The sequence below is a fragment of the Mus caroli genome, unplaced genomic scaffold, assembly GCF_978045245.1.
Source record: "Mus caroli unplaced genomic scaffold, Mus_caroli_1 scaffold_5, whole genome shotgun sequence".
Lineage (NCBI taxonomy): Eukaryota > Metazoa > Chordata > Mammalia > Rodentia > Muridae > Mus > Mus caroli.
In genome coordinates this window covers 35,304,556-35,376,644 of record NW_028227260.1, presented here as the reverse complement: position 1 = coordinate 35,376,644, position 72,089 = coordinate 35,304,556, and the positions used below count along the sequence as shown (strand labels likewise).

The following is a 72,089-nucleotide window of genomic DNA, read 5'->3' as shown; positions in this document are numbered from 1 at the left end:
TGGTGCTGTGAGGAGACACTGACCAAAACCAGCCTGGGGAGGAAAATGTCCATTTCATCCTAAAGGCCCAGGCCACAATTCCTCATGGAGGGAAGTCAAGGCAGGTCTCAGCGCAGGAGGTAGGAAGTGAAGCAGACAGTATGGATAATACTGCTCACCAGCTTGCAGATTGCTTCTCCAGCTGCTGTGTTTGATGCAGCGCAGAACCACCTGCTGGTGATGGAACCTTTCATAGTGGACAGGCTCTGCCACACCAATCAGTAATCAAGATCATTTCTCACAGACATGGCTACAGGGCAATCTGATCTGGGCACTTCCACAGTGAGACACTCTCAAATGACTAGACTAAGTTAAATCTACAGCAGTAACTAAGTGGAATACCTGGTAAAGAGTTCTCCAACTCCTGCTTGAGAAAGAGTCTCATTCTCCACATATATGTATATGTGAAATTTGTGTACATGTTTATAAATATTTGTGTGTTGTATTTACATATCCTTTTGACTGTGATGAGAAATTATTGGAAATTGTCATCATGGAAAAGATTTTAGGCACAATCACATGATTATAAATGGCCGAGGTATCCTCCCCCTATCAGAATTCAGGCCATGTGCCCCCTATAGCATAGAGCATAGTGCTGCTCCTCTCTCTTTCTCTTTCTCTCTCTCTCTCTCTCTCTCTCTCTCTCTCTCTCTCTCTCTCTCTCTCTCTCTCTCTCTCTCTCTCCCTCCCTCAGAGAGTTAATAATGAAACATGCTGTGTTCTGAAACCCCTTCCTTATATTTGTTTCTGCAAAATACACACACACACACACACACACACCCCTAACATATGCATGCACACACACACCTATGTATGCATACACACACACCTAACATATGAATGCATACACACACACCTAACATATGCACACACAACATACACACTCACTCCTAACATATGCATGCATACACACACACCCCTAACATATGCATGCATTTACACATACACCCCAACATATGCATGCGTATACACCTAACATATACATGCATACATACATATACCTAACATATGAATGCATACACACAAATGCACACACCCCTAACATATGTATGCATACACACACACCTAACATATGCATGTGTACACACCTAACATATACATGCATACATACACACACCTAACATATGAATGCATATACACACCTAACATATGCATGCATACACACACACCTAACATATGCATGCATACACAACTAACATATACATGTATACATACACAAACCTAACACATGCATGCACACACACACACCTAACATATGCATACACACACACACACACACACACCTAACATACGCATGCTTTCCTGGTAGTTTTTCTCTTCTCTACTCCAGGACTGCAGTGGTGAACACAGTGCTCTATGACTTGTTCACCAGGCTTCTTGATTCCACCCCCAAGAATCTCTAATTTTCCTCCTTTCCTCCTCTGATGCAAATGGAGCGATTTAGAATACTCTTTACCTATTAAGTCCAGTAGCTCTTTCCTTTTCCTTGGTGGAGGCGGATATACAACTCTTGGCTTCTTGCGTGGAGAGAAACCACATCATCACAAGCCACCCACCAGCCTCTGTGATTCTTGGATTTGGAGTCTGATCAGCAGCTCATAAAGAGACCTTGAGAATTCAGTGAAATTCTCATTTTGTTCCTTTTAGGATAATGTGTGTGTCTGCTGACAGTCTCCATCCAGTCATGCACTGTGGTCATCTAACACTTGGTTTTCTATCGAATCTATTGGTAGCTGTTTCTTCTCTGTGGTTTTCTTGGTTCCCACATCTCTAGTGTGTATCTGTTGACAGACAGATCCCTTCCTTAGTATGGCTCACGGTATGCTGAATCTCTACATACAAACTTTTTCTCACTATAAGCAATGGCTGCTACTCTGTCTCACACAGTTTGTTGAAGTGAGCCCAGGCTGCTGAATGAGCTTGGCTCTCCACAAGTCCAGTTCAAGCCTGGTTGGCATGTATATGTGGTGTCCCTTGCTCTGGAGGCTAGAGGTCTCCTCTTCCTGCCTCACCTTCTGGTTGAGTGCCCACAACTCCCAGAATGTATTTATACACTTTGCTGCCTGAGTGGGAGGCAATTCTCAGCACTGAGGAACATCAGGGGTGTTCTCTGGAGACCCCAAGATGGCTTCCATTACACAGAGAGAGCTTGGAGGTCTCAAGGCATTGTGTATTTCTGTATCTCTATTCTGTGCAGGCTCTCTCCTCTGATTCTCTGCCCCCAAGGTATCCAGCTACCCCAGTCTCCGCAAGAAACCCAAGGGAGAGACCTCTTGGCTCCATCTGGTGGAATTGAAACTCTTGCATGCAGAAACAGTGGAGAATGTGTGGCTCTTTGGAATAACCCCATGCTTCCTGTCAGCTGCTACCTGCCCTGTGCTTCTTGGGTTTGTCCCTTGCTAACAGCTAGTTCTGGTGGGGATGGCCATTGCTTGTGACTGGCAGAAGTCACAATGTAAGTGTGTATTTTCTATTGCACAAAAGGTTGTGTTCTGTAGGTCTGGCCCTGCTGCTTGTACTTAGGTCTTTAAATTCGTTCAATTAAAGGAGAGTTGCACCATCCCCCACTCCTCTCTCCAACCCCTGTCCTGTCATCTCTATTCCCTCTTACCTGCTGTGTGTTTTTAGTGTTGCCATGGGTGTAGCTTCCCTGACATGGATAGAAGGCCCAATCTTGCACCAGACCTTCCTGGTATCTTACACTTTCTGCCTCCTCTGCCACTATGGTCTCTGTGCCTAGCATATTAGGGCTGTGTTGTATGTGGATGTATCAGTTTGGCCTGAGCAACCACAAAAAGATTTTCTCTGAGGTAGGAGTACTACAGATTTCAGCAATGGTCTCTGTGTGAAAGAAAAACAAGTTTCATTTTAAAATTAGTTTAGGTTTTGTTTTATTTTATCTTTTTGTGTGCATAGGTGTTAGGCCTGGACCAAGGTCTCTGTACTCTGTGCATGGGCATGCAGTTCCCTAAAAGTCCAGTAGAGGGAGACAGACCCCCCTGTTCCTGCAATCGCACAGAGATGTTTGCCAACATATTGGAGCTCAGGCATTGAATGCAGGTCTTCTGGAAGAGCTGCAGTGCACTGACCTGCTGGGCCATGTCTTTGGCTGCCATCACCTGAAGAGAGGATATATTTAATGAGTAGCCATATCAACACTTGTCTGTGGCTATAAGTATTTGGAAAGCAGTGAGGAATTACCCTGGTTCAAGAAGGTGCCTGTAGCATGTCCTCCTGTATGGGGCCTAACTTCACTAGACACAAGTAGTTGGCTAGGTCTGTAGTCCCACATGTGATCTGTCTCCTATTGACCAAGCTGTCAGTCCAATTGCTGCTTCTCCCCATGATTTAAATGCCACCATTGCACATTTAGGACAATGCTGTTTAAATGCCACTATTGCACATTTAGGACAATGCTGGTCATTGTTAAGATTCACAGGAAACAAGGCTGGGGTGATTGCTTTCTACACGTGGCTACTTGCACGGCACCTTCTGATACTGTGTCAGCTAGACCCACAGGAGGATGCTTTTAGTCAGACCTAGCTTTAGTCCTCGAAGTCCTATGTCCAAAGTGCCAGGTGTCTTCAACAATATGGGCTTTGCTTAAATTCTGGGAGGCAAAAAAGGGGAGTGATGATCAACCATATTGTCTGTGGCCGTCTCCTGGTCTCCTCTGAGCAAACACTCAAGAGGATATTATTCATGCCTGGTACTGTGCAGTTATTTTTCAACAGTCTATGGCTCTTGGAGGAAGAATTTTATTTAAAAATGAATGTGTATGTTCATGTGTACATGCAATGTTTTGTAAATATAAAATAATAAGAGCACTGTGTATATCTCAAGTGTCCTTATTGCTATTTATGTCTGCTCCCTCTTTAAGCGCGCCCTAATTTTTTTCTAGTTTCCTTTTCATATCTCATGTTCAGCACTACGGTCCTTTCTGCTTTCATGGTTTCTATGGTAACTCCAGACATATACTCACATCCAAGGATCTAGAGTTAGGAACCACAGACGATTGGGAACCTGTGGCTTTCATGTTTCTAGGTCTGGGCTACCTCACCCAATGCCTTTCTTTTCTAGTTCAGACCATTTGGCTGCAGAGTTCATGATTTCATTTTTCTTTCCAGCTGAACAGTATTCAGTACTAGCGTGCAAGGACCAAATCATCATTGTCTGTGGATCTTCTGAAGGACATTAAAGTTGTTACCATGCCTTAGATAGTGTGAATCAAGTGGTAAGGAATATGGCTGAACAAATATCTGTGGGGTAGGATGTCGGATCTTTTGGACATGTGCCTGCCAAGGAGTGGAATAGCTGGATCAAGGTCACACAGTATATTCATAGGTAGGATGCTGAGAATTCTGACACTGCACTATCTCCTAGGCACAACACAAAGGGACATAGCAAGCTTCCTGGTGCTTTATGACTATCCAGTGACACGTTGTGTGCCTGATTCTTGGTTAAATCAGCTGTTGCCTGGATACACTGACATTTTACTATCACTAGTGACACCAGTGGGGACACTCTTGGTCTCCTGTTCTTCCCATTTCTGTAAAGTCATGATCCCCCTGCCTCGGTTTTCAAAGTGTTGGGATTACATCTCTACCTCAGGGAAACTTGAGAGGACATGGCCAAAGAACATTACACATGCCCTTTGGTTACCTCTTGGACACTCTGCCCTTTGGTTACCTTTTGAAGACTTCCCTTTGGTTATACCTTGAACACTCCCTGTAGCAGAATACTGTCTTCAAGGGGAGCTCGGCCATTATTCCATATTCTGTCTGCATGAGTGAGAGGAGAGTCCTCTGCAAAGATAGGCAGAGTGAGCAGCCTTGGGGTAGAAGGGACCACATGGCAAGGAAGAATGCCATATTTCAGCAGCTGGAACACATGCTTTTGTCTTCCTAGAGACTGGGTTTGGTCTATTGGACACATTCAGAGGCCACCTGCTTTTCCAAGTTTCTCTTGCTGAACTGGGCTGCTTGCCTGTTCCTTTGGCCTAGCACTTTCCTTTCACTGAAGGTCACACTGCCATCCAAGCTAGCCAGCAGCTCTTGATCTTCCTGCCTTTCTTGGTTTTCAAGTGTTGCTGTTATCGGCGTCCATCACCACATCTCACCATCAGATTTGCATGCCATACACAGCTCCGTTCCTTGTATGTCAGAAACATCATGATATGAACAATACACATTCTCTCTTTGCCCGGTGCTTCTCTTGGCTTTTCAATTTCCTTTCTGCTACTTTCTCAGACTTCTGTGTACGAATATAAATTCATCTGTCATTACTCCCACCAGCTTCCTTTATGGGTTCTGGTTTTGCTGACATATATAGAAACCTTTCCCCCCTGGCAGCTTACAAGGGACTCCCCAATCAGGAATTATCAAGTCAGCGTGTGGTTTCATTTGCTATGTACAATCTGTAACCTGTTGCTATTTGTTTGAGATACACCAGGAAGTTCAGATCCATTCTTCACCTTCAAATGTCTATGCCGTTTTCACAGTACCTTGGTCTTAACCTGCACTTAAGATGCCTGGGAAAACAGGAGAGGCTACACTCCCTCTTCCCTGTGTTCTGCAGGCAAATGACTACAAAGACTCTCTGAGTGTGACTTACAGCACACTGCTAACCCTTCCCACCTGACACCATAGTAGACTCAGACCCTACAAGTAAAAATACTTAGATTCCCTGAAGATGAAATGAAGCTCTCCTTCCCAATGCTTCATTAGAGGAAAACGGCTATGAGCTCAACTCTGAGCCATCTCTCCTTCCAGGTCTTAAGAAGGGGCTCACTGGATCCTGAGAGCTCCACACACAACGCCACCTGAGAATAGGCTTCCCGAGGGAAACATGTCCTTCTTCCATACTCTCCTGAGATCCCTGATGCCAGTGTCCCCACACTCTTCCTTTAAATACCTATCTATATAGGACAATGGCCTCCAGCTGGCAACCCCAGGGAGCTCAGAGTCACAGCACTGTTCTAGGCCACTGACCCCACCTTACACAAGCCCTGCCCACTGCAATGGACCTCTTCTTCTACAGTGCTCCCTCCACACTTCAGCATCTCTTCCCACTTCCTTACTTGCCCGTCCAATAAGCTACCACCTGTCCCTACTACAAGGATCCCTCCTTGCTCCCTTTAAATAATCCTCTCAAATGAATTCCCTCCTGTTAGTCCAGATAGCTTTAGTTGAGTGTAGTGCCATTTATTAAAGTTCTCTCCCCAGGAACCAAAGTGCCCTCGACAGATTGTATACAATTACCACACCCAAGGATTTGTTCTCCAGATTTCTGAGTTCCAGGCCAGCCTGGTCTACAGAGTGAATTCTAGGACATACAGGGCTATATAGAGAAACCCTGTCTCAAAACAAAGCAAAACAAAAAACAAAACAACAACAACAACAACAAAAACAACCAAACAAAAAAGAGTCTATTGAAAAGTTATAATCAAAGGTGTATGTTGATTTGTACTGTTAGTTGAGGGTGAACTTAGAAGGTAGAATGGAGTTTAATTATTCAGAGTTGTGTGGGCATCTCCTCTAATAGTTTTCCTCTGTTAAAGAGTTTCCTAGAAGGCCAGCATTTGGGGGTGAAGCCCTATAGAAGGCCACAGGATATCCCTAGCTGCATCCTGCCTGGGGTGGTCTGCTGTGATCTCCTTACCCCCTCAAGAGGAAGCCCCATATTAGACTGTCTCTGGAAGCAACAGCTGCACCTCTCATCAGAATGCAGGTAAGGGGTAGCTGCCCCCTCGTCACCAACTGCTCCCCAGGAACTTGAGATGATTCTCCAAGGAAAAGGAGCCAGTGCTTGCTCAGTCTCTGTCCGGGAAAGGGGGTGGTGAGAGTCTTCAATCAGTGCTGTGAGTCGCCCATGCCTTTGAAATGTGGGTTTCCTTGATAAGCATTGAGCAGTTTCCTTGATTTGTTCACCAGCCTGAGGCAAGCATGCGGATGGACTCTGAGGAGGAACTGTTTGCTGAGTGCGGGCCTGCAGATCCTCAGAGACAGTCATTGTTGGGCTATCTGAAGGGCTTTGGGGGTTCTGGGTCATGGAGACTAAAAGGCTTTGCTGCCAATGTTCTCCAGAATTGCAGTGAGTGTGGTAAGTGAAGCCACTTTCCCTGGTTGTGGGCAGTCTCTAGGGAGGTGGCTGTGCTGTGTGTGGAGTGAGTAGCCTGACCCAGTGCAGTTCTTGCTCAGCCCCTTTGCAGACCCCGCCTCCTGTGGCATTCTTGCTCTGCCCCTTTGCAGACCATGCCTCCTGCGTCATTCTTCCCGAGCCTCTTTGCAGACCATGCTTCCTGTGGCAGTCTTGCTCTGCCCCTTTGCAGACTAAGCCTCCTGTGGCAGTCTTGCCCAGCCCCTTTGCAGACCCCACCTCCTGTGGCAGTCTTGCCCTGCCCCTTTGCAGACCACGCCTCCTGTGGCAGTCTTGCCCTGCCCCTTTGCAGACTTAGCCTCCTGTGGCAGTGTAGCTCAGCCCCTTTGCAGACCACGCCTCCTGTGGCAGTGTATCTCAGCCCCTTTGCAGACCAACCACTCCTCATGTGGCAGTCTAGCCCAGCACCTTGACAGACCACGCCTCCTGTGGCAGTCTTGCTCTGCCCCTTTGCACACCAACCACTCCTCATGTGGCAGTCTAGCTCAGCCCCTTGGCAGACCACGCCTCCTGTGGCAGGAGTGCTTTCAGGAGAAGCTGAAGCTTCTTGTCTCTCTTGCCTCCACAGCCCCTTTTATCCCCCTCCTCCTTACAGGTCACTTTCCCACATTCATGCATTCACATCTTTTTTATTTCAAGACAAAACCTCTGTTTTTGACCAGATCTCTCTGTGTGGTCAGAGGTTTGGCACTGTCCATTAATACCTGAGCGCGCATTTTCTGGTACACAACCCAAGCAATGAGTGTCCAGTCCCGGAATCTTTCAGTTGGCCAACGTTCACCCAGGAGGGGCAGAGCCCCCTGGAGCCGTTCTTCATTCTCTGCCCTGCTGCTGGCAGGCCCAGCTTTGTACCTAACCAGTGAAGGCAACCGCCAGAGCTGCTGTGAGTGAGAGCATGCTCAAAATGGCTGTGTGATAGTCTGAAGATAACATTTCACATCCCTTGCATTCTTTCCACTCCTTCTGCAAGTGCTCTGTAAGCCTTAGGCTAGGGCTGATCTGTGAACCACTTCACATAAGGAAAAACATACCTGCTACTTTAAACACAGTCTAAAACCCAGGGGGAAACTCCCATATGTAGAAGAGATTTAAAATTTCAAATATTTTTGAGAAAATAACATGGAGTATGGTGGATGGTAACCACAGGCAGCTGATGGTCTGATAAGCACTCTCCTTGCCTCCTTCTCCGAAGACTGGCTTATCTGCCCAGTCCTGAAGCTGTTCTTTGTTGGTTCTGCCTTTCCTTTTGATGCATTAGCTCAAGAAACCACAAAATCACCCTGGAAGCAAAGGAGATTTTCAGTCCTTGGAAACTACTGCTCAGTGAGGTTGAATTTGAATCCCAAGGATACCCAGCAACAGAACTGTGGTGTTGGTGTGAGTTTCTCTACTTCGTGCTTCATCTCAGGTGTCTCTGATCAAGAAAGTTGGGACTCTTCCAGGACCAGGAAGTGGGAGTCTGTGGGTTGTGGAGCAGGATGGGGGAGGGTATAGGGGGATTTGGGGATAGCATTTGAAATGTAAATGAAGAAAATATCTACTAAAAATCAAAAAAGAGAAAGGAAGACAAAAATAACTAGAGCTCAAGTACTAACACACACATACTCACACACACACACAAAGACTTGCACCTCCATGCAAGAGGTATCATGGGAAGTGACCATGAGCATTGAAGGAAGTTGCAACATGTAAATAAAGATGACATACTTGGACCTAGCCAAGAAGAGTCATCCTTGGGGCTTTGGGGGGGGGGAGCAAAGCAACTTCTTATTGAATCTGCAGCCCTTGGAAACTCTGAGATTCCTTCCCACATTGCCCCTGTCTTCCCTCATAGGAATCAGGCCAACTGTGCCTGGGCTGTATGTGAGGAGTAGCCCTTCCTTGTGGGCAGAAGACTCAGGAAGCATCTGCTAGTGCCAAGTCTCATGGTCTACCAATTACCCAGGGATACCATCCCTGCCTCACCTAGCCACCTTTAAGAATGCTCTGTGCATCCATCCCTCACTCACTAGCCACCTTTCAGATCATTCTGCACAGCTGGAATGCTCTGAGCATCCATCCCTCAATCACTAGCCTCCTTTCAGATCCTTCTGCACAGCTGGAGTGCTCTGCCCATCCATCCCTCACTCACTAGCCTCCTTTCAGATAGTTCTGCACAGCTGAAACGCTCTGTGCATCCATCCCTCACTCACTAGCCTCCTTTCAGATAGTTCTGCACAGCTGGAATGCTCTGCGCATCCATCCCTCACTCACTAGCCTCCTTTTAGATAGTTCTGCACAGCTGGAGAATTCAAATCCAAATCCCTGTGCAGGATCTGAACTCAGAAGTCCAAAATGGGGTCCTTGGTGCATTTCCTCAACTCCTTTCTGGTTAGAGGCTTGAGCCAGCAGATCATGTCTGAGGAATGTGAAAATCAGTCTGTAGGAAGTGATGCGATTAAGGAATCTGGTGGATCTATGCTCAGGAGCAAGCCATACCCTGCTCTGCACTCTCGTTTTCTATGTGTGTGTGTGTGTGGGGGGGCAGTCTGAGCATTTGTAGGTTAAAGAAGAGATAGCTCAGAGTCTAACTGTGCCGCCCCCTCCACTATCCTCTACCCCCACTTCCTTCTAGGTCTCCCATTTCCCATTGACCTTCCTGGACAGAAGTCAGGACTTCTTGGCTTCCATGGATCTTGAAGCCTCATTTAAATGAGACTCTAGGTCGGTCCACCACGATTACAGTTTGTGAATCACACAGATCTTCCAAAATGATATAAAGCCAAGAGACTCCTAGGATGGAAGTGCCTAGCATCTGTGGGATCCAACCACTACTCCATATATCACCAGATTATCATTACTACAGGGAACGAATGGTCAGGCAAGTCCCCGACATTTCTATACTCTCAGAGCGGTGGGGCTCCCTTTGACCTCCTGATACACCCATTGCCTGGGACACTCTGTTTGTTGGTCATAAGAACTTGGCCTTAGAGTATCAGCCTTCCTTTTTAGGTCATAGTCCCATTCCCTGCTTTCCTTAGCTCCAAGAGAGGCTCCAGGCTCTCTGACTATTTCCTGCCAGTCTGTATGCCTCTGGGGTACAGAGTCCAGCAGAGCCTCAGGATCTAGGTCGGCATGCAGGCCAGTTGAATCACTGTACATGAATTTGTGAGGTGACATCACCCGGCAACATCATCTTCTCCTTGGAATCAGGATATGGAGCACAGGAAATGGGTAGTTAAAGGGTCTCTAGTGTCCCTGAGACACATGTGAATGGAAGCAGTGGTCTGAAAGGTGGAGAGAGTGGTCATCCCACCCAGATGGGAGTGCCCTCTGAGCATGCCTATAAGAGATGCCTCCATTGAGTTTAGCCACCCCTGGGATTCTCTCTCACCTGTCTTTGTCTAAAGGCTCCTGCCTAAGCATATCAGTGATACTTTCCAGTATCCTCTGCAATGCTCAAGAAATGAGTCTGGCTACAGTACATTTATTGAATGAGCTGAATGAATTGTGTTAATCGGTGGGTATGAGTAAGGAAGGGGTGAGTGTCTGCATAGGTAGGTTAGTCCCACAACATCGAAGCTTGTAAGGACACGGCACATTTGGATCCTCTGCCCAGTCATTATCCTGGCTGGTCCCTGAGCTTCAGTGAATACTGTGATGTCACTCTAACCAAACTAAGCCCATGCTCTATAGGCGAAAGTCACTGTTTGTGGAGAACAAAGCCATGAATGAGGCTTTGGTTTTGACCTGCTATGGTGTCCTGGGCAGGTTACTTCACCTCTGTCCTTAAAGTGGGCATGGAGGGCGGGGATTTGATGACTGTATGTTGTTTGATGTTTGGGAGGACAATGCTTGTCATCTTTGCAAGCATACACACGAAGGAATTTTTGTGTTCCAGGAACCACTAGTAGCTTCTTGAAATATCTGAGTTCTCCAGATCAGTCCACAAGGCTGTTGCTAGAAGCCTGTCTTGTTCTGAGCATGGCTTCTGCAGCACCCTCCTCCCTCCCAGAGTAACTACACTGACTCTCTGAAGACCCTGCAGTAAAGTGCTACCTCCTCAGTGCCTGTATACTTGCTGCCCAGCTGATAATCTTCTCAGTGGGGTCTCTTTGCCTCTACTATTTACCTGACTGTCCCCTGGAAGCACTAGCAACTTGCCAAAATGGCCTTTTCTGGCTCTACTCCTCACCCTTCCTCGTCTATATATGACCTGCCTGTTGTCTCCTTCGACTGTGTGTCTTTGTCACAGGGTATTATTCCTGTGTGCAGAGGTTGCTGTCTTCTACGTTAACATTTCCTGCATATTCAAGGATAAAGGAAATAGCATAGGACTGAAAACTATTTTACCCAGGCCTGAACTGATGGGTCAAGTTGGCCAGTCTTGTCTTCCAATGGACAGGAAGTTCCCTGTGGTTGCAGAGTCTTCCTTGGAAGGGATTGGGGGTCTGGGCAGTGACAAGACACCCAGAGTAGGCCTGGGACAGAAGTTGAGTATTCTGTCCATTTTCCTGAAGATAGCAGGGAGCCATGAATGTCTTATGCAGAGCCATTTTGAGACCATGTCTCTTCAAGATGGGGTGGCTGCCTAGGACGTTAGTGTTGGATAGGGCAGATGACAGGGAGCTGGCCCAGGGCAAATGGTTATAAGGCCAGTTAACATACATAGGCAGGTCTATCATAATTCCATCCAACATCTCTACAGAGACTCTGAAAGCTATAAGGGTCTAGTAAGATATTTTGTAACCTATAAAAAACCGTAGGTGTCAACCTAGACTAATATACCCTGGAATACTCTCCACCATCATACCTTGATACAGCGAGATATAGATATTTCAAGATAACCTAGATTACTATACCCAACAAAAATCTCCATCACCATACATGGATAAAACACGATATTTCAAGACCAATCCAAATTCAAACAATATCCACCCACAAATCCAAGCAAATGGACGCAGGAAATATGCTGGAAGTTAAACATGAACAACCCAAATAACCCAATTTAAAAATGGTGCACAGTACTCAACAGAGGAATCTCAAATGGCCAAGAAGCACTTAAAGAAGTGTTCAAAGTCCTTAGTCATCAGGGCAATGCAAATGAAACATCTCTGAGATTCCTGTTATACCCATTAAAATGGCTAATATAGAAAAAACAAGAGATAGCACATGCTGGAAAGGATGTGGAGCAAGCAGAACACTCTTTCACTGCTGGTGGGAGGGCAAACTGGCACAACAACTCTGGAAATCATTTTGGTGGTTCCTCAGAAAATTGGGCATAGTACTACCTTAAGAACCAGCAATACCACTCCTGGGCATATACCCAGAAGATGTTCCAACTTGTAATGAGGACACATGTTCCACTATGTTCATAGCAGCCTTATTTATAATAGCCAGAAGCTGGAAAGAACACAGATGTCCCTCAACAGAAGAATGGATACAGAAAATGTGGTACATTTACACAATGGAGTACTACTCAGCTATTAAAAATCAATTAATTTATGAAATCCTTAGGGAAAAGGAAGTATCTGGAGGATATCATCCTGAGTGAAGTAACTCATTCACAAAAAATACACATGATATTCACTCACTGATAAGGGGATATTTGCCCAGAAATTTAGAATACCCAGGACACAATTTACAAAACACATTAAACTCAAGTAGAAGGAAGATCAAAGGTAGGATACTTCATTCCTTCTTAGAGTGGGGAACAAAATACCCATGGATCCAGTTACAGAGGCAAAGTTCAGAGCAGACCCTGAAGGAATGACCACCCATACTCTGCTCCACTTGGGGATCCACCCCATAAACAACCAACAAACCCAGACACTAGGCAGATGCCAACAAGAGTCTGCTGACAGGAGCCTGATATAGCTTCTCCTGTGAGGCTCTGCCAGTGCCTGGCAAATACAGAAGTGGATGCTCACAGTCATCCATTGGACTGAGTACAAGGTCTCCAATAAAGGAGCCAGAGAAATACCCAGGGAGCTGAAAGGGCCTGAAGCCCCATAGAAAGAACTTCAACATGATCTAACTAGTACCCTCAGAGCTCTTTGGAACTATACTACCAATCAATGAAAATACATGGTAGAACTTGTTGCTCTAGCTATATCTGTACAAGAGGATGGCCTAGTAGGTCATCAATACGAGGAGAGGTCCTTGGTCCTGTGAAGGTTCTGTGCCCCAGTATAGGGGAATGCCAGGACCAGGAATGGTTCTGGGTGGGTTGCAGAACAGGGGGAAGGGAGAGGAGATGGGTATATTCAGTGCGGAATCTAGGAAAATGGATAACATTTAAATGTAAATAAAATTATCTAATAAAAAATAATTAATTAAAAATAATTTACAAATATACATTATTTACTAACTGTGGTAGTTTGAATAACAATGGCTTCCATAGGCTCATATATTTGAATGTTTGGTCACCAGGAAATGGCAGTATTTGAGAGGAGTAGGAGGTGTGCTCTTATTAGAGAAAGTGTGTACTTTGGGCTCTCAAAAGCCCAAGCCCGTCCCAGTCTCTCTCTATCTTTTTACTGACTGAAGGTCTGGATGTAAAACTCTCAGCAACTTCTCCAAAACCATGTCTGCCAGCATGCAGCCAAAGCACCCCACAATGACAATGCCTAAACCACTGAAACTGTATGTAAGTCCCAATTAATATGTGTCCTTTTATAAGAATTGCTGTGGTTATGATGTCTTTTCACAGCAATATAACATTATCAACCAAGGTACCAATTAAAATTATTTTGTAAGAATGTCTATGAACGTAGAGATCATGAATTCATACACACACTTAACATAATAAAAGCAATATATACAATACCAACAGCCAGCATCAACTTAAAAGGAGAGAATCTAGAAGCAATCCCACTAAAATCCAGGACAAGACAAGGTTGCCCATACTCTATCTATTCAATGTAGTACTTGAAGATCGAGCTAGAGCAATTACAAAACAAAAGGAAATCAAGGAGATACAAATTGGAAAGGAAGAAGTCAAAGTATCACTATTTGCACATAATATGAGAGTATACATAATAGACCTCCAAAATTTTCCCAGACAACTCCTAGAGCTGATAAACAACTTTAGCAAAGTGCTAGGACATAAAATTAACTTAAACTAATCAATATCCTCATTTTATACAAATGAGAAGCAGGCAGAGAAAGAAATTAGAGAAACAACACCCTTAACAATAGACAAAAATAGTATAAAGTATCTTGCCAAATTTAGCAGGCAAGTAAAAGATCTATATGATAAGAACTTCCAATACCTGAAAAAAGAAATTGAAGAAGACCTCAGAAGACGGAAAGATCTCCCATGTTCATGGATAGGTAGGATTTACATAGTAAAAATAACCATCTTACCAAAAGCAATCTACAGATTCAATGCAATCCTCACCAAAATTCCAACACAATTCTTCACAAACATGGAAAAAGAAATTCTCAACTTCATAGGAAAAAAACAAAACAAAACAGGATAGCCAAAACAATTCTCAACAATAAAAGAACTTCCAGGGGGAAATTACAATAGCTGAACTCAAGCTGAACTATAAAGCAATAGTGATTAAGAAAAAAAAACATGGTTATTGGTACAGAGACAGACAGGACAAAAAATTAAATATAATCGAAGAACCAGAAGTAACCCACACACCTATGGACACTTGAACTTTGACAAAGAAGCCTAAAACCTATAGTGAACCAAAGAAAGCATCTTCAATAAATGTTGCTGGTCTAACTGGCTGTATGTAGGCTGAATATATATATATATATATATATATATATATATATATATATATTCATGAATGAATATTCATATATATATATTCATTCATAGGCTGAATATATATATTCATGAATGAATATATATATTCATTCATAGGCTGAATATATATATATATATATATATATATATATATATATACATCACCTTGCACAAAGGTAAAGTCCAAGTGGATCAGGGAACCTAAATATAAAATCAGATACACTAAAAGTAATAGAATAGAAATAGGGAAACAACCTGGAACTCATTGGCTAAGGCAAAAGACAAAGTCAATAGGACAAATGAGCAACCTACAGACTGGGAAAAAAATCTTCACTAACCCTACTTCTGTTAAAGAGCTAATATTCAAATATATAAATTACTCAAGAAGGTAATCTCCAAAAAATGTAAAATGGGGTACAGTGCTAAACAGAAAATTCACAACAGAGAAATCTCCAATGGCAGAGAAGCACAAAAAGAAATGTTAAAAATTTTTAGTCAACAGAGAAATGCAAATGCAAACGACCCTGAGATTCCATCTCCTACCAATTAGAATGCTAAGATGAAAAACTCAACTGACAGCAGATGCTGGCAAGGATGTGGATAAAGAACATTTCTTCACTGATATTGGAATTGCAAACTGGAACAACCAGCCTGGAAATCAATCTGGAAGTTCCTCAGAAAATTGGAAATTTTCTCTGAAGACTGGGCTATACCACTCTTAAGTATATATACGTAAAATACTCCCCACCATACCCAAGGACACATGCTCTACCATGTTCATAGCAGCCTTATTTATAATAGCCAGAAACTGGAAACAACCCAGATGTCCCTCGGCCAAAGAATGGATACAGAAAATGTGGTTTATTTATACAATGGAATACTACTCAGCTACTAAAAACAAGGACATCATGAATTTTGCAAGAAATGAATGGAACTAGAAAACGGCATCCTGAATGAAGTAACTCAGACTCAAATGGAAATGCATGGTATGTACTCACTGAGAAATGGATACTAGGAAATATGTAGAAAATGTTTAGGATACAACCTACAGACCATAAGAAATGTAACAAGCAGAATGGCTCAAGTGAGGATGCTTCAATCCTACTTAGAAGGGAGAAGGAAATAATCAGAGAAGGCAGAGGGAGGGAGGGACCTGGGTGTGAGAGTGGAGGGAAAGGGAAAGGAGGAACAGAAACAGGTAATGGAGAAGGGGTGTGTGGCAATAGAGAAGCCCAGAGGTTCAGGCGAATGGATGGAAATAAGGAGCCTTCGGGGTGGAAGGTAGGGGGACTTTCTAGAAACGACCAGAGGGTCAGAAAGTGAGAGACTCTCAGGACTCAGTGAGAGTAACCTTAGCCAAAATGCCCAACACTGGGGACAGGGAACTCAAAGAGTCCACCACCAGTACATAGAGATGGCATCAATAGGATGGGCTGGATTACTAACCCAGAGTCAAAATTTCTGACCCAGAATTTACTGCAGGGACAAAAATGGAGAAGAGACAGGAGGAAAGATGGAGCAATAACTGACCCATCTTGGGATCCATCTCATGGCCGGGACAGGGAGGGGCACTAAGGACCAAAACTATTACTGATGATACTATGGTGTGCTTACACACAGGAGTCTACCATGGCAGTTCTGAGTGGCCCTTCCTGTAGCTGACTGAGACAGATTTACACCCAACCCTTGGACTGAAGTCAGGACCACTATGGTTGAATTAGGAGTAGTCTTGAAGAAGCTGAAGGGAAGAGAGACCTAATAGGAAGACTGGCAGTCTCCACTAACCCAGATCCCAGGAAGTTCCCAGAGACTGAACCACCAAATAGGAGCATAAAGGGCCCGGGCCAAGTCCTCTGGCACATATGTAGCAACAGGCTGCCTGGTCTGACCTCATTGGTAGATGTGCTTAATCCCCCAGAGACTTGAGGCCCCAGTGAAGCGGGACATCTGGTGGGGTGAACATCGGGGTATGAGGAACTGTGGGAGGAGATGGGAGGGCAATGACTGAAATATAAATAAAATAATAAATATTAAATGACTATGGACTACTATGCATAGTCAACTCAATGAAAGCACTATGGCTTCTTTCAATCCTCTCTTCCACACCCCTTCCAGATAATCAGCTCTTCAGCTGATAATGTTTTATGAACATCCAAGTCATACTTGGAACAACACCACAAGGAATAAAGGCCAGAGTTCTTAAGTCTGAACAATGTTTCTGTTAACCATTATTAACCAAATGTTTTTTGTACTACTACATACCGAGGTGGTCCTTGGCTTTGCAGAACTTGGTAGTTTTCCAAAGTGCTCTTCCCTCTTGAATCTTAACCTCTTATATGTAAGTCTTCATAGAAAGTTATAATCATTGTGAAATTTATGACAGCCAGTTCTCTTCAACAGGTACTTAGGCCCCTGCCAGTGAACCACATTCTTCAATAAGCATAAAATTCCTTGGCTTTTGAAAGATACATTGTAACCTGTCTGACTGCTAACAGGAATTTTAATTTAGGTGAATGCACAGTAGAGTTAGCATGCAAATAATAAGATTCAGACATAGATATTACTGACTCTGAAGTTCAGTGAGATCTTGGTAATGGAATGAGTTGTGAATTCATAGATGACTTTTAGGATTTGTGACAATAGAAAATCTAGGAGAACGAAACAGATTGATATGTTGGGTATTAGTTATCTTAAATAATAGTTACTATCTGCATTACCTCCCATTCTATTCCTTATCAGTACAGTGTGGCAAATTCATCCTCAAAGCCTTAATTGCAGAGTCAGTGGATTCAGGTCTATCAGGTATAATAGGTAGATTCTCTAGGGTTCTGTTATAAATTAGGCCCTCATGCCCTCCCAGTAGCTCCACATGAAAATATATAATCACTTGAAATGCTACTCAAAAATTTGCACACATCTTAAACTTAGTAGAACCTAAGATTGAAACTGAACAGATAGGGAAATTTGCTCCTGATCCCTTATCTACCACTCTACCCAGTATGCCAAACACAGTTGAACCAGAACATTGGGTAGGATCTCTGGGTCAGTTCATTTGTCCCTGTCATACACCCCATCTACCATAGGGCCTCACATGTTTAACTCAATCCAGAATTCTAATTAAAGATCCCTCACCCCACATCCCTGCCCAATGCTCACCCAACCACCAGTAATGGGCCCTGACAATGCATGGATCCTGGCCCAGAACTATATAGAGAGACCCCTGAGCCAAGTTCCTTCCTACTCACCTGATCATCTGTCAGTCATCCCATTTATCTCATGAAGTTGCATTAGGATAGCTGTGAGTCAGACTTAAAATCTAAACAAAAACTTCAGGTCAGAATCCAAGGGCAAGTCAGCACCTTCCCTTCCTGAACTGTCAGCCATTTCATTCAACTAATCTGGAACAGCATGAAATAAAAACCTGGAGTCAATGTTGGACCTCCAGGAAGGAATCCCCTGATCCAGATTCCGATGATACCATGCAGTGTCTGGGCCCTGGGGATGCCTGGAGCCCAACCCAGGAGCTCAGTTGGAGACACTCAAAGCCACCCCACTCTGTTTCCTTGTTTATCTATTAGGTTTGAATGAGAATCATCCTCTCTAGTCACAAATACTTGATCCCAAGCTGGTGCTAGTCTTTGTCAGAGGCTTAGTGGGTATAATTTCAATGGAGGAGGTGTTCTGGAGATTTGGGGTACTTACTGGTAGATCACGTGTGCACCCATCCAGGAGGTATCTGGACACTCAAATGGAACACACAGACACACATAAACATACACACACACACACACACACACACACACACACACACACACACAGACACAGACACAGACACAGACACACACACACACAGACACACACACACACAAACACACACAGACACACAGACACACACACAGAGAAGCCAGTTAATTTTAAAATGCCTTGGCTACTTCAAACCTGGGCATTCCAAAACTGTCCCCTGCTACCCCAGGCACAATTGGGGACATTGCCATTGGTCACTTATCCAATTTTTTACATAGTTCATTGGCTTTATTTCCTGCAGCTCCTACATCCATCCATATCCCACCACTTCATGGAAATTTCTCCTTCTCCTCCTCTCTGCTCCCTTTTCATTCAACTCTAAGGGTCCCATCCCATCTCCTTTGCCCAGTCATTGGCCACTGGCAAATATACTGATTGATCAAAAACCAATTGAGGACAAGGACCTTTAGCATTTGGACACACAGATTCCTGATTGAATCAAAGCATCAGAACCACTCTCCAACAGGAGGTATGCCACTAGAGTTATGATGAATGAGTTTAAGAACTTGTACCATGAGAAGACCAAACCTACGGATAATAGGAGTGGATGAGAATGAAGATTTTCAACTCAAAGGACCAGCAAACATCTTCAACAAAATTATAGAAGAAAACTTCCCAAATCTAAAGAAAGAGATGCCCATGAACATACAAGAAGCCTACAGAACTCCAAATAGACTGGACCAGAAAAGAAATACCTCCCGACACATAATAATCAGAGCAACAAATGCTCTAAATAAAGATAGAATACTAAAAGCAGTAAGAGAAAAAGGCCAAGTAACATATAAAGGCAAGCCAATCAGAATTACACCAGACTTTTCACCAGAGACTATGAAAGCCAGAAGATCCTGGACGGATGTTATACAGACACTAAAAGAACACAAATTCCAGCCCAGGCTACTATACCCAGCCAAACTCTCAATTAACATAGATGGAGAAACCAAAGTATTCCACGACAAAACCAAATTCACACATTATCTCTCCACGAATCCAGCCCTTCAAAGGATAATAACAGAAAAAAACCAATACAAGGACAGGAACCACGCCCTAGAAACAACAAGAAGGTAATCCCTCAACAAACCTAAAAGAAGACAGCCACAAGAACAAAATGCCAACTTTAACAACAAAAATAACAGGAAACAACAATTACTTTTCCTTAATATCTCTTAATATCAATGGACTCAACTCCCCGATAAAAAGACATAGACTAACAAACTGGCTACACAAACAAGACACAACATTTTGCTGCTTACAGGAAACTCATCTCAGAGAAAAGGATAGACACTACCTCAGAATGAAAGGCTGGAAAACAATTTTCCAAGCAAATGGCATGAAGAAACAAGCTGGAGTAGCCATTCTAATATCTGATAAGATTGACTTCCAACCCAAAGTCATTAAAAAAGACAGGGAGGGACACTTCATACTCATCAAAGGTAAAATCCTCCAAGAGGAACTATCAATCCTGAATATCTATGCTCCAAATACAAAGGCAGCCACATTCATTAAAGAAACTTTAGTAAATCTCAAAGCACACATTGCACCTCATACAATAATAGTGGGAGACTTCAACACACCACTTTCACCAATGGACAGATCATGGAAACAGAAACTAAACAGGGACACAGTGAAACTAAGAGAAATTATGAATCAAATGGATCTGGCAGATATCTACAGAACATTCTATCCTAAAACAAAAGGATATACCTTCTTCTCAGCACCTCATGGTACCTTCTCCAAAATTGACCACATAATTGGTCACAAAACAGGCCTCAACAGATATAAAAATATTGAAATTGTCCCATGCATCCTATCAGATCACCATGGACTAAGGCTGATCTTCAATAACAAAATAAATAATAGAAAGCCAACCTTCACGTGGAAACTGAACAACACTCTTCTCAATGATACCTTGGTCAAGGAAGGAATAAAGAAAGAATTTAAGGACTTTTTAGAGTTCAATGAAAATGAAGCCACAACATACCCAAACTTATGGGACGCAATGAAAGCATTTTTAAGAGGAAAACTCATAGCTCTGAGTGCCTCCAAAAGGAAACTAGAGAGAGCACACATTAGCAGCTTGACAACACACCTAAAAGCACTAGAACAAAAGGAAGCAAATTCACCCAAGAGGAGTAGACGGCAGGAAATAATCAAACTCAGGGGTGAAATCAACCAAGTGGAAACAAGAAAAACTATTCAAAGAATCAACCAATCAAGGAGCTGGTTCTTTGAGAAAATCAACAAGATAGATAAACCCTTAGCCAGACTCACCAGAGGGCACAGGGAAAGCATCCTAATTAACAAAATCAGAAATGAAAAAGGAGACATAACAACAGATCCTGAAGACATCCAAAACACCATCAGATCCTTCTACCAAAGGCTATACTCAACAAAACTGGAGAACCTGGATGAAATGGAGAAGTTCCTAGACAGTTACCAGGTACCAAAGTTGAATCAAGATCAGGTTAATGATCTAAACAGCCCTATATCCCCCAAAGAAATAGAAGCAGTCATTAATAGTCTCCCAACTAAAAAAAGCCCAGGACCAGATGGGTTTAGTGCAGAGTTCTATCAGACCTTCAAAGAAGATCTAATCCCAGTTCTTCACAAACTATTCCACAAAATAGAAACAGAAGGTACTCTACCCAACTCATTCTATGAAGCCACAATTACTCTGATACCTAAACCACAAAAAGACCCAACAAAGATAGAAAACTTCAGACCAATATCCCTTATGAATATTGATGCAAAAATCCTCAATAAAGTTCTTGCTAACCGAATCCAAGAACACATCAAAACAATCATCCATCCTGACCAAGTAGGTTTCATCCCAGGGATGCAGGGATGGTTCAATATACGGAAATCCATCAACGTAATCCAGTATATAAACAAACTCAAAGACAAAAACCACATGGTCATCTCCTTAGATGCGGAAAAAGCATTTGACAAGATCCAACACCCATTCATGATAAAAGTCTTGGAAAGATCAGGAATTCAAGGCCCATACCTAAACATGATAAAAGCAATCTACAGCAAACCAGTAGCCAACATCAAAGTAAATGGTGAGAAGCTTGAAGCAATCCCTCTAAAATCAGGGACTAGACAAGGCTGTCCACTTTCTCCATACCTATTCAACATTGTACTTGAAGTCCTAGCCAGAGCAATTCCACAACAAAAGGAGATCAAAGGGATACAAATTGGAAAAGATGAAGTCAAAATATCACTTTTTGCAGATGATATGATAGTATATATAAGTGACCCTAAAAATTCCACCAGAGAACTCCTAAGCCTGATAAACAGCTTCGGTGAAGTAGCTGGATATAAAATTAACTCAAACAAATCAATGGCCTTTCTCTACACAAAGAATAAACAGGCTGAGAAAGAAATTAGGGAAACAACACCCTTCTCAATAGTCACAAATAATATAAAATATCTTGGCGTGACTCTAACTAAGGAAGTGAAAGATCTGTATAATAAAAACTTCAAGTCTCTGAAGAAAGAAATTATAGAAGATCTCAGAAGATGGAAAGATCTCCCATGCTCATGGATTGGCAGGATCAACATTGTAAAAATGGCTATCTTGCCAAAAGCAATCTACAGATTCAATGCAATCCCCATCAAAATTCCAAATCAATTCTTCAACGAATTAGAAAGTGCAATCTGCAAATTCATCTGGAATAACAAAAAACCTAGGATAGCAAAAACTCTTCTCAAGGATAAAAGAACCTCTGGTGGAATCACCATGCCGGACCTAAAGCTCTACTACAGAGCAATTGTGATAAAAACTGCATGGTACTGGTATAGTGACAGACAAATAGACCAATGGAATAGAATTGAAGACCCAGAAATGAACCCACACACCTATGGTCACTTGATCTTCGACAAGGGAGCTAAAAACATCCAGTGGAAGAAAGACAGCATTTTCAACAAATGGTGCTGGCACAACTGGTTGTTAACATGTAGAAGAATGCGAATCGATCCATTCCTATCTCCTTGTACTAAGGTCAAGTCTAAGTGGATCAAGGAACTTCACATAAAACCAGAGACACTGAAACTTATAGAGGAGAAAGTGGGGAAAAGCCTTGAAGATATGGGCACAGGGGAAAAATTCCTGAATAGAACAGTAATGGCTTGTGCTGTAAGATCGAGAATTGACAAGTGGGACCTCATGAAACTACAAAGCTTCTGCAAGGCTAAAGACACCATCAATAAGACAAAAAAACCACCAACAGATTGGGAAAGGATCTTCACCTATCCTAAATCAGATAAGGGACTAATATCCAATATATATAAAGAACTCAAGAAGGTGGACTCCAGAAAGTCAAATAACCCCATTAAAAAATGGGGCTCAGAACTGAACAAAGAATTCTCACCTGAGGAATACTGAATGGCAGAGAAGCACCTGAAAAAATGTTCAACATCCTTAATCATCAGGGAAATGCAAATCAAAACAACCCTGAGATTCCACCTCACACCAGTCAGAATGGCTAAGATCAAAAATTCAGGTGACAGCAGATGCTGGCGAGGATGTGGAGAAAGAGGAACACTCCTCCATTGTTGGTGGGATTGCAAGCTTGTACAACCACTCTGGAAATCAGTCTGGCGGTTCCTCAGAAAATTGGACATAGTACTACCGGAGGATCCAGCAATACCTCTCCTGGGCATATATCCAGAAGATGTCCCAACCGGTAAAAAGGACACATGCTCCACTATGTTCATAGCAGCCCTATTTATAATAGCCAGAAGCTGGAAAGAACCCAGATGTCCCTCAACAGAGGAATGGATACAGAAATTATGGTACATTTACACAATGGAGTACTACTCAGCTATTAAAAAGAATGAATTTATGAAATTCCTAGCCAAATGGATGGACCTGGAGGGCATCATCTTGAGTGAAGTAACACAATCACAAAAGAACTCACACAACATGTATTCATTGATAAGTGGATATTAGCCCAAAACTTTGGATACCCAAGATATAAGATACAATTTGATAAACGCATGAAACTCAAGAAGAATGAAGACCAAAGTGTGGACACTGTGCACCTTCTTAGAATTGGGAACAAAACACCCAGGGAAGGAGTTACAGAGACAAAGTTCGTAGCTGTGATGAAAGGATGGACCATTTAGAGACTGCGGTATCCAGGGATCCGTCCCATAATCAGCTTCTAAACGCTGACACCATTGCATACACTAGCAAGATCTTGCTGAAAGGACCCAAATATAGCTGTCTCTTGTGAGACGATGCCGGGGCCTAGCAAACACAGGAGTGGATGTTCACAGTCAGCTATTGGATGTATCACAGGGCTCCCAATGGAGAAGCTAGAGAAAGTACCCAAGGAGCTAAAGGGATCTGCAACCCTATTGTTGGAACAACATGATGTACTAACCAGAACCCCGGAGCTCTTGTCTCTAGCTGCATATGTATCGAAAGATGGCCTAGTCGGCCATCAATGGAAAGAGAGGCCCATTGGACTTGCAAACTTTATATGCCCCAATATAGGGGAATGCCAGGGCCAAAAGAATGGGAATGGGTGGGTAGGGAAGTGGGGGGCGCTATGGGGGACTCTTGGGATAGTATTGGAAATGTAATTGAGGAAAATATGTAATAAAAATATTAAAAAAAAAATGCTAAAATTAAAGACATCCACATTTTGCATATGAAAAAAAAAAAAAAAAAAAAAAAGAACTTGTACCATTCAGAATCCACTCTGTTTCATGTATGCAGTTCAAGATGTGAACTTTCACCTGCCATCCCTTCATTCTCCAATCAGGAATTCATGTACCTCTGGAATGATAAGTCCAAATAATCTATATTTACAAGTTGCAGTTTTCACAGTGTTTTATCATAGCAATATAAAAATAAGTAATACATAGATAATAACACAATACAAAGCAGAAATCACGTGTAGTCTGAAACGAGAGCCCTAGAGTAGCTCAGTGGTGAAAACCAAGGGTCACTCAGCTAGATGATAAACTGACAAGTGGGATAACAGTAAGTATCCAAACACACTCACCCCCAAAATTGAGACAAGACATATACACCAAGAAATACCATAAGCATCCTAACTCTAAATGAGTAGATCCTGTCGCAAAACAGAAACTGCATGAATAGCCAAGACAATATACATATTTCTCAAATCAACACTTAACAGACTAATATTCTAAGCAACATAGCTGGTATATAAGAATTTCAAAATGTCAATTTTCAATATTTCCAAGGAACTCAAAGATGATAGGAACCAATGTCTGAATGAAGACAATGAAAAAAAAAAAAACAGTTAAATAAGGTAATGAAAAAGTTCAATGCATGAAAAAAATTGAGATAGAAACTGAGATGTAAACTCAACCTGAAATAATAATTTGTGTGTGTATGTGTGTTTGTATGTGTGTGTGTCTATGTGTGTCTGAAAGTAACAAAAAATCTCATAGTGAAGAATATATTAGGGTAGAAAAAAATCATTACTTAATCAAACAAAATTACTTAAACACACACACACACACACACCAAAAACAAACAAAACAAACAACAACAAAAAACCCACCAGAACACCAGGAACAAAGCAACCAGTAAATCTGGAACACAATGAAAACACCTTGGCTCTGGAAAATAATTATTAAGGAGGACAGAAAACATGGTAAAAGAAATAGAAAATATGTTCCACAAAATTGTGGATGAATAGATAACTGGTCTTAAGAAACCTCAGAGACACTGATAAATGGATATTAGGAAAAAAGCTAGGAATACCCATGGTAAAATTCACAGACCACATCAAGCTCAGGAAGAAGGAAGACCAGAGTGTTAGAAGGGGGAACAAAATACCAATGGGAAGACTTACAGAGACAAAGTGTGGAGCAGAGACTGAAGGAAAGGCCATCCAGAGACTGCCCCACCTGGGAATCCATCCCATAAAGAACCAACAAAACCATACATTATTGTGAATGCCTACAAGTGTTTGCTGACAGGAGACTGATATAGCTGTGTCCTGAGAGGCTATGCCAGTGCCTGACAAATACAGAAGTGGATGCTCACAGCCATCCATTAGACAGAGCACAGGGTTCCCAATGAAGGAGTTAGAGAAAAGACCCAAGGAGCTGAAGGGGTCTGAGGCCCCATAGGAGGAACATCAATATTAACTAACCAGTACCCCCAGAAGTTCCAGGGATTAAGCCACCAACCAAAGAATACACATGGAGGGACCCATGGCTCCAGCTGCATATGTAGCAGAGGATGACCTTGTGGGACATCATGGGATAAGAGGCTAATATGACCTTCAGACCATTTTAAAAGTCTAAAGTACAAAGATTCTTCTGAGATTCAAAAAAAAAAATCTCCTCATATTATGTCCCCACAAAATAAACAGAAAACTATATACTTAATACATACAATGGTACAGAATATTCATTACTAAAATATAACTAGAAGGGCCTCTAACTCGGTTGCTCAAATGATTACTCTCTCAAACCTCTTGAGCTGAAACTCAATATTCTACAATGCTCAGAGCATTTTTTCTTTCATTTTGGACATTTGTAATAAAGTAGATAGTAGGATATGAGTAAATTGCATGATAATGTGAAAAAGAAAAAATAGAGAAGAGTAAAATCAGCATTCTAGGGTAAAAATTGGATATTATGTAATTAGGGGTTTTTATCTTTATTGATAGCAATATTTTAACATGAGTAGATATTCTCTCCTTGAGATATCAATATAAATATTATAATGGCGGGGAGCAAGGGGAAGGGGAAGTGAATAGGGGGGTTTCTGAGGAGAAACTAGGAAAGAGGATAACATTTGAAATGTAAATAAAGAAAATATCTTAAAAAATAAAAATATTATAATGGTTTCTCTGTACAGAGATCAAAACATGTATTTTTAATCCTTGTTTATTTCTACTGTCTGTTGTCATTCTTCGTGGTTTTCCTTTGGTAAATATTTTGTCTCTTTGCTGCTTAGTTTTGTTTCAAATAAGAAGAGATCATCTCTCCAGCATCCCAAATTGTGTGACTGCAGGCACCTTGGCAAGCTTTTTGTTAAGAGAAAATAGTGTGCTAAGGTAGAATCCTGTTTTTCCAATAAGTGATCCATGAGTTCAAAAGAAAACTTACTGTGGCCACTAATTCTGATGGCGCGTTATCTGAACTTGACACCTGGAATAATCCGTGGCTAGGTGGTGGTTATGCCTCACTCATAGATTTATTTAAGTTTGAGGGGAAACTGTTTTTGGTTGGTTGGTTGGTTGGTTTTAAATCTAAGACTATCTTGGCAGGTGGACGGACACATACTCTGAATGTCCTGGCAATGCGGTCCATGGTGAGGCTTAGCGGAAGGATCTAGAGACGAGTCAGCTGACGCTGAGTAGCCAATGAGAATTCTCCACTTCCTGCTTTAAATTAGAGCCATGGCAGTTACAGGAGCAGTTGCCATTAAGACAATGGTGCCCCTGCTATGGGGAAAGCCTCGCGGATAACGAGGGGCTGCCAAAGTGGAGGACATGGGAAGTCAGAGGACTTAACTGCTTGGGTAAACTACAATAGTCTCTTTAAATAAGTTAAACGTGTTTGCAGGCTGAATGGCCAGGGTAGAAGGATTAATCTGTGATCTGAATGGATCGCTCAATGGTTCTGAATCTGCTCTCATTTGTTTTGAGGAAAGGTTTCTCTGAACTTCACTCATGGGACTAATCCTTTCCTACTGCCCGTTTAAGGTTCTCCATATAGCCTTCACGAATTTATATTCCTGAGAAGGACTTGGTGACACTTCAACGACTGTGGCACGAGGTATTGAAGTTCTACCTCAACCTACATTAACGTGGTAGGATGGATTTTATGACTTGGTCCTTTAGAACAGTAAGGACTGAACTGTGTAGATATGGAATACCTTAGTACAGTATTAATTAATTAATTAATTAATTTATTTATTTATTTATTTATTTATTTATTTATTTATTGTTGCTTTGATTTGTTTTGGTTTTTCCAATCTGTCAGTTCATGCTATTTTCTGAGCTGATTAGACACCAAGGGTCCCGGTTTAGAAAGGCTTAATATGCTGATATCTTAAACTTTTCCCTCATGTAGTGTTACAGAGGTTTCAGTACATCTCATCCTGCATTAGGGTCTTTGATCTATTTTGAATACTTTTGGTGAAGATTCCGGGAGAGGTTGGAATGGATGTCCATCTAGGCTTCTTTATCCACTTTAACCAGCTCTGTTTGTTGAAACAGTTTTCTTCAATATAATTTTTTTGGCATATTTAAAAAACATAAGTGGCCGTGTCTGTATATTTTTATTTCTGAGTCATCTATTCTATTGACGGGGGTCCACATAGCTCTGTCTCTTGTAATAACATTCATTTTTGTTTCTATGGCTCTGCAGCCTGAGAGCAGGTGCTGTGGTTGCTCGAGCATTGCCTTTGCAGGGGGATGACTTGGCTCCCTACAGTCTTTTGTTGTTGTCTCCTTATTTTGAGCCGTTGTGTTCCTTTGAGCTAAATATAATTGGGATTTTGCAAGGCATTGCATTGCTTCTGTAGGTAACTTTCAGTAACATGGTCGTTTTGCTGTTCTATGTAGTGGGAAGCCTTTCACTCTGCCAATGTCTTTTTGAGTTTCTTCAGTGTTTTAAAGTTTACACTGTTCAAGTACTTAGCTCCCTTAGTTTGGATTCTTTATAAGTGTTTTAAGTTTTTGAAAACACTGCGTGGGATTGCTTTTCTGCTTAATTTCTCAGTACCAAAGTTTCTGGTGAATATGAACTGGACAGAATTTTATGTTGCTGTGCATACTGCTTTTCTTGGTGAAAGTGTTAAAGCACACCTTAGTGCTTGTGCTCAACTGTTGGTACTCTTCTTAACTGTAGTAGCTTATCATTTACCCATAGAGAGATTATTTAACCTTCTCCTTTATGTTTATAGCCCATTTACTTCCTCATCTTGCATTACTGCTGTAGGCAAAACCTTCAAGCAGAATACAGGGGTTTAGAGAGCTGATCCTAGTCTCTTATCCATTGACTTTAGATAAAATGGTTTCTGCTTTCACAGTTCAGTATAATGTGCTTTACAAGTTTGTTATGTAGAACCATTTTATGTTAAGGTGTGCTCTGAGACACTTCAGGACTGCTGTCACAAGCAGAACGCTAGCTTTTCTCAAGCCCTTTTCTGTGTATCCTTCCATTTTGGGGAATGTGACCTTTTAAAGCAAGCATACTTTTTTCCACTGTTTCATTTTTCATATAATCCTTCAATCTCTCCTCTAAATATGTCTAAGGACTGAATTACATCTATTGATTTCTGTATCCTGAAGCTCCTCTTGGCACTGATAGGAAACTAGTTTGATCATAATAATTTTGCTGAAGGCTGTGAGCATGCTGTGAGCAAGTCCTAACCTGAGCTAAGTTTTCTCAGAGTTTCACATTATTATTTATTTCTTTGTATGATAGTAATGTTTAATTGGAGAGTTTCCTTGAATCTTTATTCCAGCCCCAATATTCATTAGATTAAGTGGTGCAGTTTGCTGGTGAACTTTTTCACTGGCTACTTGTTTGATTTTTTTAGTTCTAATATTTTTATTCTTTGTTTTCAAATTCAGTTTCTTGCTGATGTTCTCATTTATGTTTCTAGTTTGCATCTCTATTTCCTTAGCTACATTCCTTCACCTGCTACTTTGTACCTTATTTGAAACAACTAAATCTTATTTTGTACAGAGTTTGAATTCTCAGTGCAGCTTTCCAGTCACTTCACTGTCTCAAGTTTCAGCAGTTACATTTTAGGGGTTATGATCATTTCCAGGTTTTCATAGTAATTGTGCTTCTGTGCTCTCATTTCTACATCACTTGCTATTGGTATTTCTTCTAGTTTTATTTGGAAATGTTACTGAAGAGCTTCCTCTTGCAGGCTAAATCTTCATTACTGTCCAGAGGACAGAAATAACCACTATAACAGCTGTAACACCAATACAGACCATGACTGCAATAGACAGGAAGTTGATTAAATCTAACTACCACAGCTCAAATGAGAATATAGCAGAAAGTAAAAAAACTAGTGCGCGGTGAGCCATAAAGTTAAAACTGAATGTGGGTCAAAGTGGAAATAGTAAATGAATGAAGTTAATTAGGTGGGTGGAGGAACCTAAGAAGAAGCAATGCTGAATAAGGGAAAGGAAAGTGTAGAAGAAAATGGAAGCATGTTAGAAAGAGGAGGGGAGGGGCTGGTGAGATGGCTCAGTGGGTAAGAGCACCCGACTGCTCTTCGGAAGGTCCAGAGTTCAATTCCCAGCAACCACATGGTGGCTAATAACCATCCGTAACAAGATCTGGCGACCTCTTCTGGAGTGTCTGAAGACAGCTACAGTGTACTTACATATAATAAATAAATAAATCTTTAAAAAAAAAAAAAGAAAGAGGAAGGGAAAGAGGAAAAGACTGCATGAATCAGAAGATATGTGTGAACAAAACTAGGTAAATGTAAAGACTGAAATAAAAACTAGAAGGTTTAAAATGCCAGACACTCTTACTGAGGCTATGGAGTGCTAACAAAAAGGGGCCTATCATGACTGCCATTAAGAAGACCCAACAAGCAGCTGAAAGAGTCAGATGCAGTTATTTGCACCCAACCAATGGACAGAAGCGGCCTAACCCTGTTGTTGAATTAGAGAAGACTGAAAGAAGCTGAGTAGAAGGGCGACCCTGCAGGAGGACACTCAGTCTCAATTAATCTGGAACCCTGAGATCTCCCAAGCACTGGACCACCAAACACACAGATAATATGAGGCCCCCAACACCCATACAGTAGAGGACTTCTGGTTTTGTGTCCACTCAGAGATGATGCACCTAACCCTCAAGAGCCTGTAGGCCCCAGGGAATGTAGAGGTCAGGTGGGGTAGGCTAGGGGCATCCATGCGGAGATGTGGTGGAGTGGGGTGGATGTATGTGATGTAGGGCAGTCAGAGGGTGGATGAGGGGCAGGGAATGTAATATGGGGTGTAGAAAACAAATTAAAAATAAATAAATTTGAAAAAAGAAAAAATGTACATTTTAGATGATATAAATGGATAGCAGAAAGAAAAGAATAAAATACAATGGGCAAAATATTTTCTAAAGGGTCTATCACATAGAGATGCTTATTTCTAGGTTGGAGTGTTCCAACTGAAGATTTACAGTGGATCATCTCATCTTTATTAACTTTTGCATTCGTGCTGATCCCTGACCACTCATAGATCAGTTGTTTAACACAGTTCCTTTTAGGGGCTTTCATTATGCTCTCTCTCTCTCTCTCTCTCTCTCTCTCTCTCTCTCTCTCTCTCTCTCTCTCTCTCTCTCTGTGTGTGTGTGTGTGTGTACTTGAGACCTGTGTGTGTATTTGTGTGTGTGTGTGTGTGTACTTGGACCCTGTGTGTGTGTATGTATTTGTGTGTGTGTGTACTTGAGACCTCTGTGTGTGTGTGTGTGTGTGTACTTAAGACCTGAGATTGACATGGACTGTCTTCATTTATGGCTATTTACCCTTAAAATCTTTCATGAATTAAGCTTTTAGCAGTACCACACATGTAAGCAATCATAGTAACCACTTTCTCCCCAGCTCCTCTCTCCTCCCTTCCTTGCCCTGATCTCATTTTCATATCCATGACTATTTCATTCTGTGAACTCTTGAAATCAGTCTGAATCATCTGAGGGTCATGGCTTTAAAGGTTTGCAGAGGAGTCTTGTGGGTTCAGCAGTGGGTAAACAACTGAAGACAATAATTCTCTTTTGCCCAAATCACCTGCACTTCAGAAATAGAGCAGAAGCTGGGCGTGGTGGCGCACGCCTTTAATCCCAGCACTCGGGAGGCAGAGGCAGGCAGATTTCTGAGTTCGAGGCCAGCCTGGTCTACAAAATGAGTTCCAGGACAGCCAGGACTATAGAGAAAAACCCTGTCTCGAAACCCCCCCCCCAAAAAAAAAATAAAACAGAAATAGAGTGGAGGCTCCATGAACTCATCCTCTGCTCTGGACTGACTGATGGCTGACTGCTGGACTGTGTGCAGTCAGCTATAGTTTCAGTGAGTTCACCACTGTAGTGGCTGTATGGAGGCTAGAGAATGACGTGTTCTAATTTTATTTTACACACACACACACACACACACACACACACACACACACAAATTCTTTTGAATTGTTTTCTCTTTCCTTGAAAATAAATTTCTTATTTCAAATAGTATATTCTGTTTTTCCCTCCTTCACCTCCTTACATATCCTTCCCTACCTTCCCTCCCATCCAGATCCCTTTCTGTCTCCCTTTACAAGCCAAACAGGCTTCTAAAGGATAATAAAATAAGATAAAAGAAATCCTAACATATTGGAATTGGATAAAGCAAGTAAACAGAAAGAAAATCGTTTGAGAAAAGGCATAAGAACCAGTGAACCACTTGGTCACACACTCAGGAATCCTTTAAAAAACACTAAACTGAAAGTCATAATATATACACAGGGGACCTGGTCCAGACTGTGCAGTATCTTTGTATATTGTCCCAGTCTCCGTAAGTTCATATGTGCATTGATATTGATATTATCGATTTTTGAAGGCTTTGATTTCATGTGTCCTCATCTCCTCTGGTTCTTCTATTCTTTCTACCTCTTTACACACACACAGAGAGAGAGAGAGAGAGAGAGAGAGAGAGAGAGAGAGAGAGAGAGAGAGAGAGAGAGAGAGAGAGAGAGAGAGAGAGAGAGAGAGATTACTTAAAATGAAGCCTAGTAGGAAATTAGGGGAAATGCCACCCAACATCATCATACTAGTAAGCATCCAATAAAAGAGAGTTTACAAATGGGAGAGGCATGAAGGTGCAGCAACTGATCCTGCTTGTAGGAAAAACATGTCCATGTGACTCCCAGCAGGAACTCTTGACAGAGAAAACTTTTCGGGTGGGGATGGTTGAGATACCTATCATCTTCCTCTCTGTAGGCTAAGTCAAGAGGATCTGGAGGTGGGAATCTTTTCACCATAAACCTAAAATTCCTCCACATATTTTCTCATAAATCTATTTTCAAGATAGTTTTTTCCACAGTCAACAGTCTCAGAAACACCAGATAGTCCTTTGTGTATATTCTGTCAGAATCTATGATACCACAGCAGACAAACTTTAAAGGTAGAATAAAGCAATGTACACGGTATAGTTTATGATGGGATTTGAAAATATATTTTGATATTCTGAAATTGAAATATAGTTTTTTTTTATCTTGCCATCTCTTCCATGTACTCTCATTGTACTCTCTTTCAAATTCTGTCGTCTATTTCTGTACTGGATAGCTTTTATGTTGGAGATGAGATGTTGATCAGGACCCTGTTCTGAAACAGGGCAGCATGACACTATTAACATAGGTTAGGAGATGTGTGGTGGCTCCCCAGGAATTCAGCAGAGAATGTTCTCACCCAAGTGGTAAATGATGGCTAATTAAGTGTCCCTTGAGGTCTTATCTGTCATTATAAACATAGATGTTTAGTGACAGGGCTAGAAGGACACATAGTACAATGAGTGCTTAATTATTTTTCTGCTCACTTTCTTGCTAGAATGAGGAAGAAGGAATGTTATGACAAAGGGAACCATAGATCCCTTAAAGCTCCATTCAAAAATCAAAATGACTGTACCCTATCAGTCTAGGTAGCCTTCCAAAGGAGGACAGAAGAGCCTTGGCTGTATCCAAGAAATGCTATGTAGGGGTAAGTGTGGGCCCCCACAGCTGAATTAAAATAAAAATGAATGCAAAGCCTTACCTACAATTGGGGTGCTTCTGTCTTTTTTCCTCCCATCATTCTAGTTCCCTCCTTTCCTCAAGTGATATATCATTTCTTCAGCGAAAATTTTGTACTGAGACCTGAGTTGGAGAGTACTACACCTTTTTCTAGCATAGTAAAGATATCATTACATAAAATTTATAATGTCATCCATTTTTAATTTACAGTTCAGTGGCACTAAAAGAATTTATATTATTATGAAAAGTGAGTAAAAATCAACCTTCACAGCTTTTTTTTTTTTTCATTTCCAAGTGTTGCTTTGCCATTGACCATCAATTTCACATTCTCCTGTCTGCTAAAATTCTAGTGACTATGATTCTATATCAATTAATTTACTATTTTAACTATATCCTATGAATGGAACAGTGCATTTGTATTTTTGTGTCATATTATTTCTCTAGCACAAAATTTCAAGTTTTATTCATTTTGTATTTACTATGCTGTCACTCCATTTTAGAACAAACAGCATTCTCCTAATAGAACATGTCATTGTTTGCTTATCCACTCATATGTACAGTGAAAATTGACTTAGTTCCATGTTTGTATTATTATGAATAATATTGACATGCCTATTGCCTTGCAAATACTTGTTCAAGTTTCTTCTTCCAATACCTTTGAGGATGTACATATGAAATTACTAGATATATAAGAAAGTAAAGTTTATTTATTATTTATTGTATTTGTGAAATTATAATTATATCATTTTCTCATTTCGTTTCCTTCTTCCAAATTGTTCCATATGCCTCTCTTTGCGGCCTTCAAAATTCAACAGTCATTTTTAAATTAGATTTTGTTATATGAGTATATGTATTTCCTAAATATATTTCTTTATTAAATGACACAAGTTGATCCAGGGTGAATATGTAATTTTAAAGTCCCACTCTTAGGAAAGGGTAATAGTCATCAATGAATGTGAAGACTTTGGGTTCTTTGTCATTTTCATTTGCATTTCCCTGATAGTTACAAATATTGAGCACATGATATGCTTTTTCATTGTCTTTGAAGAAATATCCTTTCAAGTTTGGCCCTTTTAAACTACTCATTGCCTCCTTATTTTGTTGTATGATATATTTATATATTTCCTATCAATAATGTCAAATATGTTCTCAAATGTACTTTATAAGATGTTGGTTATTTTAACAGTGGTTTTGTTATTAATAGTGGTTTCATGTGAAAACTAGACACACCTGACAATTCTTTGAAAGATACAATCAATAACCATGAAAGAATGGAAATTTTTATTAGATTTCAAGCAATTAAAGATAATAATAGTTTAAAAGCTGTTCAAAGCAATAGTGATAATTTCTGGGTTCATAGTAATAAACGTGGGTGAATTCCAACAAAATTTAAAGATGAAATAAATCTACTTTGCATAACATTTTCAAGGATATAAATATGATCCACTTTCTATTTTATTTTGACACCAAGACTGTCTGTGCCAACCCAGACAACACTGTCAGAAAAAAAAAGAAAGAAAAAGGAAGTGTTTTTGTACATAGTTGTAAAACTCCTCAATAAAACATTAGCAAATTGAATCTATCAACACATAGTATAATAAAACACCCCGTTTTGTTTGACTATATTAACAAATTTAAGATAAATAAAATGACTGTGTTTCCAGCCATGAAAAAATGGTGTAAATAAAAACCATTTGCCAAAATTTTAGAATTAAGGATAACTTTTTTGTCTGTGTTTTAAAACTTTTTAGACATATTTATTTTACATATATGAGTGTTTTGCCTGGTGTTCATGGAGGTCAGATGAAGGCACTGAGTTCCCAGGAACGAAGAAGGCACTGAGTTCCCACGAACTAGTGTTCTGAACCATCTCTCCTTCAATGGCCTGGTTTTTAAGTCAAAAACGTATTCTCATTCTCTCTGTCTCTCTATTTTTTTTATTTTTTAATTTTTGTTTTTGAGACAGGGTTTCTCTGTGTAGCCCTGGCTGTCCTGGAGCTCACGCTGTAGACCAGACTGGCCTCGAACTCAGAAATCCTCCTGCCTCTGCCTCCCCAGTGCTGGGATTAATGGCGTGAGCCACCACCAGCTAAAAACTTCTGCTCTTTTGTCCCCTAGATGTGACCTTAGTTCTCAGAGTTTGAAATCTCGCTTGGGAGAAAGTCAGGCAGTGCTTAAGTCATACTCATATATTCCACGTAACTTTTCTTGAAAAAAGATGTAGGCAGATGCGTAGGTACCTAAACGTGATTTGCCAGTCAGGACAGGGCCTCGTAGCCTGGAGAACCGCACGGAGCTGAGGTGGAGAGAGGTCAGCTGACCCAAGCTAAGCCAATAGGAATCCCCCAGTCAGAGCGCTAAGTTTGAAAAGGAACCCTTGGGGTCCTCAGAGGGGCTTTTGAGGACCCGCGCCCTTGCGCTTGCGCGTGCTTTCTCACTCTCCGCTTTTGAGGATCTCTTGACTAGAAATAAGCTGCTGCCGTGCGACAAAGGTGCCGGAAAAGTCAGAAGATTCTCCCGACCCTCTCACTGAGGTAAATGACAGACATTTCTTTTTAAATTGAACTTATTTGGGATGAAGGACATAGACACGGGGTTTTGGGACTTATCAATCTTACGGGTTTTTACGGGTTCCGCCTTGGATGCTCGAAGGTCAATTTTGTGTTACTGTGTAGAGGTATTGGTTCCTGAGGTGTGTGTCACTTCATTTTGTGACCAATCTCTTCACATTCTCTATTTAAAATATTCCACACATCGTTTCACCTCTTCTTCAAAGATTTATTTTAGTCCAGGTGTGATGGTGTACTGGAGGCTGAAGCAAGTGGATTTCGCGTTTTGTCACAGCCTGGGTAGAGAGTTAGGCCTTGTCTCAAAAACAAACAAAAAAAACAAAAAAACTATTTTTTTCATCTTTTACTTGAGTCTATTTCCACAGTGAAGCCTTAGGGGGCCTGGTGGTGGTGGAGGGGGAGAAAAAGAAAAACCGCACCCAAATAAATAAATAAAACCAAAACCTACAGAACACCAATTTTTTTTTTAAATACAGAACACCTTTTTTTTTTTTTAATTTTTTTAATGCTTTTCATCAGCCTGGGTTTATGGTAAGACCTTGTGTTCCTGCCTTGATTAACTTGTAAATTAAAATAAACTCTTTCCTCCAAGAGGAAAAACTAACCAAGAAACAAATTAAAAACTCACAAATCCACTATTTTTTTTCCATTGAGTCAGTATGGGTACATGGTGAAGCCTTATCACAAAGACAAAGTAAGAAACAAAAACAAAAAACAATTTTTTTCTTCCTTTGCCTCTTAGTCTTACTAGTTTTATATGACATGCTTTTTAAAATAGTAGAAAAGTGACCAGTGGAGATAATTTATTCATTTCCCTTTTAGTTTATTTAATTTATATTTTAAAATACTTTTGTGTCTAGTACAAATATCTGTTCATTTACCTGTTGGAGATAAGTGTGATTTCATTTCCAAGGCATTTTGAATTTTTTTCAGTGCCCTGCTGTGACTGGTCATCAACTTTGTGATCTTTTATCTCTGCATTCTGAGAGTAAGTGTTGCAGGTATTTTCTTCCATGACTGACTTTTATCTTTAAAGCTTTAAAAAATAATTTTAGGGTTCTAAAATATGTTCTCTCAGATATCTCTACTATGGACATTTTACAAATACCAAATCTAGGAGATTAGCATTGAAGTACAACTTATTATAGATTTCATTTTAATTTTTCAGTGTTTTTTATTTTATTATAAATTTTCCCTATGGAGAATTTTATATATGGATGCAATGAAATATGATCATATTCACCCCACATTTCTTCTCTCCAATTCTTCCCACATTCCCTCTCTAGCATGTCCTCTTCCAAACTTTGTCTGCATGTCTTTTTTTTTTTCTTTTGATACTCCACTGACTCCAATTAGTGCTGCATATATGTTATTCTAATCGATTCCCTTTGTATTTCAGAACGCCATTCACAAGACTTGGCTGAATTTAGTTGTCATTTCTCCATAGTCCCATTCTGCCATATAAGCCTGAAACATTTGAAGAGGATTGGTAAGAATTTTTTTCAAGTTGCTGTGGGTTCATCCTTTTAAAAAATTATACATTGTGTTGTTATAGTATTACATTTCCAGTATGTACTTTCTGCTCCTTTGCTCCTGTTCTCTATCAGTGCCCACTCCTTCATTATTCTCCTTACTTCAAACAGACTCTATGTTGCTCTTATTGCATATTTTTGTGTAAGTATGAATATATATTAAATCTAAGTTTTTCCTTAGAGAAAGTATGTAATATTTATCTCCTAAATCTGGAGGATTTTTGAGTAACCTGATGATTCTTTCTCGTTGTTGTTGTTCTTTTTTTTTTTTTTTTTTTTTTTTTTTTTTTTTTTTTTGAGACAGGGTTTCTCTGTATAGCCCTGGCTGTCCTGGAACTCACTTTGTAGACCAGGCTGGCCTCAAACTCAGAAATCTGCCTGCCTCTGCCTCCCGAGTGCTGGGATTAAAGGCGTGAGCCACCACACCAGGCTGGTTCTTACTCCTATGTATTTTCCTACAAATGCCACCATTTTGTTTCTCTTTCCCACTTGGTCTTAACTCCAGTGCATGCATACACCTTACTTCTAGAATCTGTTCACAGTTGATAGAGTTCTAGGATGAATTCACTCCTGGATTATTGTAAAAAGCAACATCAGAAAAGTGAATGTGCAAGTATTTCTATGGTGTGTTCTTTTAGATTTCTTAGGATGCTATGCCTGGAGAGTAAAATACTTCTAGATTTCCTTTTCTACAGGAGCCTCAATAAGGATTTCCATATTTTCACCAGCATTATATAAGAGTTCCTTTCTCCCACATCATCACTAGCATTTTTTGTTATTTAGCATCACAAATGTACTTTTGATTATCAGTTTTATTAGGGCTAAGGAAGTTAAGCATTTATGAGTACATTTATTAACTATTTATATTTCTTCTCTCGAGCCAAGTTTAGTTAATTTGTTATTTACCAGTGTGGCAGCTTCTATATTTGATACTGAATATTTTAGGTTCTTTAAAGTGTATATGAATTCTCTATAAAATGTTTATAGCTAGAAAATAATATTCCCGTCCTGTTTCTTGTCACATTGTTGTTTCTATTGCTCTGCAAATATTTTTAATTTCATCCAATTTAATTTGTCAGTAGCTGCTATTGTTTCCTGAGCTGTTTCCAGAATGTATCTTAGGGAAGCTTTACAATGCCTGTGCCTTAAAACTGTTTGCCTTGTACTTATTCTTTAAAAAGTTTCAAGATGTTGCATCTTACATTAGGACTTTTCATTCATTCTAAATTGATTTTTGTAATTAGAGACAGGGATATGAGTTTATCTCTCCACATTTACATAGCTAGTTTCATTAGCTCTTTTTGTTTAAAAAGGTTTTCTATTCTGTCATTGTATATTTGGGCACTTTTTCCCACAAATCAGGTGATTGTGGATGTATAGTATTATTTCTGGGATATTTATTCTCTTCTAGCAACTTGGACATCTCCTTTTTTGGCACTAACATGCTATTTTTGTTTCTATTGTTCTAGGATCTAATTTAGACAATCTAATTTTTATTCCAGTGAAGAAATTGAAGAAGACAATTAAGAGGGACAGACCTTCTACAGTCAAGAACCAGTGAGTAAATATTAGCTGCTTTCAAATTATATCATAGAACGATAGCAACAAAACAGCATGCTATCGCCATGAAAAGAGCTGTGTTCATCTGCATAAGAGAGATCACTAATAACATGACAGAAAATACTGGGTTGTCTTGAAATCTCCTCTGTCAACACTACTAGTCTAACACTCCTCAATTTAGCCTCTGGCAGGTTATTTGGACAAGAGCAAAAAGCAGCCACATTCTTTGCCAAAACATCTTAAGTGTGGTCTCTAGGCCTGTTGCTATTGTTACCCTCTCAAACCTCTCCAGCTGAGACTATTTTTCTCTTTCAAGTTTCTACTAAGATTCCCATTGATCCTCACATAAAGAGTTTAACCACTTTCCTAATTGAAAACACCAAGGTACAAGTTCTATCCATAAATAGCATGGTCAGGCGTGTCACAGCAGTATAGCATTCTCTGGTACCCACTTCTTAGTTTCTTTTCTATTGTTATGACGAGACCCTATGATCAAGACAGTATAAAAGAAAATCACTTAATTGGGGCCTTGCTTATAGTTTCAAAGGGTTAGTTTATGATCATCATAGTAAGGAGTGTGGCAGCAGTAGGCAGAAAGACAGGCATGGAGCTGGAGGATTATCTGATAGCTCACATCTGAAATTTGCAGGCAGAGAGAGGGGGAAAGAAGAGACAGAAACTGAGACTGGGTCTGGCATGGGGTTTTGAATCCTCAAAGCCAATGACACGCCAAGAAGGGCAAACCTCTTAATCTTTCCGAAATAGTTCTACTAATTGTAGACCAAGTATTAAAATTTATGATTCTATAGGAGGCCATTCTTATTAAAAACACCATTTTATTTTAGTCTACAACTTATGAATATTGGTTCCTACAATTTTTACCCTTTTCATTTGAGATATGAGTTTGGTTGACAGATAACAATTAAGCTATGGCAGCAAGACAAGTCAGCAGGGCTTTTTTTGTCTTCTGTAGCCAGGGCATACTATCAGAAACTGTTAGTAAGTCACAGCTTATGCAAATGTAAGTCATGGAGAGGGCAGATTTTAGCCCAAGCAAGCAGTAGTTGTTAGCTTAAGCCATGTGGCTGCGGTTTTATGAAGGAAAATATGAGCAGAAAGAAGGTTTGGAAGCTTGCTGCATCCTTAAGGAAAGCTGATGATGTAGTCAACAACATGTGGAATTGTGGGATATAAAAGATCCATCCATCTAATAAGCCCTTTAACATCAGACACAGAGATAGCGAATTTTTACTGCTAAGTTTCATTCTTTCTTTGAGCCAGTATTTCCTCACCATGTCCCATTCCTCCTCTCTTTTGGAATAGTAATGTATATTTTGTGACATTATATGTTAAAAGTATGTGATTTGAGTTTTGGGTTTTGAATTTACAATGGTTACTGTTCAGAGATCACATTGAGTCTCAGGAAAAATAAAATCTTTAGGCCCTCTCCTCTACCTTTAAGCCGTCTTTAGATTGTGGAGGCTTTTGAAGTTTGACTGAATGTATTTTGCATTATGATATGGCTCCAGGCCTATGGGAGCCAGGGAATGGAATGTAGGGGTTAGAATGAGAATAGCCCCCATAGACTCAAGTATATGAGTATTTGGTTCCCTGTTGGTAGAGTGTTTAGGAAGGATTAGGAGGTGCGGCCTTGTTAAAGGAGACTTGTGTCACTGGGGAGTGAGTTTTGAGGTTTCAAAAGCCAGTGCCAGTCATGTTCTCACTTTCTATCTTCCTCCTGCCTGCAGATCAGGAAGTAAGCTTTCAGCTACTCCTCCAACAACCATACCTGCCTGCCTGTCACCATACTCCTCCCCTTAATGGTTATGGACTAAACCTCGGAACTCTAAGCAAACCCCGTATTAAATGGTCTTATATTTTTCCTTGGCCATGGTGCCTCTTCTCAGCAATAGAAGTGTAACTAACACAATAAGCCTAAGGCTAATTCTGACTATTGATTGCTTTTCTCCCTCACATTGTGTACAACATTGAATGAGAACTCATCCTTAGGGAAGTGAGCTGAAGGCTGTTTCAAGCTCAGTTCCTCTAATTCCTGTGCCTGAAGTGTGTGGTGTCTTCCAAAACAGGGTCATAACTTTAAGTCCCGGTAGTCAGCTGTGGGTAATGGCAATAGCATATATTGCTTGTGGAATTCCTTATACTCCCCTAAACTGATAGCAGGAATTTTCAAAATCCTCCCTGATTTCTTCACAGAGCTATTGATCTCTAGGGTGTAATGTTTAATTTTATTTAAATTGTTTCATTTCTGCAATTTTTCTTTATGGGGATTTATAGTTTTACTGCTTTCTGATCAAACGAGATCAAAAATATATTATTTTAATTTTAAATATATTTTACCTGCTTATTGACCTAAATTATCATCTATATCATGGAATATCCCATGAGCTGTTGAGAAGCTGTGTATTATGTAGCTATTGAGTATTCTATAGAGATTTTTTTTCTGGTTTGCTGTCTTGTGATGAACACCACAACCAAAAGGAATGTGAGGAGGAAAGCGTTTATTTCACCTTCTAGCTTTTAAGTCCATCATCCAGGGAAGTCAAGGCGGGAACCTGGAGGCAAGACCATGAAGAAAGGATGCTTACTGGCTTGTTTCTCCTGGCTTACTCAAATGCCTTTTTATACAATCCAGGACTACCTGCCCAAGAGTGGCTTCTCCATCAGAGAGCTGGGCAGGCCCTCACACATCAATCACTCATCAAAAACATGTTCCAAAGCCTTGCCTATAGGCAGTGTGATGGAGGCAACTCCTGAGTTCCTTCTTCTCATATTACCCTAGCTTTTGTTAATTTGACAAAAACTAAACCAGCATAATATCTAACTCTATTTGATCAATAGTGAATTGTGTCTACAGTATACTGTCAAATTTATGTTTGTCTTATTTATCATTTTACAAGATTTGGATATTGTCATCACACACTGAGTAGCTACAGGATTGTTTGTTTTATATTATATACATCAATATTCAGTGCTTACATATTTATATTGATAATAGCATATTGGTGGGTTCTTTTCTTTATTAATATTTATTGGCAGTCTGTGTCTTCTGAAAAATTTGTTTTGACTTGACATCTACTTTATCAGATCGGAGCATAGTCCTGGTTGTTTCCTGCTTCCAATAACCTAGTATTTTAAATTCAGCCCTTTCATTTTCAGTTTTTACTTTTTTGACCAAAAAGGTTGATTTCCTCCAGGCAGTAACCATCTATGCATATCTGAAATGCAGTCAGCGAGTTTATATCTTAAATTCATTATTTAGAACTGTTGTATTTAAGATTATTATTGAGAGCCTTTTTCATTCAGGGAAATCTTTTGTTTATTTCATGGTTTATTCAATTGTCCTTGCTATCCCCCCACCCCCATTGTACTGGACACATGATGGTTTACAGAATTGTAGAGCTTTTTCTACAGTCTTTATCTTATATGATCATGAAATTTGAGGAGTCTCTTGCTTCCTCACAATTAACACTGTATTTATTCCTCTCTTGTATGTATTTCTTTAAATGCATTTCTTATATGCTGGCTTAGTAGCATATATAGGTTATGCTATCAGGAAAATCTTTATTTGTTCATTGGTTTTAGGATATAACTCCTAGTTATAATGGCTCTTGACTTTTATGTACTTTAATGCTTAAATTACATCATTTGCTATTTTCAAGGCTTTTCCGTTTCTGCCAAGAAGACTGCTGTTATTAGGTTTGGTCTTCATTTTTAAGTGAAGTAGATGGCTTTTTTTCAGCTTTTAATGTTGTGTCTTTGTTCTTTAAACTTAGTATAATATCCATGGTTATATAGCCTTACATTTTATTCCTAATACATAGTACAAAAATTATTTTCTTGTCATGCCTGTTTTAGAGTTTAAGTGCCTCTTGTGATTAAAGTTCATTTCTTTCTGTAGCATCAGGAAATTTTCTGGTATAATTTAAGCGACTATATTTTCTATACCTTCAGGTTACATTTTGTCTTCTGGTCATATTCCAGAGCCTTGTGCTAAAGAGGTTTTTTTCTTTATTCATTTATAATTGTGAAATTTCTTTCAACTTTTCTTCAAAGCTTAACTTAGTAGTGACAGGCTCTGTGGTTTTTATCGATTGGAATTTCAGAATTTCTGCTTGTTTTCTTTTAAACCCATCATGACTTTCTCATCTATGTTTCTCCCCTATACACACATGTTCTGAGTTGATTTCTTCATTTCGTTCATATGTGTGAACGTTCCTGAACTTTTTTCAAGTATACTTTCCTGTTTTAATAATTGATGTAATTTTATTTATGTGCATTTGGTGTTTTGCGTGCATGTGCACCTGTATGGGGGTGTCAGATACCCTGGGAGTAGAGTTTCAGACAGTTCTACAGTACTGCTATATAGGTGCTGGGAGTTGAACCAATTTCTTCTAGAGGAGCAGCCAGTGATTTTAACTGCTGAGCCATCCCTCTAGCCCCCTCAAGTATTCCGTCAAACTATTTGTTCAGCATTTTAAACACTTCAGTATTTTCTTAAATGGTGTATGAGTATTTGTATTCATTTGCCCAGTTTTCCATAATTGTTATATTTTTGTGTTATGACTTCTATACTATTTTGGATGTGATATCTTCAAGTTTACCTTTCTCACAGTGGAGGGCTCATTCTCAAATCCAAAAAAGAAGAAAAGAGGCCACTGTAGTAGCTAACTAAACTATATAAAGAAACACAGAGAAAGAATTAAAGCCAGCGAATGTGCCCCAACAAATATGAAGCAGATACTGACAGAAATTATTATTATTGGACAGTAAACTGTGAAGTTTAAACTCAATTTGGTTAAAAGTAGAAGTTTTAATTGTACCCAATGGCTAAGAAAAGGAGCACATAGAGTTGCGAGGAGTTTAGAGGTGGGGTATATCTAGGATTTGTGGGCAGGACTGGTGTCAAATATGAACAGAATAGATTGCATGCATGTATGAAATTTTCAAGTAATTAATAAAAGTGTTCTATTTTAAAAGTAGAAGTAATAATGAACTATAAAATAAAGAGTACAGACTAGGGGAAGGAAAGAGATCACCAAGATTCGTGTTGGAATTTGGGTCTCACTGAACTCATATCTCACCCAACAGTAGAGCATCTGTGAGAGGAAGGAGGCTGCTGCAGCCTAAGGCCTTCGTGGGTCGGGAACTCGAGAATCTCAAGTTTCTGCAATCTTGACCCTTACTGAAGGTAAGTGGCACTATACACGTAGAGCTGCTGCGTGGTCTCAAGCATGGGATTATATGAGTCCTAAGGTGTTACCTGGTGGTGGGGTTTACTCATTGACACACTGGTGATATGGCATCTGAGCTGTGGCTCATGAGGGTCTGCTGCTGGCAATGTTTTCAGCGTGTCCTTGTCTGTCATTCTCCAAACCTCATCATTGCCTTCTACAGGTGTCTCCCACAAAGCCAGTCTGGCAGCCTCTCTCGAGTCCTCATTTTGCAATTGTTCTTGGTTTCTTATTTACCAGAGTGTTTTGCCCCAAACAATTAGCCTCTCTCAAGATTGCACCTCTGAAACACTAAAAACAGGAAACATAAGTTTTTTTTTTCTTTATTTTGACTAGTGCCAACTGCAGCTTCACTGTCCCTACATTTCTGAGATTGAGTTAATGCTTATGAGAATCATGGGCTTAACTTTGGGGCCAGAGTGTCTATCTTGTTCTGTTTTGTTTTTATCAGAAGCACATTATATTTGGAAGTGAATTTTCCTCAAACCAACTACCCCCACCATGGAACTAGTTTTGGAGTTTTGAGAGCTTGCTACTCTTGGATGAATCACCTTTCTGTGTCTCAATGACTTTTACTTGTCCTACCCCTTCCTGGTGTTTTAATGCTTGTCCATTTCAATAGTCTAATTTTCCTTACCCTGACTTCTCTTTTATTTGTTTATATAGATTTGTAATTTTAAAGGTATGATAGCCTGCAGCAAAGTGAATTTTTAACCCACTGTATGGTTGTGAACACCTTGAACTTCTTAGTCCATCTGCTTCTGTAAGACTCTGATAAGCCTTAGCTTACCAGGGATGCCCAGAGTGAACAACATGGAACCAGGGATTGATACAAAAGCAAGAGGAATTTTTTTTTTGTTTCAGCATGCTGGGGTCGTCATCCTGCAGAGAAAGACAGGTGGTGACCCCAAGCAGCATTTTTGGCAAGTTTTTATATCGTTTCCAGGGCAAAATAGAGCATCAGCAACTAGGCACAGTACGATTGGTGGAACAGTGTACCCTTTAAACTGATTGGTCTTTAGGGAATGACATAGTAGGGGTTAATTACCTCTTCATTCTTGCCTACATGCTCTCTGACCTGCCTCTTCCAGGAGGAAAGGGGTATCTGTGTGCTCTCTGTCCTGTCTCTTCTAGGAGGGGAGGGGTGTGATAAATTTTTCCATCTGCTGTGAGCTGACCTCTTCATTTTCCACTTTTTCTTGTGCTTGCTTTAATCCTGAAGCTATTGTGGATAGCCATGCAGCTCATATCCCTGTCCTCTCTACTGCTCTTGATATTTTTGTTTCAGGACCATCAACTGTACTTACCTATACGATCTTTAATGAAAGAAGCTAAGAGATTTAGAGTGTAAAGGGCAAAGGTCAGAATCAGAAACAAAATGATCAGGGGGTCCTAACAAAGCAGAAATCCATGTAATAAACCAGGGGGAGCTGTTAAACCAAGACTCAAACCATCCTTGGGCTCCTTCCCTTTCTCTCATTCTCTTGAATAGTCCCTCTTTGTCCTTTGCCATAGAATCTTTAACAACCCCAGAATGGTCTATATAAAAGCAACACTCCTCAGCTGAGTCAGCAAGCACCTAGCCCTCCTTGCTGGAGGAAAAGTAGAGCCTAATCCCCTCCTATTCTGTAGTACTACTTCTGATAATGAAGACAATGATTCTTTAATGTGACCGATGAAAGTTTCTATTCTCTCTATATCTAAATCAATGGCTGCCCTCAGACTGTAAGACCAAAGTGGAGGTCCTGGTAGCTTCCCTGGCTGCCCTCAATCCCAAGAGAATGGAGACAATGAGTGCTCTAACAGGTTTGGCGGAAGGTCACATAGGATAGGGTAAGCAAACAGAATCCACAGGAACCACAAGGCTGTCGTGATCAAGATCAAGTTATCTTGAGCTTGAGCATATTGTCCATCTTCTGTACCATCCAGCAGGGGTCTCTCTCTAAGGTGCAGGGTGTTTGCAGGTTTCACATAGGAAGCATTCACCCAGGCAGAAATACTGTCCACATTGAGGGCTGTGGGAGTGGTTAGCAGTGCCAGGAAGGGTCCCTTCCACTGGGGTCCCAGTGACTGTACCCAATGCCTCCTTATATAAATCCAGTCACCAGTCTGGCAATCGTGAGGGGACTGGCATCCCTGGAGGATTTAAGGCAGTCATTTTGGGCCGAATCTCATGCTGTATTGGAGCTTCAAGAAGAGGTTCCTATCAGTGAGTTGGGATACCTCCAGGGAGGGCCCAGTGGACACCAAAGGAGCTGGGGTATGAAACACCTGAAAAAATGTTCAACATCCTTAATCATCAGGGAAATGCAAATCAAAACAACCCTGAGATTCCACCTCACACCAGTCAGAATGGCTAAGATCAAAAATTCAGGTGACAGCAGTTGCTGGCGAGGATGTGGAGAAAGAGGAACACTCCTCCATTGTTGGTGGGATTGCAAGCTTGTACAACCACTCTGGAAATCAGTCTGGCGGTTCCTCAGAAAATTGGACATAGTACTACCGGAGGATCCAGCAATACCTCTCCTGGGCATATATCCAGAAGATGCCCCAACCGGTAAAAAGGACACATGTTCCACTATGTTCATAGCAGCCCTATTTATAATAGCCAGAAGCTGGAAAGAACCCAGATGTCCCTCAACAGAGGAATGGATACAGAAATTATGGTACATTTACACAATGGAGTACTACTCAGCTATTAAAAAGAATGAATTTATGAAATTCCTAGCCAAATGGATGGACCTGGAGGGCATCATCTTGAGTGAAGTAACACAATCACAAAAGAACTCACACAATATGTATTCACTGATAAGTGGATATTAGCCCAAAACTTAGGATACCCAAGATTTAAGATACAATTTGCTAAACGCATGAAACTCAAGAAGAATGAAGACCAAAGTGTGGACACTGTGCACCTTCTCAGAATTGGGAACAAAACACCCAGGGAAGGAGTTACAGAGACAAAGTTCGTAGCGGTGATGAAAGGATGGACCATTTAGAGACTGCCGTATCCAGGGATCCGTCCCATAATCAGCCTCTAAACGCTGACACCATTGCATACCCTAGCAAGATTTTGCTGAAAGGACCCAAATATAGCTGTCTCTTGTGAGACGATGCCGGGGCCTAGCAAACACAGGAGTGGATGTTCACAGTCAGCTATTGGATGTATTACAGGGCTCCCAATGGAGAAGCTAGAGAAAGTACCCAAGGAGCTAAAGGGATCTGCAACCCTATTGTTGGAACAACATGATGTACTAACCAGAACCCTGGAGCTCTTGTCTCTAGCTGCATATGTATCGAAAGATGGTCTAGTCGGCCATCAATGGAAAGAGAGGCCCATTGGACTTGCAAACTTTATATGCCCCAATATAGGGGAATGCCAGGGCCAAAAGAATGGGAATGGGTGGGTAGGGAAGTGGGGGGCGCTATGGGGGACTTTTGGGATAGTATTGGAAATGTAATTGAGGAAAATATGTAATAAAAATATATATAAAAAAAATAAAAATAAAAATCCCTTCACTTGATGGACCATCTAGAGACTGCCATATCCAGGGATCCACCCCACAATTAGCCTCCAAACGATGACACCCTTGCATACACTAGCAAGCGTTTGCTGAATGGACCAGGATATAGCTGTCTCTTGTGAGACTAGGCCGGGGCCTAGCAAACACAGAAGTGGATGCTCACAGTCAGCTATTGGATGGATCACAGGGCCCCCAATGGAGGAGCTAGAGAAAGTATTCAAGGAGCTAAAGAGATGTGCAACCCTGTAGGTACAACATTATGAACTAACCAGTATCCCAGAGCTCTTGACTCTAGCTGCATATGTATCAAAAGATGACCTAGTCGGCCATCACTGGAAAGAGAGGTCCATTGGACTTGCAAACTTTATATGCCCCAGTACAGGGGAACGCCAGGGCCAAAAAATGGGAATGGGTAGGTAGGGAAGTGGGGGGGAGGGTATGGGGAGACTTTTGGGATAGCATTGGAAATGTAATTGAGGAAAATATGTAATAAAAAAATTTAAAAATTTTTCTCAAAAAAAGAAAATATTTAATAATAAAGAAGACTGCAAAAAAAAAACCAAAAACAAAAAAACAAAACAAACAAACAAACAAAAAACTTCACTATAGTAAGCTTAAAGAATACCTGTCATGTTTTCTTCAAGAAGCTGTGTAATTCAACATTTTGGTTAAGTCTTTAAATTTTCATCTACTTTTACACATGGCATGTGTCTTGGATTTACAAGTATCATTCTGCACATTGCATGTCTGTCTTTCCTCTAGTGGTTTGTCCATATCACCTTTATTTCTTTCTTTATATTATTTTTTATGTGTATGGGGTATTGCCTGCCTGTATGTCTGTGTAGCACATTTGTGAAATTCTCACAGTAGCCAAAAGAGGGCATCAGATCCCGTGGAATTGGAGTTATGGATGGTTGCAAGGAATTGAATTTGTGCCCTTGAATAGATAGCCAGTACACTAACTACTGCTGAGCCATCTCTTCAGCCCACTGCTTTTATTAAGCATCACTGTCCATTGGTGTGTTGACTTCTATTTCTAGGAATTCTATCCTACTTTATTAAACTATTTGTCGATTCCTGTAACAGTGACAAGATGCTGTAATTACAGTTGTCCACAGAGTTTATGCTTTCTTATTATGGTATCAGAAATCCCTACTCTGGTGTCTTCTTTCTTCTTAGCTATTCTTTTTTATATAAAAAAAGTTTTTATTTATTTACATCTCAAATGTTGCCCACCTTCCACATCTCTCCCCCCAGTGTTTTTTTTTTACCCCATCTCCCCTACCTTTTACCTCGGAGAGGGAGTTCCCCTACCCATGCCACCCACCCACCTCACAACCACCTTACATGTCCCCACCCTTTGCATCACCCTTCCCTGGGACATCAAGGATCTACAGAGTTAGGCACATCCTCTTCCACTGAGGCCAGACAAGCTCCTCTTCTGTTGTATACATGCCAGGGGCCACCAACCAGCCCTTGTATGCTCTTTGGTTGGTGGCTTAGTCTCTGGGAGCTCCCTGGGGCCAGGTTAATTGACTCTGTTGATCTCCTTATGCGGTTGTCACTTCACTCCTTCCCTAAGTTTTCAATCTCAGTCCATGATTGGCTGTAAGTATCTGTATCTGTGTTAGTCAAATTCTTTCTCTTGTTGGGGCAGACCTCTTGTGTCCCTTGTTCAAGCAATCCTCCTGCAATCCGGTGTCCCTGGCTAGGGCAGACCTCCAGTGAGATGGGCTGACTTTGGTGTCCAAGAGCAAGCATATTGATCTGCCAGGGGTTCCATCTGAAAGATGGAGATGCAGACAGGAAGGATGATGGGTCTCAGGCAGAGCAGGATAGACGAGTGGGGAAAGGGAAGCCAAACTGTATGGTTTAGGAGTCTTAAGTCTGATGAGGTAGGGGGAGGGCAGCTAGAGAATAGAAGTCCCCCACTCCAAGATGGCAGGCTGCTCAGGGCAGTTTCGCTTTACCTAGAGAGATCAGGCAGCAGGGAAGATGGGTGGGGGAAGGGAAGCATACCTGTATGATTCAGGAGTCTGGTAGAGGTGGAAGAGAGGCAGGGAGAGAAGGGAGATTGGTGGTCCCCCTAGACTGGCAGGTTGCTCAGGGTGGCTTAGCGTGGCCCAGAGGGCTCATCTTCTTAGCTATTCTTATGCACTTTGCCATCAGGCTGTCTAACACCATGAAATTTTGTAGGTATTTTTGAAATTGCATTAAATTTATATGTCAACTTATGCAGAGCAGACTGGTTTTTTGTTTGTTTGTTTTGTTTTTTAATGTTGAGTTTCTCAGGGAAAAGTCAAATTTGAATACCATTGCTCCACAATCTTTACAATGGAATCCAGAATCCTTATTAAATTATATCAGACATATCCACAAATAAATTTTAAACCAAAATGTTGGAATATTTTCAGATAATCCTGGGAACGCAGTGACCTTGTAACATAGCACCAACAGAAAATTCTTGAATATGTTTTACTAATGTTTATAATGTGTGAAATCAGTCACTTTGCTTCCTGAGACTGCCCAGTTCCTTTGTTTCAAGGCTGTTTGACTTTTCTTTTCGCACATAAGAAAGTTTGTGACTAATAGGTTGTAATTAAACTCTCTTGCACATTGAGCGCTAACAAAAGCCCATCTTTTTAAAGACATGGAACATATTTTGATAGCTATTTAAATGCTCTCTTCCTGAAATTGGAATCCCTGAAGTCTCAAAAAATATAACATTTTTGTTCTTAAATATGATAAATTTATCTTAGTCATCAAGTTATTTTATCTAAGAACAGTGACATAATATGTACTGTGGCAAAGTGCCATACAAGGTAGGTGATAAGTAACAATAATCTTATTTTCTGGTGGTTTAATGTTTCTGCCTGGAATTTTCCTTCATTTTCTTATTCACGTAATACTACATTTTTATAGTCTATCTTATGTAATCACGACATTTTCTGTTCTTCAGTGTTATCTAGGCCTTTTAGAGGGTTTGTTCTTGCTGTTGTTGTTGTTGTTGTTGTTGTTGCTGTTGTTCCAGGAGTAGAAGAAAAAGGCAGGAGCATTTGGACTCTTTTCTGTTATAAAATCCCTCCTTTGGTGTCTTTTCTCATCATTAACAAACTTGAATGTTTTTCATATCCACATTGACTTTTTCTTCCCCTCAGTCTGTGTGTTTCAGAGATAGCAGTTTTAAGCCATCTATATCACGTATTTGATATTAATTTGTTATTTATTATTTGTAATAAGTATTCATAATACAACTTAAAAAGATTCGTTGTGATATGTTCATATTAGCTCTAGCTTACATGAATCATATCTCTCTTTTTCCACCCTAACCCCTGGCACCATTCTCAAGCCCTAGAAGTCAGTATTGTATTATCAGATTGACTATTTCTTACTTTTCAACATATGGCACAAAATATTGAACAGTTCCTTTTAAGTCTTTGCCCTAAACAATATCCCATTCTTTGATTTTTCTGTATTTTTTTTCATCTTTAGGCTTAATTTTGACTAGAGTAGTTTTTTTGAATATGTTTAAGTTAAACTTTAAGTTCTTTTTTTCTTTTAACTTTAAGTTTTTATCCATCTTCTTTCATGTGTATCTTGTGCATTTTTGGTGTATCTTCATCTGCCACAAATATAGTGATACAGATGGGCTAGTGTGTCATTTTTTTCTCTTTAAGCACAATTTGATGTTTTAATATTTCCTATTGTACCACTTTTGTGCAGATTTATCTTTTATTTCATCATGGCCTGTATTCTATGAAGACGAATACTGGGAGCTCTGTACTCAGTGACCAAAACTGATTTCTGCTTATTTATAACCCACTTTTAATGTTATTTTATCGTATACACATGTCCAATACACATGTGAGGGAGTAGATGTTCTCCAAGGGGGTAAAGAGTAGCACATACTTTGTGCTACTATTACCTTTTATACTCATGAGTCAATTTCTAGTCTGTGTCTACAGTAGAACTATCTAGTAGTGGCCACCTGATTCACCATTTAGTCTTTAAATATTTTCTATTTTGCTAACACTGTTTGTATTTTCACAGAACTTCTACTGTCTCTCATCCTGGTGCAGGTTCACAAAGATGGGTAGAAAGACCCCAAACAGACTGTTGGATCTTGCTATACAGAGTCTGCTCAGCAACGAGTCTGCAGCAATCCAAGCTCTGGAGGACATTCCAAGAGAGCTTTTTGTTCCATTGTTCATTGCTGCCTTCAAGGGTGGGCATAAGAATACATTGAGTGCTATGGTGAAAGTTTGGCCCTTTTACTGTCTCCATATTGGGTCATTGAGAATACGGGGGCCTCAACATGCACTCCTAAAAGCCATTATTGAGAATCTTCCAGTATGTCCTGCACAGACTTCTGCTTTTTGGTAAGACTTTTTAGTAAAGACATGATAAGACACAGGAGGATATACCATAGCCTACGACCCTCCCAGAAGTCGTTTCTAGTGCATGTTGAAGATTTATGTGTGAGTCTGTTGTCCCAACACTTAAGTTGAAAACTGGTGTCTACAATGTTTGTTATATAATCTATTCTATTGAGGGTACTCTTGATGGGTTTATGTAACAGGTGTTATTACATAGAGGAAAGACAGGAAATTTAAGACTGGAGACAGTTTGAGGTATATAAAATAATGGGAGAAAGGAGGTTGGATTGTCATGGGAAAGGAATGTTTGTAATTAGTATAAGAAGTACCAGCTGTGGATACAAGGATTTGTCATCCTTGTGTCATTTTTATATACCATCATTGATGCTACTAGGTTTCATTATCATTTGCTATTTCTCATATATTCTATCTCCTCTTATCCTTACAGGAGACCTAAATTGAGGATCCTAGATTTAAGGCAAGACACAAAATGTAGGATCACGTGCCCTCAAGTCAGCACCAAATCACCTTCGTGTTTTCATTCTTGTACTTATTCTGACTCCTCTATCACAAAAATTGAAAGACAGCTTTGTTTCATAAATTCGGGGTGTAAGACTCTCTTACCCAGGCCTGTAGAACTAATATTGGATCTTTTCCTTGATAGCTCCTTAATTGAAAAGGATTTTTGGATTTTGCTTATGCGAAAAATTGAAGAGAGTTTGGGGTTTTTGCACGTGTGCTGTCGAGATTTGCAAATTGAAAAACTGCGTAAATGCAAATACACCCTGAAATTTCTTGATCTCCAATGTGTTGATCAGTTGTCAGTTGATAGAGGCTCACTGAGTGATATCACCAGCATCCTGTGCCAGATGGGCCACCTAGAAAGCCTGACTCTATCTAATGTGACTTTTAGATCTCTGAGAGGGAAAGTCTTTAAAAATTTTCTCAGTCACTTGCAGCGTATGGAACACCTTAAGGAACTCAGATTCTCTTCATTCCACCTCAAAAATCATCTGAACAGAGTGCTCAGGTAAGAGTTTGGGGTAGGGCTGGAGAGATGGATCAGTGGTTAAGAGCACCGACTGCTCTTCCTAAGGTCCTGAGTTCAAATCCCAGCAAGCACATTGTGCCTCACAACCATCTGTAAAGAGATCTGACTCTCTCTTCTGGTGCATCTGAAGACAGCTACAGTGTACCTAGATATAATAATAAATGAATCATAAAAAAGAGTTTGGGGTAGGTCCCTGGGCTTCCTGTACAGTCTATTGAGACAGGATAGAAAGCATTCTTGGATATTCCTAAACAACTCAAAACCTTTTATGCTTTCCACCTCCATCACTTCTGAGAATGTGAAACTGGAGAAAGACAGGATTACAAAAATTAAGCAACCAGCAATGTACAGATACTATTGTAAGTGCAGAACTATAAAGGTGAAAAAAATCACTAGCCCTCTAGACAGGAGGGAGAGGAGAAGGGAGAGGAATTGAGATGTAGAAAGACATTTTTTGCCACTGCACTGTTGTACATAATCTACAGATGTCCATAGTTCATAACGTCAGATTACTTTGCTGATCTATAATCTCCAAGGTAAAGACCATGAAAGTAGAAGTTGTTAGTTAGGTACTGGCCCAAAGGGAATTTTCAGTTGCCTGCTCTTTCTCATTCCTCCCCACTAAAAAGGAGAACAAAAAATCTACAATGGATATTATTGTAAATACTCCGTGGATTAATTTTTTTAACATTTCTTAGAATCATCTGGTATAATATATTGTACATGTTTTTAAGTTGAAAAGAAATTGAATTTCAGTGCTGAAAACTAAACTTTCAACTGGGCCTGCTGGCACATGCTTTTAATCTAAGCACTTGGGAGACAAAGGCAGGCATATTCTGAGTTCAAGGCTATCATGGTCTATATAGATCAAGGATAGCTATAGCTACATAATAATATCCTGTCTCAAAAAAAAAAAAAAAAGAAAGAAGAAAGGAAAAAACAGGAAAACTGTCTTTCTCAGCGTCCCCCAAACTATTAAGTGAACTAAACATGGTGACACATTGACAGTTTTATTCTAGATATAACAGTATAGTTTTCCTAATTCAATCATCATTCTCCAGGATGTATTTTTGTTTCTCCCTACAGAGTCTTACCGCCTGGCTTGGATATCTTGTGGCTGCCATTCTGTGGTCTTTCATACAGAGACATCAAATTTATGTCCCAGAGTCCTCATGTCACTCACCTAAAACTATTAAATCTTAGTAACAACCTGATGCATTGGGATGACTTTGGGCCCTTTCACACTGTTCTGTCAAATCTCTCTGGTACTCTTCAGCATCTGGAGATAAATCATTGCCTTATAAATGATTCTGCAATCTCTGCTCTTATCCCTGCCCTGATTAGATGCACCCATCTCCGTGTGCTGGGATTTGCTTCTAACCCCATCACCATGCCTATGCTTGTGAATATCATGCATCATTTAACACCCATGATGGAGCTAAAATATGTGATTTATCCTGTTCCTGTACATTGCTTTGAAAGATGGCATTTTCAGGGCAGTTTAGACAGACAGAAACTTGCCATTGTACAACTACAAGTGAAAGCAATGCTAGAACTTGCACGGAGAGAGGACATGAAGTGGATTACTTACTCTTAGTAAATGTCACAGTCCAATGCATTTTTAAACTGATATGTACCGTTTAAGTACTAAATGTTATTTCCTGGACCCATAGACTCAATCTATAAGGCTCTTACATTGTACAGAATTGCACTTAGGAAGGATAGGTTTGTAGCTGAATCCTATAGAGAATAACTTAGCAAAAACTGAGAGACTTCAAGAGTTTCTTCTGAGTATTTCTTGTCACTATTGCCAGATTACTGACACCAGTGGCATTTATATTTTCAGGACGATCAGGTCCTGCAATGCTATATCCCTGGCCATCCTGTTTGGTTTGCTTGTGGGTACATCACACAAATCAAGACAATGACAGCCTTTCCTGTCTGTGTTTGTGAAAATGGCAGTGGCGTTTGAAGACTGTTATCATCCCATAAGTTAGTTTAGGCTGTTTGGGGTTGCTTATGGAAAACTATCAGGATTTACCAGTGGACCAGGAAAGAAGATAGCACAGGTTCTGAGATTTAGATAAACCCCCTCAAGAACATAAATACAATGACCTACTTCCTTGATGTAAGCCCATTGTAAAGTTTTCACTCTCACCATGAAGTCTTCAGCTGAATATCCAGCCTTTGTCCCATAAATTTTGTGGTAGTGTTTAGGATCCTGGCCACAATATTTCCCCTATTTCCTCTAGATCTCTTGACACTGTACATTTAACAATATAAATCATTGCATATATATATATATATGTGTGTGTGTGTGTGTGTGAGATATATATATATATATGTATAGATATATATAGATAGATAGATAGATAGATATCCCTCATTTGATACAATACATACTAGCAACCTGTGGATACTGAGTCCAACATACTTCATTCTCTAAAATATGACATAATTAAGAATTCAGTTTGCATATCCTAGACTTACTTAGAAATGATGTATGCCACATCAGTAATTAGCAATTTACACAGGGCTAAGGAAATGCCTTATTTATCCAGCTGCTTCCCACACAAGCACACCAGTGCTCTGATGCCTAGCATACTTGTAAAAAGCTGAGCACCAAAGTCTACATTTGTAACTCCAGTACTTAAAGGGTGGAGGAATGAAGAGCCTTAGTTACACAACCAGACAGTCTAACAAATTAGTGGATTCAGGGTTCAATGAAAGCTCCTGCCTCAGAACATATGTTTAAGAGTGGTTTAAGAAAATACCAGATAGCAATGCCCTGCTCCCACATGCATATACCGAAGCATATGTATCTTCCCCCTCCCACCAACATGGAAACAAAAAGATCTTACTTGTATTGTTAGTTTCTTGAGACAACACACTGCATTACAAAGGCATGGTAAAGATAGCAAATAGCACTTGTCCCTTTCACATATTGAAATGCCAAAATGACCACATTTAAAGTACTGAGTAACAAAAAGAACGGAAGTAACAACTTAAACATAATGTTTTTCTGCTGAAATAACTTAGTAAAAGCAATCACTTGTATCTTTTTTTTTTACTATTAAAGTGAAGTCATACTCAGTTGCAGTCTGACCATAGACAAAAAGTAATAGAATTTTGTTTTTAGTAGTAATACTGACAGATAAGTCAAACTATAATTTATATGCTTAACACAATAAGAAAACTGTCAAGGCAGTTAACATGTTTTATTAATTTTTCTTTGGTGGAAAGAGATTGTATTTATAAATTAGTAAGGAAAACATATTAAAATATGCTATAAAATTTTGTCATATTTCCCTTGTATACAACATTTAATTTTGTTCATGTTTTTTGTAATGCTTGCATCATGGGATAGTGCACAAAACTTTAAAGATCCAATGAAATGCCACTGTAATGACCAATTTCCCTTACATTGTTTCCAATTTTAAAATTGCATGGTTTTAGAACTTTGTATTAAATAAAATGTTGTTATTTGAAATTAACCTTATCTGTTTCTTTGAACTTTGGTTTTTCGTTTTTACTTTTTCCCATCTGACTCTTATTATATATTCTCGAATAAGTGGGATTCTTATGCTCTCAGCAGTGCAATCCTCACTTGTGTGATAACACGATCACAGCACTGGGGAAGATGAAACTCGGTCCATATTGGCACGGTTTTGCCCTGTCCTCCATCCATCCTTGGTGCCATGGTTTTGTCAGGGACTGTACCCTGATGTGAAAAACACACCCCAAAATGAAGAGAGAATTTGTATTCATTGTTGTACTGACAATGTGTATGGTATTCTAGGGAATTCCTATTATATGACAATGTTCTCGATATGTTGTTTTCAATAGATTTGAAATCTAACCTTAGTGACTGTTATAAAACAGGTCCAGGGAGGAAAAGGTGTGTTTGGCTTACAGTCCCAGTCTCAGCCCATCATTGGAGGAAGGCAGGAACTTGAACAGGAGCAGAGGCAGGAAAAGATGGAAGAAAACTGTTTAGTGGGCTTTTGTGGCTTGCTTAGCTCCTTGTCTCATACAACTTGGCCCAGTTGCTCATAGTAGCCTGGGCCCTCCTTCACCAACTCTTAACCAAGAAAATGCCCTACAAAGTTGCACACAGGCCAATCTGATGGAGGTAGTTCTTCCTCCATCTCTAATTTGGTGTCAGGTTGATAAAAGACTAGAAGTACAGTTGACCCTTGTCAACTTGACACACATAACTATTAAACTATAACTTTTATTTATCCCCAATATATATATATATATATATATATATATATATATATATATATATATATATTGATATATATTGATATATATCGATATATATATGATATATATATATATCAATCAAACAGAGTATGATTTTTTTAAAATACCAGTCTTTAACTTTTTCAGTACATTAAAAGTCCGAGGTCTCTAAAAGGTCAGTCTTTTCACTGTGATTTCCTATAAAAATGAATAATAAGTTTTTGAAAATTCCATAATTAAATCTATTTTTTGAGTGGTGATTTAAGTGTGTGTGTGTGTGTGTGTCTGTGATTGTACCATCTATCAACGCGTTTCAATAATTTGTCACATTTTGTACGCAAGAATGTACCATTTATTTAAAAGATATTTCTTTTAAACTTGTGCATGTGGCACACGTACATATGTGGAGTTCAGAAGACAACTTGCAGGAGTTGGTTCTATCTTTCTGCCATGTGACTTTGAGGGATTGACGTCAGGATGTCAGGTGTGGCTGCAGGATGTTGTGGGACTGGCTTCGGAGTTAGCTCCCAAGGACTGGTCAGGACACTGCCCCAGGCCAGCAGGAACCCCTGCCACTGTCAGGGAGAGTTCCTGGGTGCCTGGGTCCCACTGGTCACAGTTACTTCCGGTGTTGGTGCAGATGTTGTGTCCTCCTTACCTATGATCCTATGATCCTGGGCATGTTTGGGCACCTGGGAGTGCAGCTTCCTCTGGGTGTTGTGGGACTGGCTGTGGAGTTCGAGCCCAAGGTCTGCTCAGGGCACCAGAACAGAAGAAATTCATTCCACTGGTTGGGTGGAGTTTCTGGGTGCATGGGTCCCTGTTTTGACATTTTATTTGGTATGTGTACATGGATATAATATGTTTGAAGTGAATATATCCCCATTACCTTCCCTCCAGTTCTTTTCTCATGGTAGTGTGTCCCTGAGTCTCCAGCGCTGACTGATATGGACAGGTTGACCCCAGGACCCATTTGCTAGGCACTGCAGCAAAAATAGAGAGCTGCAGATTCAGGATGAGACCCTGTCTCAAAATAAGGTGAAGAAGTGATAAAAATGAAACACCTTAGTTTCAGTTTCTAGCACAAACACTCACATGTATACATACAAGTGTATGAGAAAATCTTTTTTACAAGGTAGCCCTCTTATATATTTGCCCTGGGTTCCCAGAGTGAAACCTGCACATAGAGATGTTACCCTTTAGAGTTGCCTAGCCATCAACTCAGCAGAAGTATTTTTTAAAATAGCTTCCTGCAGGGCTTTGTGGCTCAACTTTAATCCCAGTACACAATAGGCAGAGGCAGGCACATCTATGCCAGTTCTCTCTTTCCATGGTTTATATACAGAGTTCCAGGACAGTCAACGAGGTCTCTCTCAAAAAATCTTACCATTGCTCAGGTCAAATGCTAGATGTGTAGCTTTTCCCAAATTTTGTGCCTACCTTAGTATTCCCTGTCTCTGGGTTCCAATCACTGTTCGTTTTGGTAGTGCTCTTTGAATCTGTTCTGATTCTTGTCTTCTCTCCTTTTTTCAGCCCCTTTATCCTCTGCCATCTACATCTGCAGACTTGGGTCTTTTCTGTCTCTGTCCCTCTTGTACTCACTTTCTCTCATTCTCTCTCACTCTCTTGCTCTTTATCTCTCAGTCACTCTTGCTCATGCCCTCTCATTCTCTGTCTCTCAAAGTCTCTCTCTCTCTGTCTCCCAGTCTCTCGCTGTGTCTCAATGTGTGTGTCTGTCTCTCTGTTTTTCTTTCTGTCTATAAAGATACAAGATCAAAAATGGATTACTTGACTCTCTGTTGAGATCCTAAATGTCCCAGGAACTCTCAACTCCACTTCTGTCCCCCAATTGCAAAGGTGTTTTAGATTTGTCTTTTGATGTTGCTGTTTTGTTTTGTTTTTTGTTGTTGTTATTTTCCTCCAAGGGGGCAATCTTGTTTCTCTCTAGCTTTAAATTCAGCCATATACTGACAGTTACTTTTAATGTGCATTCCTTTGTCAACCCATTTTTCAATACTCAGTAAGTTCAGGACATTTTCCCACAGTTCAGAACAGTGGACTGAATACAATCTCAATTTCTTTCCCTCACTGACAGTGTAGTCACGAATTTTAGAGGTCCTTTTGGCCTCCATTTTTCAAGTTTTCACCTGTAAAAAGGCATGGATAGGAAGTTAACTTCACCTGGGTGATGTGAACACAGAGAGTATTTGACAAGGATGAGCACACATTTCAGTACAGGCACTTTGCCTGTTGTTCTGTGCCCTGGTTAGGAATTGCAAGGCAGGCCAGTCACAATGTGTAGCCTGATGGTAATTAATATTCAATCACTGTTTTATTTCTCAGTTTCATTGCTGTATAAAAATGAGTAGAAATGTATCCGTATAAGTGATGTAGAGAGTTGCTGTGATGTATGTATACCTAGTGAAATGATTATCTCATCAGAGCTACTGACCACATCCATTAAACCATAGAGCTAGCTCTTTGTGACAGGAATATATTCCTGATGTCTTAACAAATTTTGAGTATAATGCAGATCACTTTTTCCAACTGTCACCACCCCTATACTATACATTAGACCTGCAGAACTTATTCACGTTATAATTGAGAACTTCTGTCCTTGGTGACTATACCTTATTCTGTTTGCATACTCTCAACCTTTTAGGTGCTGCACGAATGTTGAAAGGAGCTCTTGGTTTTTATTTTTATTTCTATGTAATAGCAAAATCGGGGTCTGAGGCCAAGCACAGTGCAGTTTGGACATTCACTTCTCTGAATGATACTGTCTTTTCATGTACTTATTGGTCGTTTTAATATCTTATAGAAATGTGTAACTGAGTCCTTCATCCATATTTTTAAAATCACGTTGGTGGTCTGGGCCAAATGTGATCACAATGGGGAGATGGCAGCTCCATAATCTTTGACATCTCTCCCTACAAGGATGTCTGATTGCATGAGTCCCTCCAATCCCTCTCTCCACACTCAACCCTCTGGATAAAATGGCTTGAGCCATCCTGTACCCCTCACACCTCCCCCATAAAAACAACCCTAAAATAATTTCTTCACTGTTGATACTTTGTTTACACATTCTGGATATTGACATGGAAAGGGACCTCGGAGCAGACACAACCAGACACAAAATTCTCAGCACAAAGGCCATTCATTGACTGGAAAGGGGGCAGGCAGGGGGAGGAGGGCTGCCTCTGAATTAGGCAAAAACAGCAGGTGTCTCATTGGGAGCAGTTTGTGAGCAGAAAATGGGGAAGTCTGTGCTAAGATAGGTTTGTATGTCCTGACTGGGCATTTTAATCAGTGTACCCAATAATGACATTTGATTGCTAGACCTTAGTGATTGACAGCCAGACCCTAGGGATGAGACTCAGGAATGCATTAGGAATAGGAAGGTGTCCAAATAAGGGAACAGACCTTGGTGCCTAATGATAAGAATGTAATCTAGTGCTGGAGAGATGACTCACTTATTAAGAGCACTGACTGCCCTTCCAGAGGTCCTGAGTTCAATTCCCAGCAGCACATGGTGTCTTACAACCATCAGTAATGGGATCGGATGCCCTCTTCTCTGTCTGAAGACAGCTGCAGTATACTTATATACATAAAGTAAGTAAATAATTCCGTGTACAAACAGATAAACGTTATACTAATAAATAAATGTAATCTAATGATTTAGCCGGGGAGAAGGAGAGTGGAGGACTTGCAGGCACCATGTTTGCAATGGTCTGGGCCTGTTAGAGACCCTGTCAGACACTCACTATATTAGACATATGGTTTACAAACACTTTCTCCCATCGGGTGTTGTAACTTTCACTCTCTGTAGCATCATGTGAAGTACTGAGTGTTCTAATCTATGGAGTTCAGCAGCAGATTGCATGGTTTCATATACAGGAGAAGGCATTACCACATACAATGGGCAACTTCCATTTGTACATAGTAGTTTACATGGTTAAGGTATGCAATGCTTACACTATACAGCTAAAAATATTCTACTATTTTAGGGAGTTTTTTTATAGGAAGTTTTATTACGTTTTATTGTATAAGGGTTGAGAACTTGAGCCTAATTTCATGAAAAGAATGGAAATCTGTGAAGTAGATGATGTCAGTTACACTCTAATGATTTCAGTAGGCAGCAGGTGGCTGAGGTCCTGATGTGATGTTGCTTTGGTACTGAAAGGGCTGAGGAGTCAGGTACTGGGGATTATGGATGTGTTGAATTTACCTCCAGCATCCCATGCTGTGAGGGAGCAGCAATTAAGCAAACCCTGTGTTTTGTTTATCAAGTGTGATCTGTTGCAGAATGTGCCAATCAGTGTCATAGACTCAATCAGCCATGCTCTTATTTTGTGATCTTTACATTGGTTTCCTCAGAGGCAGTATGTGAAGGAGCCCTTGCCATGAACCCAAGACTCAGAAACTTGGTTCCAAAACACTGAATTCCAGACATCCAATGACATGGTGCTTTAGTGAACCTATCTGTGCTCTCCTTAGGAGAAACAATAAGAAATGGACGTCACGTGGTCAGCAGGACTTCAAGTCAGTACTAGTTAAGATTATCAGAATGAGGTGCTGATTTGGGGCAAATTTAACACGTTAGAAAAATGTGGGTTTTTTGATACCTTATTAACATAAGATTCTGGACTTTTTACTCTTCTCCATTTAAATTGTGGTTTTTATTAATTTCTTGACATGTCTCAAGACTTTGGAGAAACTGGAGCTCACCCACACCCCCACCTCCTGTAAAGCTTTTTCCCGTTTCCCTTCACTCTGGGCTCTGAAAGGAATCACAGCTGTAGGAACTACTAGTAAATCTCCCTTCAGGTAGTATGAAATTTTTCTAAAGAAATCAACTGATAAGTTCTATGTCACAGTAGTAATATTATTGGAAATTAAAACTACATCCAAACAGTATAATAACATTGGATTGTATCAAACAAGGGAAACATACATGCAAGAGTATTCTAACTCCTGGGTTATTGTCTGTTATCTGTGAGATTCAGTCACTAACAGGGAGGAGAGGAAGTAATTTTATCATGTAGTTCATACAACATTTTTACTATGTCAAAACACAAACACTGGTGAGTTACAGATGAATTGTGAGAATATTAAATGGAAAAGAATAACTTTGATGTTTGCTATGGTTCTCCTAATGGAAGACAGGTAGGATATGTGGAAGACATAACTCTGTGTAGACTACAACACTGTATCAGAAGACTGTGTGTCATTCCAGGGAAAGAATCTCATTTGACTCAGGAGGAGGGAACTGGGACTCTGAGAAAATGACTTCACTCTAAGAGATCATTTTATCAGGTTTTTAAACTTCTGTAGTCAAGAATATCATAATTTCTCAATTTTCAATAAGTCACAAAATTGTGAGCAGATTAACACAAATATTTGGGATAAACAGACCATTGAAAAAGCATTCCTTTTATTCAGTGCTATGGAAGAACAAAATGCATTAAAAATGTTTTGTTAGCATGACTGCACACATGCCCTCCTGTTTGAGCCTGTGATAATGTCTCCTCTAGCATCATACATTACCAAGTACACGTTCTCTCATTACAGAAAGTGCTCGGCTTGCCCGTTCAGGCTAAATGTCCTAGAAATGGATGGTCAAAAGCAAACCCTTCTAGTGATTGAAAACATTCCTAAAGCTCAGACTGATACCATCCCTACTTGTTCCTTCTCTTGGTCTCTGTCCAGGCTACAGTCAGCTGTGCAGCCTCTCAGAGGTAAAATTCTGACTCTGGCCACTAGGTGGCATCACAGCTGAGTCCTGTAAGTTGTTTCCAGTTAAATATCTAAAAAAATGGTTTGTTCACTGTAACAGCGGTTCTGAGCAGTAAATCTCTGGGCACATTACCACAGATCTGTTTGCTGATGATCCCCAAACCTGCATTCCGTTCCCTGGTTCAGGCGCAGAGTGAGCTCTGCACATGACAGAGATTTCTCCCAGGCAGTAGAGTGCTTGTTCTCCAACATCCCACCCTTTCACAGGTTGCTCCAAATTTCTGCAATCATTCCGAGTCTCTTCCTCTCTAGTATATTCTGCACACAGCTGCCAGGTCCCGAGGGAGCATCTCTATCGGCTCACTCTCCTCCTGTGTTCCCTGACACAGGCTGCCTTTTCCCAAGGGTCTCCCGGAACACCTAGCCTTTTGTAATGTGGACACTCAGCATAAACAACTCTAGCATATATATGGGATTGAACCTTGGATATTCTCCAATGATCTATTTGTTGAATCTCTGTTGTCAAGGTAACACTTCTGGAAGAAGGTAAACAAGGTATCTTTACTTGTCATAGGCAAGGCTTTGCCAGAGCCCTATGACATCAGACGTGTGCTTTTGAAGGGAAGGGCGTAGGGACCCTGTCCTGCCTCTTTTAGCCTATGCTCCCTAACCATGAGAGAGAGTTTTGCTCTATTGTGCACTCAAACCAAATGGTGCAAAACCAAAAGCCACAGAGTCAAACAGTTCAGGACTGGAGGTTTGCACACTAGGAGCAAAGGTGTGTCTTTTCTCCTTAGAAGCAATTAGGATTAGATAATTCTTACTGCAGTGGAGACCTGACCGAATGGTCTTGCCTTACACCTATTGGGGTTTTGAGAATAATTAAATTTTGCACTAAGGTTTATGAACTGAATTTTTAGACAGAGTCTTCAGTGGCCTGGAATTTGCTATAGACGAAAGGCTGCCCTCAGGTTCTTCAAAAATCTGCCTACTTATGTATGGTGAGTGTTTCAATTAAAATTGTGCAGTATCATGCCCGGTTAACTTGGGTTTTTAAGGAATCATTATACGTTCATGTCTGGGGTGTGGACAACATAAACCCTGAGTTTGTAAAAGCGTGCTCCACAAAGTCTATGCTACTGATGGACACTCCTATGCCAGAACATTTTTGCTGTTACTGAGTCCATGCAAGAAGAGAATTCTGCCACCCAGTACATACATCCCCACCACCTAGATTATTCTTTAGATCTTTATGAACACTAAGCTTCTTGTGTCTTAGTGCCACCTTGTGGTACAGCCCTGATGTGCACCAGAAGACAACAGCAATACTGGATGGAAGGAAGGGACCTTGTTCAAAACATTGAGAGAGGGGAACATGGTGGCCTCTGGGGAGAACTTAAGGTCATTTTCTGTATTGAATAAAACTTTCTATACTACTGGAAGTGAAAGAGTTTCCTGGTTATTGTTGCTGTTGTTATCATTACTTTAAAGCAAACACAGGTCTCACCTTAAAGGGATTAAGCAGTATTTAGTGCTGGAGCATTATGCATGACCATGGCATGGAAACACATATCTACCTTATCTCAAATTCCCTGTTCTGGAAAAGAAACTGTGTCATGTGTGTATTGTGTGTGTGTGTGTATGTTGTGTGTGTGTGTGTGTGTGTGTGTATGTCTCTGTCTGTCTATGATTACAGCTTGAGTGTGTATGTGTGTGTGTGTGAATGTGTATGTGTGTGTGTGTCTGTGTGTGCATGCTTACAGCATAAAGAAATAAAGTCATAAATCAAGGCAAATTTAGACTACATTGGTTGGTAACCGGAGAAGCAAATACATAGAGGTGGGAGAAGGTTCATATATGTCTAAATCATTATCTGTTGACATCCTCAGCTGATGTTCATTTGATAGCTAGTGGTCTGCTATGTTGATAGCTTCTAGGGGGGTTTGTTTATTTTTCCAAGATGTTAGTTCAAAGTAAATAGCTTCTACGAACCTTTTATTCTAAGAGGCAAGTTCAGATGCAGCGTGTGGCAAGGAATGGCTGTTTCTGAGGTTGAAAACCTGCCCATGACACGTGGCCTCTGAACCTAGGAAGTTCCAATCTCTGCAGAACTGACATTCCAACCTGCCCTCCAGCCTGTGAACATGGAGGCTCCTTGCAGGAGTCTTGTGCTTAAGGCCACAGGAGACTGTGTATTTATGGCTTCTTATCTGGGGTTTTCTTTCACACAGTTGATAAGCTGTGTCAGCTCTTTACTTGACCACACTTACATGAGACTGGGTTTATACCGCACCATTTTAAATGTTGTCAAATTTTCCTGTTTGAGTTTTATGTCAACAAAGTTTTGGATCTGTAGGACTAGCTACTTTGTGCACTTCAGAAGTTCAGTGATGTAGTAGTTGTTGAGGTAGGCCACCTCAAAGCCCTGGATCTGGGCTTGAGAGGTATCTGAGCTGGCTGTTGCAGCCAGCTGGAGTGTTGCAGCCAGTGAGGGCTAAGGCCAGTTCTACCACTCATGACCTCGGGGCCATAGGTGCCAAGGAACTAGGAACAGGAGGAGGGCTGACTCTCCCACACTCATACCCTGGGGGCTAGCTCACCCACAATCCTCACATCAAGGGCCAGCTCTACTGTGCTGCACAGTTGAGGTGCAGGGCCGGCTCTACTAAATGATGCAGCTGCTGAGGGACAGGGTAAGGAGGAAGGAGTGTATCTCTCCTTCATCCATGCCACTGCATGGGAGACAAGTGGTAGGGCCTCCTTTCACTCCTGTCTATCCTTGGGGCCTGTCTCACCTACAACTTCAGCAATGTGCACAGCCATTCGAGTACTGTAGCTGGCTAGGGGTTAGCTCTCTGCTCTTCTACAACCAGGGTCAGCTCTTCTAGAATGCCCAGGCAAGGGCTTGGGCCTGTTCTGCAAATGCCTCAGACATCAGTATTTCCCCCTGTGACAGCACAGATCAGGGACATCCATCTGGACTTTGGTGGTAACAGACCCCTACTGCTTCAGGGTACAGACTGAGGTGTGGTTCTCAGTGGAAGCACTGGCCCAGGACCCCACCATGGTCCCAGGTGGAATTACGGGCACTCATATCAAACCATTCCTCACCATTTTCATGTCTCCAGTTCTGCCTCTCTTCATTATGCCCACATCCTTCTATTTCTCTTCCATTTCTCCACCACTTACTTGATCCTCTGAGAAGCACCCGAGGTCCTAGTGTCTGGTGTTGTCTAGGGAGTGGCCAGGAGTGCTATATCTTGCTCCCGAATTGTGGCATCAGACAGGGGTCATTTGGGACCTGGTCTACCCATCCGCAGGCCTGGGTTGTGCAGAACTGGAGGTGATCTGCTTGCTCCTCTACTGGCCCACCAGAGTGTCCCAAGGCAAGGGTCATCTGTCTCACTCTCACTCCTACTCAGGACCCTCAGATTCAGGGGAGGCTCTTCTAGTCTCAGGTTTGCTCCCAATACTGGAAAACCGACAGGGCCTGCATGGTGCCAGACTGGTGGTCAGCTCAAGCTCACTTTTTTCAGGCATTGTTAGGCTACTAATCATTCAGATATTCATAAGTGAGAAAACTGAACCTCTCTTCTGCGGTCTCTGACATATGTGACAGAGCAGCCACACATGCAGTGCTTCCAGGGGCAAGTAGAAAGGAATTCCTAAGAATATCCCTCCTCAAGAATTAAGTGCTAATCTACATCCAAGGTCTTCTATGTCAAAGAAACACAGAGTGATGTTGATTCTAGTACATTTTCCCCACAAGGCTTGATTCTGCAGGGTTTGCTTGTTTATTGAATGCATGGATGGATGGATGGATGGATGGGTGGATGGATGGATGGATGGATGGATGGATGCATGGATGGATGGATGGATGGATGGATGGATGGATGGATGGATGGATGGATGGATGGATGATACACACATACACACACTTGCGTCATGGAAGAGATCACCTCAAGGTCTATTTCTCAGTCATTCTCCTCTCTATTGCATGAGACAGAGTTGCTTGCTGAGTCTAGAACAGACCACTTAGCTAGACTCGTTGGACCATAGGACCCCCTGATCATTTTGTCTCTGCCTTCAAGTTCTGCTATTTCAGGCATTCACTGCCAAGCTAGGTTTTTACATGAAAGCAGGGGATGCCAACTCAGATCTTCATACTTATGCTACAAGTACTTAATTCACTGTGACATTTCTCCAGCCCTCTCCATGAGATTATTTTTTAATTGTTTTTTAAGCCAGAGTTGGAGTTTATTAAAAATAAGAACTTGGGAATGAGTAAAGCATAACTAAAGACATGGATGCTTCAACGAAGTAACTTACCTTAGTGGTTTTTTATTATGTGGACATATTCATACATGTATATGTGAGTGTGTGTGTGTGTGTGTGTGTGTGTGTGTACTTGAGACCTGTGTGTGTATTTGTGTGTGTGTGTGTGTGTACTTGGACCCTGTGTGTGTGTATGTATTTGTGTGTGTGTGTACTTGAGACCTCTGTGTGTGTGTGTGTGTGTGTGTACTTAAGACCTGAGATTGACATGGACTGTCTTCATTTATGGCTATTTACCCTTAAAATCTTTCATGAATTAAGCTTTTAGCAGTACCACACATGTAAGCAATCATAGTAACCACTTTCTCCCCAGCTCCTCTCTCCTCCCTTCCTTGCCCTGATCTCATTTTCATATCCATGACTATTTCATTCTGTGAACTCTTGAAATCAGTCTGAATCATCTGAGGGTCATGGCTTTAAAGGTTTGCAGAGGAGTCTTGTGGGTTCAGCAGTGGGTAAACAACTGAAGACAATAATTCTCTTTTGCCCAAATCACCTGCACTTCAGAAATAGAGCAGAAGCTGGGCGTGGTGGCGCACGCCTTTAATCCCAGCACTCGGGAGGCAGAGGCAGGCAGATTTCTGAGTTCGAGGCCAGCCTGGTCTACAAAATGAGTTCCAGGACAGCCAGGACTATAGAGAAAAACCCTGTCTCGAAACCCCCCCCCCAAAAAAAAAAAAACAGAAATAGAGTGGAGGCTCCATGAACTCATCCTCTGCTCTGGACTGACTGATGGCTGACTGCTGGACTGTGTGCAGTCAGCTATAGTTTCAGTGAGTTCACCACTGTAGTGGCTATATGGAGGCTAGAGAATGACGTGTTCTAATTTTATTTTACACACACACACACACACACACACACACACACAAATTCTTTTGAATTGTTTTCTCTTTCCTTGAAAATAAATTTCTTATTTCAAATAGTATATTCTGTTTTTCCCTCCTTCACCTCCTTACATATCCTTCCCTACCTTCCCTCCCATCCAGATCCCTTTCTGTCTCCCTTTACAAGCCAAACAGGCTTCTAAAGGATAATAAAATAAGATAAAAGAAATCCTAACATATTGGAATTGGATAAAGCAAGTAAACAGAAAGAAAATCGTTTGAGAAAAGGCATAAGAACCAGTGAACCACTTGGTCACACACTCAGGAATCCTTTAAAAAACACTAAACTGAAAGTCATAATATATACACAGGGGACCTGGTCCAGACTGTGCAGTATCTTTGTATATTGTCCCAGTCTCCGTAAGTTCATATGTGCATTGATATTGATATTATCGATTTTTGAAGGCTTTGATTTCATGTGTCCTCATCTCCTCTGGTTCTTCTATTCTTTCTACCTCTTTACACACACACACACACACACACACACACACACACACACACACAGAGAGAGAGAGAGAGAGAGAGAGAGAGAGAGACAGAGACAGAGACAGAGACAGAGACAGAGAGAGAGAGAGAGATTACTTAAAATGAAGCCTAGTAGGAAATTAGGGGAAATGCCACCCAACATCATCATACTAGTAAGCATCCAATAAAAGAGAGTTTACAAATGGGAGAGGCATGAAGGTGCAGCAACTGATCCTGCTTGTAGGAAAAACATGTCCATGTGACTCCCAGCAGGAACACTTGACAGAGAAAACTTTTCGGGTGGGGATGGTTGAGATACCTATCTTCTTCCTCTCTGTAGGCTAAGTCAAGAGGATCTGGAGGTGGGAATCTTTTCACCATAAACCTAAAATTCCTCCACATATTTTCTCATAAATCTATTTTCAAGATAGTTTTTTCCACAGTCAACAGTCTCAGAAACACCTGATATTCCTTTGTGTATATTCTGTCAGAATCTATGATACCACAGCAGACAAACTTTAAAGGTAGAATAAAGCAATGTACACGGTATAGTTTATGATGGGATTTGAAAATATATTTTGATATTCTGAAATTGAAATATAATTTTTTTATCTTGCCATCTCTTCCATGTACTCTCATTGCACTCTCTTTCAAATTCTGTCGTCTATTTCTGTACTGGATAGCTTTTTATGTTGGAGATGAGATGTTGATCAGGACCCTGTTCTGAAACAGGGCAGCATGACACTATTAACATAGGTTAGGAGATGTGTGGTGGCTCCCCAGGAATTCAGCAGAGAATGTTCTCACCCAAGTGGTAAATGATGGCTAATTAAGTGTCCCTTGAGGTCTTATCTGTCATTATAAACATAATTGTTTAGTGACAGGGCTAGAAGGACACATAGTACAATGAGTGCTTAATTATTTTTCTGCTCACTTTCTTGCTAGAATGAGGAAGAAGGAATGTTATGACAAAGGGAACCATAGATCCCTTAAAGCTCCATTCAAAAATCAAAATGACTGTACCCTATCAGTCTAGGTAGCCTTCCAAAGGAGGACAGAAGAGCCTTGGCTGTATCCAAGAAATGCTATGTAGGGGTAAGTGTGGGCCCCCACAGCTGAATTAAAATAAAAATGAATGCAAAGCCTTACCTACAATTGGGGTGCTTCTGTCCTTTTTTTCCTCCCATCATTCTAGTTCCCTCCTTTCCTCAAGTGATATATCATTTCTTCAGCGAAAATTTTGTACTGAGACCTGAGTTGGAGAGTACTACACCTTTTTCTAGCATAGTAAAGATATCATTACATAAAATTTATAATGTCATCCATTTTTAATTTACAGTTCAGTGGCACTAAAAGAATTTATATTATTATGAAAAGTGAGTAAAAATCAACCTTCACAGCTTTTTTTTTTTTCATTTCCAAGTGTTGCTTTGCCATTGACCATCAATTTCACATTCTCCTGTCTGCTAAAATTCTAGTGACTATGATTCTATATCAATTAATTTACTATTTTAACTATATCCTATGAATGGAACAGTGCATTTGTATTTTTGTGTCATATTATTTCTCTAGCACAAAATTTCAAGTTTTATTCATTTTGTATTTACTATGCTGTCACTCCATTTTAGAACAAACAGCATTCTCCTAATAGAACATGTCATTGTTTGCTTATCCACTCATATGTACAGTGAAAATTGACTTAGTTCCATGTTTGTATTATTATGAATAATATTGACATGCCTATTGCCTTGCAAATACTTGTTCAAGTTTCTTCTTCCAATACCTTTGAGGATGTACATATGAAATTACTAGATATATAAGAAAGTAAAGTTTATTTATTATTTATTGTATTTGTGAAATTATAATTATATCATTTTCTCATTTCGTTTCCTTCTTCCAAATTGTTCCATATGCCTCTCTTTGCGGCCTTCAAAATTCAACAGTCATTTTTAAATTAGATTTTGTTATATGAGTATATGTATTTCCTAAATATATTTCTTTATTAAATGACACAAGTTGATCCAGGGTGAATATGTAATTTTAAAGTCCCACTCTTAGGAAAGGGTAATAGTCATCAATGAATGTGAAGACTTTGGGTTCTTTGTCATTTTCATTTGCATTTCCCTGATAGTTACAAATATTGAGCACATGATATGCTTTTTCATTGTCTTTGAAGAAATATCCTTTCAAGTTTGGCCCTTTTAAACTACTCATTGCCTCCTTATTTTGTTGTATGATATATTTATATATTTCCTATCAATAATGTCAAATATGTTCTCAAATGTACTTTATAAGATGTTGGTTATTTTAACAGTGGTTTTGTTATTAATAGTGGTTTCATGTGAAAACTAGACACACCTGACAATTCTTTGAAAGATACAATCAATAACCATGAAAGAATGGAAATTTTTATTAGATTTCAAGCAATTAAAGATAATAATAGTTTAAAAGCTGTTCAAAGCAATAGTGATAATTTCTGGGTTCATAGTAATAAACGTGGGTGAATTCCAACAAAATTTAAAGATGAAATAAATCTACTTTGCATAACATTTTCAAGGATATAAATATGATCCACTTTCTATTTTATTTTGACACCAAGACTGTCTGTGCCAACCCAGACAACACTGTCAGAAAAAAAAAAAAGAAAAAGGAAGTGTTTTTGTATGTAGTTGTAAAACTCCTCAATAAAACATTAGCAAATTGAATCTATCAACACTGTATAATAAAACACCCCGTTTTGTTTGACTATATTAACAAATTTAAGATAAATAAAATGACTGTGTTTCCAGCCATGAAAAAATGCTGTAAATAAAAACCATTTGCCAAAATTTTAGAAATAAGGATAACTTTTTTGTCTGTGTTTTAAAACTTTTTAGACATATTTATTTTATATATATGAGTGTTTTGCCTGGTGTTCATGGAGGTCAGAAGAAGGCACTGAGTTCCCAGGAACGAAGAAGGCACTGAGTTCCCAGGAACTAGTGTTCTGAACCATCTCTCCTTCAATGGCCTGGTTTTTAAGTCAAAAACGTATTCTCTTTCTCTCTGTCTCTCTCTCTCTTTTTTTTTTTAATTTTTGTTTTTGAGACAG

The 72,089-nt window shown here is 40.3% G+C and overlaps 1 protein-coding gene, 1 long non-coding RNA gene and 1 pseudogene across 2 annotated transcripts; 2 read left to right on the top strand and 1 right to left on the bottom strand.

Annotated features, from left to right (window-relative positions):
- The first annotated feature begins 35,916 nt into the window (after positions 1-35,916).
- On the top strand, positions 35,917-37,503 carry LOC147004559 (uncharacterized). Its single transcript, XR_015047079.1, has 3 exons — positions 35,917-35,999; positions 36,969-37,023; positions 37,435-37,503. It is a non-coding gene; the product is annotated as an uncharacterized LOC147004559 (long non-coding RNA).
- A 1,561-nt stretch (positions 37,504-39,064) lies between these two features.
- Positions 39,065-55,574, top strand: LOC147004558 (melanoma antigen preferentially expressed in tumors-like). The gene is made up of 5 exons (XM_085837592.1): positions 39,065-39,124; positions 44,237-44,336; positions 51,983-52,282; positions 52,728-53,309; positions 54,417-55,574. The coding sequence occupies exons 3-5, from the start codon at positions 51,993-51,995 to the stop codon at positions 54,925-54,927; spliced, it is 1,383 nt and encodes a 460-aa protein (XP_085693718.1). The 5' UTR covers positions 39,065-39,124; positions 44,237-44,336; positions 51,983-51,992; the 3' UTR covers positions 54,928-55,574.
- Positions 55,575-66,852: 11,278 nt separating this feature from the next.
- LOC147004557 (small nucleolar RNA SNORA17) lies at positions 66,853-66,966 on the bottom strand (annotated as a pseudogene).
- Positions 66,967-72,089: the final 5,123 nt, after the last annotated feature.

Bases quoted from the DNA above. Each gene is read 5' to 3' on its own strand.
- LOC147004558 (XM_085837592.1), top strand. From the start codon at position 51,993: ATGGGTAGAAAGACCCCAAACAGACTGTTGGATCTTGCTATACAGAGT. The intron at 52,283-52,727 runs GTAAGACTTTTT...TTATCCTTACAG, and splicing joins GCACAGACTTCTGCTTTTTG to GAGACCTAAATTGAGGATCC. The intron at 53,310-54,416 runs GTAAGAGTTTGG...TTCTCCCTACAG, and splicing joins CATCTGAACAGAGTGCTCAG to AGTCTTACCGCCTGGCTTGG.